The 72089-nt window shown below is 36.6% G+C and overlaps 1 protein-coding gene across 1 annotated transcript; it reads left to right on the forward strand.

Annotated features, from left to right (window-relative positions):
• The first annotated feature begins 962 nt into the window (after window positions 1–962).
• On the forward strand, window positions 963–46868 carry HNMT (histamine N-methyltransferase). The gene is made up of 6 exons (XM_042948630.1): window positions 963–1218; window positions 14318–14370; window positions 35009–35116; window positions 36159–36289; window positions 38733–38826; window positions 46158–46868. Exons 1-6 carry the CDS (start codon window positions 1082–1084, stop codon window positions 46511–46513), a joined length of 879 nt encoding a protein of 292 aa, XP_042804564.1. The 5' UTR covers window positions 963–1081; the 3' UTR covers window positions 46514–46868.
• The last annotated feature ends 25221 nt before the right edge of the window (window positions 46869–72089 follow it).

Here is a 72089-nt window from a genome sequence, read left to right on the forward strand (position 1 = left end):
TTGAAGGGCAGTTTTGGAGCTGAATCAGAGCAGAGGAATGGCTTAGGCAGATACATTTCTAAGAGAGGCACATGAATTCACTCATTAATTCTTACAACTCTTCCATGAGTTGGATACTATTATTAACATCCTGTGCTGGAGAAGGAGTGGTCTTCTTCAACACCACTTCCCAAACAAAGCTCTGGCACATGAACACTCTAACACTGTGGGTCTCTGATAGGTGACACCACTAGGCTGCCAGAGGTTCATCTAACCCTAAGTATCTAAAATCTCATGTTCAGAAGAATTTAGGGAATGACTTTTATGGACTTGGCTTTTACCCCTTCTCCTGCATTTTGTGCCCTAAGACTACTCTCATTCCCCTGATTCTTCCCCATACTCCAGCAGGCTTCTCACACCTTCCAATTAATAATTTCCAGGTCCCTCCAGGATGGTTTCTGCTAAGGAGACTTCCTGAATCACAACAAACCAGCATTTGAAGAAACGCAGTGGAGGAGTGTAAAAAGTTCATGTTCTGAGAAGGGTGAAGGCAAGAAATTCTCCTGTAGAAAGCATGGAGGCGGACATCCATCTTCTGTCAAAGATTTCAGCAGGGGTATATTTCTGAAAGTGGTTTGTAGCCTTGAAACTGGCTGTTTACCCTGTGTTTGTCGCCTTTGGCCCTTAAAGCAGCCACTGTCCCACTTGGAATTCACTCCTGGCAAAGGCTGACAAAACAGGAAGTGATTAGAATGGGATCAGTTTTTATGACTTTCTGAACTTCAGACGTTTAAAAACAAGTTGTAACAGTGGATTTATTGCTTTGCTTTACCACCTCCGTTTCTTATAAAGGAACACTGCAGGGGTTAAAGCATCAGCTCAAAGTCCTGAACAAATAACTGACGTAAGAATGTGATTTGCACACCAGCCTTCGTTGCATGTTAAAACTCAAAGCAGGCTTTTCTGGCATGGGGGGGGGGGAGGAAGTGGTGGGAGAAGTGGGGATAGGAATTGGTGGGGGTGAGTAGAGAGACAAGGAACTGGGAAGAGGAGGGGAAGTTAAAGCTTCTCCTCCTTTTCTGCCTTCCATCAGAAACCAAACATGGCATCTTCCATGAGGAGCCTGTTTTCTGACCACAGCAGATACGTTGAATCTTTCCGGAGGTTTCTCAGCAGTTCCACGGAACACCAGTGCATGCAGGAATTCATGGACCAGAAGCTGCCAGGCATAATAGCAAGGTAACAAAAAAGGACGTTTTTGTCAGAGCCAAGCCTCGGGCTCTTTCTATGCGGTGATAGATGGGTCGAGCCCAGCCCTGCAGGCTGGGCGAGGGGATAAGAAGGAGCTACTGATAGCAGCTGCCGCCTGGCGCTCCTCGCCCCCCTGGCGCCCCTTCTCCTGCGGCGCTTTAGTTAGACGCTCGCTTTCAACGTTCACAGGCTGTGATTTGTGCAGTGTTTCCAGCCGCGCCGAGATAAGCGTTAACCATTTGAAGGCACACATCCATATGTTCATTTGGGAAAAGATACAGATCTTTGAGCTCAGATTTTTCAGCCCTCCTCCAGATTTTACGTGTCTCAAAAAAAAAAAAAAAAATCCCAAACGGAGAGTCTAGTATTCTTTTCATTAGAATCAAATATAAATAATTACCAACTCCTGTTTGCCCCTGAGGATTGAGTGAGTGCTTCTCAGTTCTCCTAATGTCCATTTAAATTCACTTCTGTACTCATTATTATAGTTATCACTCCAAAAAAATTGTCTTTTCCTTTCAACTTAATATTAGCAATGTGGTTCTTAAAAAAAAAAAAAGCATTTTTCCATTATCAGTGAAACTCACTAGTTCCTATCCTTCTTGCAGACTTCTTTTTTTGGTGATTAATGTGTTCAATTTGTGCCAGAGCTGATAAGCATTACAAGAGTAAAAGATTCCACATGCTAAAGATAATCAAATCACCTATCTGGAGGTGGATTGCTGTAACTTACTCTGCTTCAGGAAATAATGATAGAAAACTGGGAAGAAATGACTGACTGTGGATCCAATTTACAACAGCAACAGAAACTGATATTTTATCTTTTGCTGGATTTCTCTATTGTAGGCCTGACATTCTTTCACCAGGACAGTACCTCTGCCTGATCAGAGCAGGTATTGCTGGATGTGTAGGGGATTCCATTCCCCTATTTTTCTTTTTACTGTTAAATTTTTTTTTAATGTTTATTTATTTTTAAGAGAGAGAGACAGCCTGACAGAGTGTGAGTGGGGGAGGGGCAGAGAGAGAAGGGAACACAGAATCCGAAGCAGTGTCCAAGCTCCAAGCTGTCAGCACAGACAGGCATGGGGCTCAAACTCATGAACCTCAAGATCATGACCTAAGCTGAAGTAGGATGCTTAGCCCACTGAGTCACCCAGGCGGCCCTCCCTTTCTGTTTTTTGTGGTTCAGTTTTTACTTTTTTTTACGTTTATTTATTTTGAGAGAGGGAGAGAGTGCATGCTCCAGTAAGCAGGGGAGGGGCAGAGAGTGAGGGAGAGAACCCCATGCAGGCTTTGCACTGTCACTGCAGAGCCCAACACCTGGCTCAAACTCACAAACTGTGAGATCATGACCTGAGCCGAAACCAAGAGTCAGACACTTAACCTACTGAGTCACCCAGGTGCCCCATGGTTCAGTTTTTAAATGTTTTTTTTTAATAGAGTGTTATATAATTTATTACTAATTAATAAGTAATAGATAATGATGCCAAAATCAAAGCATACAGTACATTAAGATAATTTCTTCTCTAGGAACTAATAATTTACTTTTTTGGGTCTTTTTGCTCATTTATAAAATTAAAGGTAATGACTTAATTTCCGAATTCTTTTGTAGTACTAAAGGTCTGTGTTCATGTCTGTAGTTTATCCAGATCCTTGGTTTTCTTCGGTCATCAGTGGCTTGAATAGGTACCATGGATGGTTATAACATAATGAATGATGACCCCTATCTTCACAGAGTATACAATCTAGTTGGAAATCTTGAATATAGAATTTCTGAAAGACTGTAGAACTTTCAAAGGCATAATTAAATTTGCATTGCAGTGCTAAAAATACTGAAAATATTGCAGTGGTAAAAATTCCTAGCCCTACTCACTCCCATCTGACTCCCATTCTCCAGAAGCAACCACCTTCAACACTTTGAAATATTTCAGTTGTTTCTTATGAAATTTTCTTTCCTAATTCTAAATAACATGTTATTCTTGTCTTTCTTAATTTTACTGCATTAAAATAGCTAAATACGCACATTTTCTCCCCTATCATGTCAGTATATTTATTTTTTTAATTTTTAAAAAAAATTTTAATGTTTATTTATTTCTGAGACAGAGAGAGACAGAGCATGAGTGGGGGAGGGACAGAGAGAGAGGGAGACACAGAATCCGAAGCAGGCTCCAGGCTCTGAGCTGTTAGCACAGAGCCTGACGCAAGGCTTGAACTCACAGACCGTGAGATCATGACGAAGTCGGTCGCTCAACTGACTGAGCCACCCAGGCACCCCTCATGTCAGTATATTTATGTCAAAATTTTTGGTTAAATAATTTGAATGTTTATATCATTTTGCCTATGTACATATTATTCATAATTGAATGATGGGTTATACTACAATCACATTTCCTTTCAGGTATTTTTTTTGTTTTTCCTAGAGATAACTATTGTTTTTATTTTAGTTTCTTTTCTTAGTTTTCCATATATCTACTGATGTGAAAATGTTGGGGTTTGGGAAGGAACAGATAAGAAAGAATTCTTGAGACGTCTTTGGTGCAAAAGGTGTTTTTTAAATTTTTAGTTATTTAATTTTTCATATTTACTTATTTTGAGAGAGAGAAAGAGGGGTGGGGAGGGGCAGAGAGAGGCGAGAGAGACTCCAGAGCAGGTTCCATGCTGTCAGTGCAAAGTCCTACACAGGGCTTGATCTCACAAACCATGAGATCATGACCTGAGCCAAAATCAAGAGTCAGACACTTAACCGACAGAACCACTCAGGTGCCCCAAAGAAGGTGGTTTTATTAAAGCACAGGCAGGACAGGACCCATGGGCAGAAAGAGCTGTACAGGGGTTATGAGGAGTGGCTGATTATATACTTTTGAATTGGAAAGGGGTTAGAGATAGCATTAAGTATCTAAAATTTTGGAAGCAATGTTTCCAGGACCTTGAGGAACTAGCTTTTGTTAGGAAAAGGCCATTTACTACTATTTAGTTAAACCTTAGTCAAGAGACCCTTCAGATGTATATCAAAGGGCCATCTGCTTGGAGGATGATTGCTAACATATATCTGGGGAGAGTAGAGAGAAAGGAAGCTTCCAAAGGAATTTTTATATGTTAAAGGAGACTTCTAGAATCCTGAAGTTCAGGCTAATGTTAAGCCAAGGCTGCCTTTTGCCCTTAGCAAAATATTAACATCGAGGTAACTAAGCTCCTTGAGGAAGGTCACTCTGTCTCAAGGACATGTCAATGGGCTGTAAGTTGTAAGGAAATTTAATTTTTTTCTTTTGTTTCGTTCTCCACATCACTATCACTACTTATACCCCAAGCAGAAGTATTAATCCTCTCAATACAGTCCAGCAGATCAAGACATCTGTTAACTTTTCCCCATGGGAACATCTATTCTGGAGCTCTGTTCATTTTTTCAGTCTGTGGCGATTTGCTCTCTGTCTGCTATACGATTATTAATAAGATAATTTATTTCACCTTCTAGATATTCTCTTCCCTTCTCTGAAATATTGTATTCCCTAATTCTAGATCTCATGCCATTCTTTTCTTGATTTCTTTTGGATTGGAAACAATCCCCTATCTGTAGGTGAAGCATGGGGTGGGGAGAATTCCAGTATAGCTGTAAATAATAAAGTTTTTGTTGTTGCTATATGTAATGCATTTAGAGCCTTGACTCTAAAGTCAAGTAGTAAGTAGTAAGTGGTAAGTTTTCAATAATTATTAATCATTACAATATATGAAATGGGATAATAATAGTGTCTAACTCAAAGAAGAGTTGTGAAGTTTCAGAGTAAAATCACTTAGCTGTGCCTGGAATAATAATAATTGCTAATACGTGTTGAGTGCTTGTCACGTACAGACATATTTCTAAGAGATTTACATGAATTAAATAATATAATACAACTCCTCCTTAAGCCAGCTACTATTATTACAGTCCTACACAGTAGATGGTATTATTATCCTATTTCATAGGTAATAAAGATGCAGAGAAATTAGATAATTTGCTCAAGGTAACGTATCAGTAAGCTGGGATTTCAACCTTGGTACTCTGCTTCATAGCTTCCCTGTGCTATCTACAATATAAAGCAGTTTTAAGAATTAACCAAGAGCATAGATAGAGATGGGTGTATCAGGACTATGATTATGAATGGGAAGATAATTAGAACTAAGAAAGGCAACTCATTCATATGTGCTCTTGACTCTATCCTTTCCAGTTTTCTTAAAAACCTTGCTTCAATCTCTGTTTTTGTCATACTACTCTGTGTAGGCTCTTTCACTTCAGGGGGAAAAAAAATCTAAAGTGCCAAGAAACAAGCACTACTCTTTCAGTTCCTGCTTCCTCTTCCCATTCTTACTCTTTCGTCCTATGTCAACAATCTCTAGCTTCTTCCTCTTTATTTGGTTTGCTTTTAATCTCACTGCCATCAGACTTATGCCCTCAACCTTCTTTTAAAACTATTATCAAAGATATTCATATTGCCAAATTCATTGGAGATGATTCCTCCTTTATTTTTTGGTAGTACACTCGGCTACTATTGACACTACCTATGGCTTTCTCAGAGTTTCTCTAATTCTATCCTCTATGAGCTTTACTGTTTTCCTCTTTGTCCCCTTTGTGGGTTCCCCATAATGCAGTGACTTTTAAAAGTTGACATTGCATATCATCCCACTGATCATCTAATTCTTTGTAATATGCTTGGGTGATAAAATCTAGTCTCCTAGTTTTGACCATTAGCTTTATGATGCTAATTCTCCAGAATACATCACCGACCCTGATCTCTCTCCCACTCAGCTTAAATCTTGCATATCCAAATGTCTGTAGATACATATTTATTAAAAACATTCTTGAGGGTTTTTATCAAGAAAGGATGCTGTATTTTGTCAAAGGCTTTTTCTGCATCTATTGAGAGGATCATATGGTTTTTATCCTTTCTTTTATTAATGTGATGTATCACGTTGATTTATTTGTGGATATTGAACCAGCCCTACAGCCCAGGAATAAATCCCACTCGATTGTGGTGAATAATTCTTTTAATGTATTGTTGGATTCAGTTTGCTAGTAGCTCGTTGAGAATTTTTGCGTCCATGTTCACCACGGAAATTGGTGTGTAGTTCTCCTTTTTAGTGGGGTCTTTGTCTGGTTTTGGAATCAAGGTAATGCTGGCCTCATAGAATGAGTTTGGAAATTTTCCTTCCATTTCAATTTTTTGGAACAGTTTCAAAAGAATAGGTGTTAACTCTTCTTTAAACGTTTGGTAGAATTCTCCTGGAAAGCCACTCAGCCCTGGACTCAAGAAAGTAGGGAAAGAAACACCTCATGATAATAAAGGCCATATACAAGACCCACAGCTAATATTATCCTCAATGGGGAAAAACTGAGAGCTTTCCCCCTAAGGTCAGGAACACAACAGGGATGTCCACTCTCACAATTGTTGTTCCATATAGTGATGCAAGTCCTAGACTCAGCAATCAGACAACAAAAAGAAATAAAAGGCATTCAAATCAGCAAGAAAGAAGTTAAATTTTCACTCTTTGTAGACGATATTATATTCTACATGGAAAACCCAAAAGACTCCACCAAAAAACTTCTAGAATTGATAAATGAATCCAACAAAGTCACAGGATATAAAATCAACATACTGAAATCTGTGGGCATTTCTATACACCAATAATGAAGCAGGAGAAAGAGAAATGAAGGAATCAATGTAATTTACAATTGCACCAAATACCACAAAAAACCTAGGAATAAACTTAAGCAAAGAGGTAAAAGATCTATACGTTGAAAACTACAGAAAGCTTATGAAAGAAATTATAGAAGACACAAAGAAATGGAAAAACAATCCATGCTCATGGATTTGAAGAACAAACATTTTTAAAATGTTGATACTGCCCAAAGCAATCTACATATCCAATGCAATCCCTATCAAAATAATACCAGCATTCTTCACAGAGCTAAAACAAACAATTCTAAAATTTGTATGGAACCAGAAAAGACCCCAAATAGACAAAGTAGTGTTAAAAAAGAAAAAGAAAGCTGGAGGCATCACAATTCCAGGCTTCAAGCTGTATTACAAAGCTGTAATCATGAAGACAGTATGGTACTGGCACAAAAACAGATACATAGGTCAATGGAACAGAACAGAAAACCCAGAAATGGACTCACAAACACATGGAAAACTAATCTTTGACAAAGCAGGAGAGTATCCAATGGAAAAAAGACAGTGTCTTCAGCAAGTGGTGTTAGGAAAACTGGACAGCAACATGCAGAATGAACCGGGGTACTTCCTTACACTATAAACAAAAATAAACTCAAAATGGTTGAAAGACCTAAATGTAAGACAGGAAACCATCAAAATCCTAGAAGAGAAAACAAGCAACAATCTCTTTGACCTCGGCCACAGCAACTTCTGAGTATACCTGTCTGCAGAGGGAAGGGAAACAAAAGCAAAAATGAACTATTAAGATCTCATCAAGATAAAAAAGCTTCTGCACAGCAAAGGAAACAATCAACAAAACTAAAAAGCAACTAACTGATTGGGAGAAGGTATTTGCAAATGACATGTTGGGTAAAGGGTTAGTATCAGAAAATCTATAAAGAATTTATCAAAATCAACACCCAAAAAACAAATCATCTAGTGAAGAAATGGGCAAAAGACAGGAACAGATACTTTTTGAAAGAAGACATCCAGATGGCTAACAGACACATGAAAAGATGCTCAACATCACTCATCATCAGGGAAATACAAATCAAAACCACAATGAAATGCCACCTCACACCTATCAGAATGGCTAAAATTAACAACTCAGGAAACAACAGATGTTGACAAAGATTCAGAGAAAGGGGAACACTTTTGCAGTGCTGGTGGGAATGCAGACTGGTGCAGCCACTCTGGAAAACAGTATGGAGGTTCCTCCATAGAGGAACTACCCTATGACCCAGCAATTGCACTACTATTTATTCCAAAGGGTACAGGTGTGCTGCTTCGAAGGGGCACATGCACCCCAATGTTTATGGAAGCACTATTAATAATAGCCAAATTATGGAAAGAGCCCAGATGTCCATCGACCAACAAATGGATAAAGAAGATGTGGTGTATATATATACAATGGCATATTAGCAATATAAAAGAATGAAATCTTGCCATTTGTAACAACATGGATGGAACTAGAGTGTATTATGCGAAGCAAAATAAGCCAAAGGAAGATAAATATCATATTTTCACTCATATGCGGAATTTTTTTTATTTTTTTACTCATATACAGAATTTAAGAAACAAAAGAGATGAACATATGGGAAGGGAAGGAAATATAAGATAAAAACAGAGGGAAGCACACCACAAGAGACTCTTAAATAAAGAGAACAAACTGAGGCTTGCTGGAGGGGTGTGAGGAGGGGATGGGCTAAACGGGTGATGGACATTAAGGTGGGCATTTTTTGGGATGAGCCCTGGGTTTTATACATAAGTGATGAATCACTAAATTCTACTCCTGAAATCATTGTTACACTATATGTTAAGTAGCTTGGATTTAAATAAAATTAAAATGATTTTTTAAAAAACAAAACAAAAACAAAAACAAAACATCTTACAAAATATAAACTTGTCATCAAAATATATTCTCCAGCTTCCTTTTTCTCACCATGATTTTTGCAGTTATCCAAGCTTGAAATTAATCAGTCACTGTACTCTAACTTTTTTCTAATACCCCCCACCTTTTTTTATTAACATCAATCAAAAACAAGTCAATGTTACCTCCCAGTCCATCAATTCCATTCCATTTCTAGTACTAGAACCAAAATACTGGGCTCTATTTTTTTCTTTATTTTTATTGTTTTAAATGTTTATTTATTTTGAGAGAGAGTGCAAATGGAGGAAGGGCCGAAAGAGAGAATCCTAAGCAGGTTCTGTGCTGTCAGTGCAGAGCTTGATGCAGGGCTCAATCTCACAAATGGTGAGATCATGGCCTCAGCCAAAATCAAGAGGCAACAGTTAACCAACTGAGGCACCCAAGTGCTGCAAATATTTTATTCTTTTTAATGCAGTTGTAAATGGGATTGCATTCTTGATTTTTCTTTCTGCTAGTTTGTTTAGTGTACAGAGATGGTATAGATTTCTGCAATTAATTTTGTATCCTAAAATTTTACTGAACTTATACTTTTAATAGTTTTTTAGTGGAATCTTTAGGGTTTTCTATATATAGTGTCGTGTCCTCTGTAAATAGTGGCAGTTTAACTTTTTCCTTACCAACTTAAATGCCTTTATTTCTTTTTCGTGTCTGATTGCTGTGCCTAGGACTTCAGTATTGTGTTGAATAACAGTTGTAAGAGTGGAAATCTTTGTCTTATTGCCGACATTAGAGGGGAAGCCTTCAGCTTTTCACGAGAGCATGATGTTAACTGTGGGTTTTTCCTATTTGGCCTTTATCATGTTATGGTATGTTCCCTTTAAGCCCACTTTGTTGAACATTTTTATCATGAATAAATGTTTAACTTTGTCAAATGTCTTTTTTTTTGCATCTAATGAGATGATAATATGATTTTTACCCTTCATTTTGTTAATGTGGTATATCATGTTGATTGATTAGCAGATATTGAATCATCCTCATATCCCAGAATAAATCCTACTTGATTGTGGTGAATGATCCTTTTAATGTATTTTTGAATTCAGTTTGTTAATATTTTGCTGAGAATTTATGAATCTATTTTGGATCTTGGCCATTTTGTTTTGTCTTCTTTTGTTTTTGTAGTGTCTTTGTCTGCTTTTTATTTTGGTATTAGGGTAATGCTGGTTCCGTAGCATGAAGTTGGAAGCATTCCTTTCTCTTCCCTTTTTTGGAATAATTTGAGAAGTATAGGTATTAGCTCTTTAAATGTTTGGCAGAATTCCCCAGTGAATCCTTCTGGTGCTGGACTTTTGTTTGTTGGAAGTTTTTTGATTACTGATTCAGTTTTGTCGATAGTAATCTGCCTGTTCAGATTTTCTATTTCTTCCTGATTCAGTCTTAGAATCTTCTATTTCTTGGTGTATGATTTGTTGGTATATAATTTTTCATAGTAGTCTCTTATAATCTTTTGTATTTCTATGGTGTCAGTTGTAACTTCTCATTCATTTCTGATTTTATTTGAGTCCTCGCTCCTTTTTTCTTAATGAATCTGGCTACAGTTTTATGAATTCTGTTTATCTTTTCAAAGAATCAGCTCTTGGTTTCACTGATCTTTCCTATTGTTTTTTAAGTATTTAATTTATTTATTTCATCTCTGATCTTTATCATTTCCTTCCTTCTACTAATTTTGAATTTTGTTTATTCTTTTCCAAGTTCTTTTAGGTGAAAGATTAGATTGTTTGAGATTTTTCTTGTTTCTTAAGTAGACAAGTAGCACTATAAACTTCTTAGAATTGCATTTGCTGCATCCCAAACACTTTGCACTGTCGAGTTTCCATTTTTATTGTTTCCAGATATTTTTTTTTATTTCCTCTTTGATTTCTTAGTTGATCCATAGGGTTTTTAGTAGCATACTGCTTAGCCTCCATGTTTTTTTTCCCCATTTTTTTTCTTGTAATTGATTTCTACTTTCATATGGCTATGATAAGAAAAGATGTTCAGTATGATTTCAGTTATCTTAAGTGTATTGATACAAGTTTTGTGGCCTACCATGTGCACTTGAAAAAAAAGGGTATTCTGCTGTTTTTGAATGGAATGTTCTGTATATATCTGTTAAGTCCATATGATCTAATGTGTCATTCCAAGCCATTGTTTGCTGATTAATTTTCTGCCAGGATGTTAACTGATTCATTGATGTAAAGGTGTTGTAAAGTTCCCTATTATTATTGTATTACTGTTAATTCTTTATGTCTGATAATATTTGCTTTATATATTTAGGTGTTTCTATGTTGGGTGAATAAATATATATAGTTGTTAATTGTTTTTGTAGTTCTGTTCTTTTTCTCTTGCTCTATTGCCATGTGATTTGATGACTTTCTTTAGTGTAAAGCTTGGATTCCTTTCTCTTTATTTTTTGTGTATTTATTACAAATTTTTGGTTTATGGTTACTATGAGACTCATATATAACATCTTATGTATATATCAGTCCATATTAAGTTTATGGTTGCTTAAGTTCAAACACATTCTAAAAGAAAAACATTTTTACACCCCCCTCCACATTTTATGTATATGATGTCATATTGTATATCTCTATTCTGTGTAATCCTTAACTAATTTTTGTAGATATAATTTATATATATATTTATAATTTATTTCACTACTTTTGTGTTTTATACTTCATTTTAGCTTTATTTGCTTTTACCAGTGATTTTTTTTTCCTTTCATAATTTTCTTACTTCTAGTTATGGCTTTTTATTTTCCTTGTTAAGAAGCCCCTTTAACATTTCTTGTGTGTCTGGTTTAGTGGTGATAGAATCCTTTAATTTTGGTTTGTCTGGGAAATTCTATATCTCTTATTCAATTTTGAATGTTAACCTTGCAGGTAGAATATTCTTGGTTGTAGGTTTTTTCCTTCTGGCCTGGAAAGTTTCTGGTGAAAAATCAGCTTATAGCCTTATGAGATTTCCCTTTTACACAACTGTTTTCTTTTCTCTTGCTGCTTTTAATATTTTCATCTTATCTTTAATTTTTTTATATTGTAATTATTATGTATCTTGAGGTAGACCTCCTCTGATACATCTTGTTTGGGGCTCTCTGTGACTCCTGGAGCTGTTTCCTCCCACAGGTTGGGGAAATTTTCAGTAATTATTTCTTCACATAAGTTTTCTGCCTCTTCTTTTCCTTCTGGCACTCCTGTAATATGAATGTTAGCACACTTGATGTACAGAGGACCCTTAACTTCTCCTCATTTTTTAAAAAATTATTTTTTTCTTTTTGCTGTTCAGCATTGGGGCTTTTCACTATCCTGATTTCCAGATTGATCTGTTCTTCTGCATCCTCTAATGTGCTGTTGATTCCCTCAAGTATATTTTTCATTTCAGTTACTGTGTTTTCAAACTCTTATCGTCTGAGAGTTTCAAAACTCTTATTGGTTCTTTTTTACATTTTCTGTCTCTTCACTGAGGTTCTCATGGAGTTCATCCACTCTTCTTCCAAATCTAGTGAGCATCATTATAAACATTACTCACATTTCTTCATCAGGTAGTTTGTTTAGTTCTTTTTCTGATGTTTTGTCTTCTTCTTTTATTTGGAATGTATTCCTGTGTCTTTTAATTTTACCTGATTCTCTGTGTTTATTTCCACACATTAGGTAGATCAGCTATATCTCATAGTTTTGAAAGTAGTGGCCTTGTGTAGAAGGCATCCTGAGGGAGCCAGTAGTGCAATGCCCCCATTCACTAAGGGTACTCTAGGGGTATCCCCTCTGTGGGATACATATGTATTCCTGTTGTGACTAGGCTGAAACTACTATGGGCACACTGATGGGTGGAAATAGCCCATAGCCTGGCTGGCTGAGAGACCAAGCTATAGCTTCTGTGGGCTCACTGGTCAGTGGTATGAGCTCCCAACACAGCCCGCCGAGAGGCCCAGCCACAATTACTGCAGTCATACTGGCAGGTGAGGCTGCTCCCAGTATCCTTGGCACAGAAGTCACTTTGGAGGGGAACTGATATCAGCTGGGGTTGTCTTCTGGGTGTGGTGGGCTGCTTTGGGTGTATGAGCCGCTTTGTAGGGGTATCTGGTGGGGCAGGTCTGGTGGGGCATGCCGGGCAGTGCAAGCAGTAGATGGAGAGTGTCATCATTGGCTCCTACCAATATCCAGCAAGCTAGGCTGAAGAAGGGCAAGAAAAATGATGCCTGCCAGCATTTCCACTCCTGGAGAAAGCTTCTAAAGGTCCCTGCTCCTCCAACACAAATCCTAAAATTAGTCAAGAAACTTCCTTCCTATATGGTTCAGGCACTTTTCAAACTTCAGTCTCTGTACTGGGTCTCTGATTGAGTGATATTAGGAGCAGAGTCTTGGAGAGCCTGGGTGGTTCAGTCGGTTAAGCATCCAACTTTTACTCACGTCATGATCTCACAGTTTGTGAGTTTGAGCCCTGCATCAGGCTCTGTGCTGACAGCTCGGATCCTGGCGCCTGCTTTGGATTCTTTGTCTCCCTCTCTCTCTCTGCCCCTCCCCACTCACACTGTCTCTCTCTCTCTTTCTCTCTCTCAAAAATAAATAAACATAAAAAAAAAAAAGAGCAGAGTCTCAGTTTCCTATAGCCCTCCTGGCTCTCCTGGAGTTGAGTCCTACTGATTTGCAAAGCAAGATGCTATGACAGCTTGTCTTTTTGGTATAGGTTCCATGACAGGGGATGCCTCAGGTGGGGCTTGATCTCCTCACTCCTCAGGAAGGATCTCCATGCCTTTGATGTCCTTCCAGCCTGTAGTTGCCATGCTAGGGTGTTGGTTCCCTAACACATCTCTGCCCCTCCTACCCTTCTCCAAAGGGCTTCTTCTTTATGTCTTTAGCTGTAGAAAATATGTTTTGCTAGTTCTCAGGGTGAGTTGTATTATATGTCATTGTGACCTCAGTGTGTCTGTGGGAGGAGATGAGCTTGGGGTCTTCCTACTCTGCCATCTTTCCCTTCTCTTAATATTGGGCTTTATTATCTCACATTTCAACTTTAAAGCAAAGTAGTGTCTTATTCATTTTTATATCCTCAATGCTAAATATAGACACATAATAAATGTTTAATAAACATTTTTTCATTGAAAGGAAGTTAGCAAGGAAGAAGGAAGGCAGATATACAGTATGAATCTCCTTAGCCTTTTTCCCATCTATAACAAATGGCTTATTAGATCACTAGACTCAAAGGCCCACTTTTTCTGTTCTTACTCTCCAAGCAATCTCTAAACAAATGGTGTTTCCTATTTCTGAGATGTTTATAGTAATGTTTCTAAAAGTCTTCCAATCAAGATCATTAATGAGTGGGACATATTTTCTAAAGATTTCTAAAGACACTAGTGTAATCACTGACATGAGTGTGACCTTTCATGTTGGCCTAGTTTTTGTTCACTATAAATTTTTCTCTTCCACTAGAGTTGATAATCAGATTTTACAAGGCACATGGCAATCTTTTTCTTAAACTATATAATTTTTTTTTTCAGGATTGGAGATACAAAATCAGAAATTAAGATTCTAAGCATTGGCGGAGGTGCAGGTATGAATAACACATTTTTAAAATTTGTATTTCACCCCAAACATCATGCTTTTTGATGGCATACTGTTCATTCTTTAAGAAAACTATTTTTCTTTGCTCCTGGAAGAGATTAGCTTACTAAAACTAGTAAGAGCAGGATCACTTCAACTAAGATTAAGGCCCCCATCGTTTTATAACACTTAGGACTTAAGTCTCCATTAGTATCCAGAATATGGATAAGATATGGCTTTTTAATTCTTTTTTATAAGTGGAAAACCACATAGGATGGCTTTGAGGATAACTTTTGTGCAAAATGATCTAACTGTTCACAGTAAAGGGGAATTTCATTAGACATTCCTTAAGCTTGTGCTACTTAAGTGAGGTCCATGGACCGCTTGCAGCTTTGCAAACTTACTGGACCAGGAGGAGGTAAGAATGCACTGGAATGAAAATCAGTGCACAGCTTCCTTCATTGAGAAAGTATCACTATGGGGGAAAATATGTTTAATGACATAGTTAACTTATACTGTTGTGACCCAACTCTGAGTTGCACTGGCTAAAACTATTTCCTTCCTCTGATTCAGTTCCAAAACTGCCCTCCAAACATTCAGCACACTCCCAAACCCACTTTTATAAGCACCTCATGGTCTCTCTACTCTTTGACCTGAGCTTTCATCCTAGGAGAAAATGGGAAATCCGGAAAAGCAGATTGATGTGGGTGTGGTATGAAACGTTGTGCCCTTGGCTGATACATAACTTCTGTATAATCATCAGTAAAATGGAAACAATGAATTATATCTTATAAGGTTGTAGTGAGAATTATATAGATAACATTTATATCATGGTTAGCACATTGTTACTATACCTGTAAGGTACAGGCTGGTCCTTCAAAAATAAAACAAAAAATTTCACGTGCAGACTTTGCCTCATATCAAACTCCTGAGTAGCATTTGTTTTATTTTTAACTTGCTAGTCATCTGGAGATCTGATTTAATATATCAATATATAAAATAGAGTTACATATATTATTCACATATTTATATCTTTCTTTATTTTCTTTTGACTGAGCAATGGCTTAGTATTGGTTACTTCTTGGTAACAAGTCAACAGTACACTACAACTTTTTATATAGTGCCAAGTGTTAACCTCTTTAGTTTCTTAAGTACTCTAGTGACACATGAATGAGTTAAATTGTGAACCATGTTTACACAAAGATAACCAGGAGCCCTCTAATGGAATAGAATTACTAGTTTTATGTAATCATTTGTTTATTTTTTTCATAAAATATACTGTGTGTGATATAATGTAATGAGGGCTAACTCTTAAAATAATTTTTCTTTATTATCATCTTTCACCAAGAAAATAAAAACCAACAAGGACAAATAATGAAAGATATTATCATGAATGATATTATAGAGATTGTTTAAGCTAAAGTACCCTCTCGTTGCCTACTGATATTCTAAGTCCTAAGGATTACAAAAGGGAATTCGTTTCACCAAGACAGTCCTTTCCAGTGAGTTTTGCATATTAGTTTCAGGCATCCAACAGTCACTGAGACTATCGTTTGATAGTGTCACTTGTGCTTGGACAAGAAGTGAAGCCCCACAAGGAAAAGTAATTAAAAACAATCTCTATCATGGCCAAGTTAATTGACCTTTTAATATAAAGTTAATTGAATTTCTAATGTAAATTTATCCAGATGCTTATAAGCTATCTAGAGAAAGGAACATTTGGCCCGCACAGTGATTCCTTACATAAAGGTGCACATAGGAGCTAATATAGAGAACTTACCAAAACAAAGGTAGCAACACTTGGAGTTTTTCTGACTGAGCGCTAACACTGTATTAGTAACAGGCTCTGCCTTGGATAGAATATGGGTGCCTTTTAAGGTTATTCTTCCTAAGAAGCTGATCAGAAATAGAAGAAGAACTCCAAGGGAAATTCAAATTATAGATAACTTAGTTTTCTCTGCTCCAGTAAATAAGCTACATGAAATTAAAATTGATTTATTTAAAATTCCTAGGTCTACATGTTCCTGGCATGAAAGAAGCAGTGTGTTGTAGGGAAAGGACCCGGTTAAGTTAGTTTGAGTGCTCACATAGAACAGGGAGATGCTTATCTGATAACCTGTCATTGCCTAACTGCAAGCACTGTGCAAAAGAACAATGTATCACTTTACAATGAGATACCTCCTGTCTTTGCCTTAGAGAAATGGTCTCCCCACATGTTCCGCAATCTATAGCATGCCTGAGAGTTTTGCATTGTCCTGTGGCTTCAATATCCTTTCAAGTCAGTCACTGAATTCCAATCCATGGCAAACAAGATCATTGGCCCTATCTAGTACTTGTGCTCCACAATGTATCTTTTTTTTTTTTTAGTTTGTTTATTTTGAGAGAGAAAGAGAGAGAGAGAGAGAGAGTGAGTGAGTAGGGGAGGGGCAGGGAGAGAGAGAGAATCCCAGGCAGGCTCCACAGTATCAGCACTGTTAGTGCAGAGCCCTATGTGGGGCTCGAGCTCGTGAATCATGAGATCATGGCCTGAGCTGAAGCCAGATGCTTAACTGACTGAGCCACCTAGGGGCCCCTCCCATAACGTATCTTACAAGGTTCTACTTCGTTTTTAGCTTAGGGACCTCTCTGGTTTCAGTGTTTAAATTTTCTCTTCCTGGTTGTCCAGATACCTGCAGATCATTTTCTGTATATCTTTGGTGGAAATATTTCCTCTGCATTCATAATGGTGCTACCACTTCTTCCCATCACAACAGAAAAACAAATCAAAAACAAACAAACTAAAAACCTCTCTAAATGAAATTGATGCTTTTATATCACTTAAGGCTCATGTTCTTTGACAGCCTATCTTTATTTTCAGAAACATAGGGGCAGGAGCAGGGGGTACATATACACCCTTTCTGTCTTCTGCCTCTCTTCTGTAGAGGTTGGTGATTGTGTAGAGAGAGATTCCATAGTTTAAGAGAATGTAACATTTTTGAAAAACGTGTTTGGTTATTCATTTAGGAAGCTGAGAAATTATTAGGGCTCTGAGCACTTCAAAAGAGAGGAAATTCATGGCAAACTTTTTAATGCCATTTTTAATCTTCCACATCAATTAAATACAATTGACAAATCGCACTGCTAGCCATAGATTATATATTTAATATTAGGAAAATGTATGAAATACGTATGTGAACCCAAAAATAAAGAGAGAAAATCTGGAGAAAAACATCATGAAAGGTAATACAGACCACGTAGCTTTTACAGAGCCCAAATGGGAAGTATAAAGTTGTGTTGTGTACATTGCATGAGTTTGTGCTTTAATGAAACACGGGGTATCTGGAATTGCTTTATTCAAGGTCTTGAAGTACTCACACTATGTTCACTTCAGCAGTTGTTTTTAGATATTGAGAACAACTGCACTGTATTCTAAATCTCGTAGAATATGCTTTTTGGTTCATCCTCAATATTGATAGTTCTTGAAATTAACCACCCAATGGAGCTTCATTATTATTTGTTTTTTAATGAATATTGTGTCTTTATGTTACATAGTACATGGAGAAAAAGAAACCCATATTCTTTTTTGGTAAAGGAGAATGCTAGTTATTTATAGTGCATGCATTTATTCCTGGAAAAATGTTCCAAAAGGCAGTAATGGGCAATGTATTCTCCTTGCCCTGGGCTCTGCTTAAAGGAGAATCTGTGTTCAGTTCCTATGTTCAAACACCAGAAAGTTTTATAAGCATTAGACAAAATGATAACTCAAATAATCTAATTTTACCTAGCTTTCTACTTCTATTTTTATTAACCTTTTGTGTACTAACTCAATTGCCATAACATGTATAATAGTATATATGTTAATAGATAATTTTCAATCAAGGTAAAACTCACATATGAAATACAGGTAGTATGAATCCTCCCATAACATTTTTTTGGTAATAATTTTGATGACATATATTGAGAGCAGTTAGGTAGTTTTATTGTTCTGCCACATACAGACATTGGCATTCCTACAGAGGTTAAAAAAGAGAAAGTTTGGAGACCATCAACATCTAATTTTAAAGATGTTGAAACCTGAGAAGCACCAAGGCAGAACAAAATCCAAGTCTCTTGACTTTAGTCCAGTTCAACAAATTATATTAAACAGATATAAAAGTTAATTATTGACTTGAAAAAGGAGATATTAGGTATTTAGTAATAACCAGCTATTTGAAAGTTTAATCTTTTCAGATTATTGATTTTGCCTCTGTTCATAAATAACATGTTAAGGTGACACAGAAGTTTAATTTTTTAAGCTAGTTGGATAGAAGTGAAACAAATATAATTAGGGCAGGAACTAAACAATCCAGTGCGTCAGGTTAGAAGCCAGGAGGTGGCAAGAAGCAAAGATTAATGTTTTCCGGTGATTCAGAGTAAGCCAACAGTCTGTATTAGCAAATTAGGAATAACTGGGGAAATGCAGAGAATCAGGGATTTTTTTTTCTTGGCCCAGAGAATAATTTTTTTTAATGTGCATATTCCCATCTTCATATATTTCCTGTTGATCAAACTACAGAATATTTGCTGCTAAAGGACCAATGATTGTAAGAGAGAAAGATTTCTTGATTCAATATGAGAATTTAGTAATGATCAAACCTGTCCAGAAATGAAAGCACACATCTTGAGAGATAAGGTATTATCTGTGACTCTAGGCAGCAGCCTAGGCCAGAAAGTTACTTTTCAAACATGCTGTGGAAAGGACTTAAGCACTGATTTCTTGGATGGTGGGGCCATTAAAGGTGCTTTTGGTCCAGAAAATCTATGGTTTCATGAGTAACCTTCTAGAAAAAGGTAGGCATTTCTCCAGAGTGGGATGGCTAACACTGTGTTTGGCTATATTAAGGAGGTGGAATTTAACTGTGACTTGTAGATACCTAGATAATTTTTAATCTGTATTCTTATTGCTTATAACTTGAAATGAGTAAGTACCATTTTACTAATATGCAGCATGCTAGCAGTTAACTCGATAGAAGGATAGAGACTCTACTGATTGACTAGAGAATTTAGGACTGTCTACTTTGTGTAATCATAGTTTGGGGCTTCAGATATAAAGGCATTTTTTAAAGGCATCTATATCATTCAAAAATAAACTTCTCCATATATAATTTAAACAAAATAATTAACCCCATTGTATTGTATTTAAAACTTTCAGTGAACATAGAAGTATTGTTAACAACAGATACATTACCAATTTGAGAGAAGCAAACTAATGCTACAACATTGGAACCATTGGCATTAAAGCCAGAGTAAACAAGAGTGTTTTGACTAATTCAATAAGGCTTGAAACAGGAAAACAGGATAATGAGCAGAGTGAAGACAAAACTACCATTATTTGCAGATTAAATGACTGTATACTCAGAAAAGCAAATAAACTCAGTTGGACAGCCTTAGAATTAAGAATTCAGTAATGGCTTGATACAGGTAAAATAGATAAAAAGAAGTATGACAGATCCACATTCTTTTTTGTTAACACATGAATGTTTTCATTCACAGTTTGGAGTATCTACAATGTACTTGGAAGTCCTTAGCATGTGCTTATCTGTAATTTCCCTGAAGAAAAAATTTGTATCTTGCCAGTCCTTTTATGACACTTTAGGACAATCTCTTAATTAGTGAATAGGCTTCCACTTGACATTTACTATTGAATAAAACTTTGTGATTTAATATACATCCTCATGCAACCCTGGTGCAGGGGGTCTGTTATCATCTTCATTTTATAGATAGTAAGCCTAAAAATATAGAGAGACTGCGGTCAATGCACAGGGTCTTCTGTAGCTTTGTCTCTATTAGCAATAACAGACTGATAGAAATGATGAAAAAATGTTGGATTAGTTAGCTAATAATTATATTTAATACAAAAATAAGCAATCTATTTGGAGAAAAGTTCAAATTTTTTACTGAGAACAGTTTCAGAAGATTTAAAGAGCCAATATGTAATACCAACGAGATGATAGGGATATGGAAGCTTTCATGTACAAAAGGTAAAAACATGAAATGAAATGAAATTTTCCTGAAAGCAATGTGACATTATGTATCAAGAAGAGCTCTGATGTTCATCTAAAACACACAGGCCTGGTCATGCTGGTGGTGAAAATATTGACATACTTAATAAATAGCCACTCCCCTGCTGTCCTAACACACCCTAGCTGCTGCTTCAGCCCCTCCTCATGGACTCCTGGACATCCCTGCATCCATTCTGTACCCCTGCCCCCTTACCCCCCCATCTCCAAGTGCTCCAGCAATTAGATTGGTCTTATCCAATGAGAGGGCCTCTAAGAATGTGCGACAGGTCATCAGTCTGCATCCTTTCTCAGCATCTGGCACCTTTGTCCTTAAGGTTTTTTTTGTTTTGTATTTTTATTTTTAATACCACCAAAGATAAAGGGTCTCATTCTAACCATTAATTCTGGTCCTTGGAATTAAACTGAAAAAATTAAGATTTTTTTCACAAAAGTCACGGTTTATTGTCAGGTTCTTCATAATAGTGAAAAATTTAAAACTAACTATATAGTAACTATATGTAAAAATGTATTTACATATATAAATTTTTTATATATTTCCACAAATAAATGTATACATTTATATAAATTTATATTGTATTTATATTATAATATCAAAGATAATAATTAAATCAATCATTCCACATACCCATTTTAGAGGATATAGTGTTGCTGCCACAAATAATTACTCATTTAAACAAATTTTTGATATATTAGTGGTTTAACCCTCAAATAAGAAAATCAAAATAACTCATATGCATAATAATCTCACCTGGGTAGAGTAAAGAAAATTGTTTGTTTAAAAGTGAAAAAAAAAAAAAAAAAAGGAAGAACTTACAAGGAAATAAACCAAAATGTTAACTTTTGTTTTCTCTGGTAGTGAGACATTTATTTTCTTTTCTATTTTATACCTTTGTTTATTTCTCAAGTTTTCTACAGTAGTTATTTATAGCTAGGTGCAGGAAAAAATAAACCTAGTTAAAACTATAATCTTATAGTTGACGAGACATGATGGTAAAGAGTAGACTGACTTCTGATAGCAACTTTAGCTATGTGGTTCATGTCCAAAGCACTGCTCCCACACATATGTTTTCAGGACAGTTTTCCTTTGGCCATTTTTTACCCACTGGCGATAGCATTATACCTGTATAAATATCTGAAGAACTATCTCATCTGTGTTGTAAGATTTTCTTCAGAGTACACAGATTCTATCATGCCTACTTGAAGTACAGGTTAGCCATGATGATGAGGTAAGGATGGACAAAAAAGAAGGTGGCTGTCCACTGTCTCTTCCTTAAGATTCTTGATAATACTGATTATTTCTTGCTTTTTATTCCATGAGGACAGCAGGTCCTCAGTCTCTACTTATAAAGGGTATAAATCACTGATAATTTTCCTCAACATTTGTGTTCTAACAATCATTAATGTTGCAGGCTCTTTTGAGAGCTTATGAAAGTTATTTGAGAGAGAGAAGAAGAATGAGAAAGCATGCATGCGTGCCAATATCAATGAAATCACACCATCTACCTGATTATCTTGGACTGTCTTTGCCAGTCCAACTACTTTCATCTTATAAATCCTGTCTTTGGGCTTGAGGAAGGTAGGAGAGAGTTGGCACTTCATTAAGGGTAACTCAATATAACTTTTAAACATTATAATATTCTATAGATAGAACTTGCTACTTTCTATGTATGTGCTAAAGTAGCAAATATCTATATGTTTAAAATTTAAAAATTAAAAGGCAAAATTCAGTCTTTTATGTGAGCTGTCTATTAAATATCTCTACACTTCAATGTTCAACACCCTTTGGGAAATTTTCTCTAAGTTTGTATTTCATACAACATTTTGGTAGCATGGCTTTTCTTAGGCTTCCTGCAATTGCAAAGCATCCAGGCAGTCTTGTTCCTGGGCTAACAGCCAGAAGACACATGAAAGCAATGGCAATGCCCTTTTGACTCAGAATTTATGTTTATAATCCCCTTCCTGAGACCCTATGGCTATTTTAATATTCTACTCTCATATTTCCATACTGACAGAATTGTCTCAGTGGTGAATACTCAATACTTACCCAGGAAAGAGAGAAAGAGAGATTGAGAGAGAAGGGGAGAGAGATGAGGTGATCTTGTCAACAATCTTCTATCTTTCCCATTGCTGCTCAAAATCAGATTGTTCTTGCTCTGGTTGCAAACCCATAGCTGAAATTATTTTTCATCACTAAGCACAGAGTTATCTGGGCAATTTTTCTCCCTACAAACAATTTTATTTGTGCTCGATATTCTGGTAGAGAGAAAAGGAAGATAATAATCTTAATGCAACATATAATAGAATAAAATTTTTCCTACTGATAATCTAAGGAATTCACATGTATTTTGATATGAGAAATGAAGCAATAATAGACGGAAATCAAATGGCAAGAGATATCTCCACAGTTATTAATACTCCATTTTCTTGATCTGCAGATTTTCTCATTTGGGGAAGACCCAGGGTTCTCAAGCTGGGATTTGTGTTTCATTTGATGTAGGCTAAGATAGAAGAACAAAGCAGACAATATGAATATGTGATGTGCACTCTTCCAAGTTGTCATTTTATTATGGGGTTGCCCATTTAGAAGACAAATCTTCACTCCCTCATTCCCAGCCTCCTTCAACTTTCTCTTAAGTGTCACTTTTTCCATGAAGCCTACTTGACCATGCAGTTGAAAATCACAAACTCCCCACTATGGCTTCCCCTCCTTCCTATTTGCCTTGGTTTTCGCCATGGGGCTTATCACTATCTGCAACAGTTGAATGTTTTCATCTATATTATTCATTACTATATACCCATTGATTAGAACCTGGCAGTTAGTAGATGCTCAAAAATATTTGTTGAATTAATGTATAATAGTTTCAATTTATTGAACAATTACTATATAATTATGAACTGAAGTAAATCACCTCCATATAGTGCCTTCAACCTTTACAATGACCCAGTAGCATGAACCACATTATCCCTAATTTACAGATATGTACTTTAAAGGGCAGAGATATTAATAAGTTTGTATAAAGTAATTCTGGTAAATACTAAATTTGAGCCCAGTTTTGTCTGTCCATAACTTCTAACTTGTCTTTTCATTTTTTTCCATTTTTAATCAGCTGACCTTGGGTTTAGAGCAAAAATACAACATTCCTCTGCTATCTCAATATATCATGGAAGTTTAGGGTGAGAAAAGATGTCTAGAAGATGAGATTCCCTCCTTTCCTTGTTTTTGAGCTTTTTATAAGTTCCACTGTCATAGGTTTCAAATATATATCCCTCTAAATATAGGCATGATGAATTTAAAATATGACTCATGTGAAATCAAGATATTTGACTGTAAAATTAAGTAAAGCATTTAACATAGCCCAAAAGGAACCATGAGAAGTTATTTTATATTTATGGCTGATTTGAGGGACAGGGTGGTACAAAGGAAAGAGATTTGCAAGGAGGAGGATTTTAAGAAATGACTTTTCATTTAACTTTGTAAATCAAAATCAGCATGTTTTGTTTGACAAAAAATAACACAGGAAGAAGAGAGAGAGAAGAGGGCAGAAAATTTATGTGAAGATATAATAGCTGAAAACTTCTGTAACCTGGGGAAGGATATTCAGATCTAAAAGCACAGAGAACTCCCATCAAAATCAAGAAAGATCCAATACCAAGATATATTGTAATTAAACTGGCAAAATATAGTGATAAGCAAAAAGTTTTTTAAAAGTAGAAAGACAAAAGAAGACAATAACATGCAAGGGAAAACCCATATAGCTAGCAGGAGATTTTGGAGCAGAAAGTTTCTTAGCCAGAAGGGAGTGGCATGATATATTCACAGTGCTGAATGGGAAAAATCTGCAGCCAAGAATACTCTATCCAGCAAGGCTATCATTCTGAATGCAGGAGAGATAAAGAGTCTCCCAAACAAACAAAAACTAAAGGAGTTCATGACCACTAAACCACATTGCAAGAAATATAAAAAGACTCTTTGAATAGAAAGAGGATACCAAAAGTAACCATATAGAGCTAGGAAACACAAAAGCAGTAATAATCAATATTTCTATAAAAAAGTCAGTCAATGAAGTCACAAAATAAAAGGATGTAAAATATGGCAACATATACCTCAAACATGGGGAGGAGAAAAGTAAAGAATGGGTTCAAACTTAAATGGTTATTAACTTAATATACACTGCTATATGCAGAAAAGGTTATATACAAACCTAATGGTAACCATATGTTAAAAACCACTAATAAATATCTAAAGAATAAAGAGAAAGAAATCCAAATATATCACTAAAGAAAATCATCAAATCATGAAGGAGAGAAAGACAAAAGTTCAGAGAAACTATACAGAAACAATCATAAAGCAAATAATAAAATGACAATACATATCTATCAGTAATTATTTTGAATGTAAATGGACTAAATGCTCCAGTAAAAATACTTAGGGTGACAAAATGTATAAAATTCCAAGACCCATTGATATCCTGCCTGTAAGAAACTAGTTTCAGACCTAAAGACACATGCAGACTGAAAGTGAGGGGAGGGAGAAACATGGATGTCAAAAGAAAGCTAGAGTAGCAATACTTATATTGGACAAAACAGCCTTTTTAAAAATGTTTATTTATTTTTGAGAGAGACACAGAGTGCAAGTAGGGGAGGGGCAGAGAGAGAGGGAGACACAGAATCCGAGGCAAGATCTAGGTTCTGAGCTGTCAGCACAGAACCTGACGTGGGGCTCGAACGCATAAACTGCTCATGACCTGAGCCAAAGTCACATGCTTAACCAACTGAGCCACCCAGCCACCCCAAAACAGACTTTAAAACAAAGACTCTAACAAGAGATGAAGGACACTATATAATAATAAAGGGGAAAATCTAAGAAGATATAACAAATTATAAATATTTATGCACCCAACATAGTAGAACCCACAAATATAACTGTTTTATATAACAGTTAATAACAAATATAAAGGGACTAATTGATAATAATACAAGAATAGTAGGGGACTTTAACACCCCACTGACATCAATGCACAGATCATCTAAACAGAAAATCGACAAGGAAACAATGACTTTTAATGACATACTGGAACAAATGGATTTAACGGAGATATTCAGAACATTCCATCGTAGAACAGCAGAATACACATTTTCAAGGGCACATGAAACATTCTCCAGAATAAATCACATAAAAGGCCAAAAAACAAGCCTGAAAAATTCAAGAAGATCGAAATCACATTCTGCATCTTTTCTGATTAACACACTATAAAACTAGAAGTGAACCGAAAGAAAAAATCTGGAAAGACCACAAATACATGGAGGTTAAATAACATGCTACCAAACAATAAATGGATCAACCAGAAAATAAAAGAAGAAATAAAAATGTATAAGGAAACAAATGAAAATGAAAACATAACAGTTCAAAACCTTTGGGATGCAGCAAAAGCAGTTCTAAGAAGGAAGTTTATGGCCATACAAGCTGACCTCAAGAAGCAAGAAAAATCTCAAATAAATAACCTAACCTTACACCTAAAGGTGCAAGAAAAAGAACAACAGACAAAACCTAAGACCAGCAGAAGGAAGGAAATAATAAAGATTAGAGCAGAAATAAATTATATAGAAACTAAAACCACAACAGAATGTACCAATGAAACCAGGAGCTGTTTCTTTGAAAAACCTCAATAAAATTGATAACCCCCTAGCCAGACTTAGGAAGCAAAAAAGAGAATGACACATATATATAAAACCACAAGTAAGAGGAGAGAAATAACAACCAACACCCAGAAATACAAACAATTATAAAAGAATATTATGAGAAACTATATGCCAACAAAATGGACAACCTAGAAGAAATGGATAAATTCCTAGAAACATATAAACTACTAATCCCCCCCCCAAAAAAAGTGTTAGAAAATTTGTAATAACCAGCAAAGAAATTGAATCAGTAATGAAAAAACTACCAATAAACAAAAGTCCAGGCCCAGATGGCTTCACAGACAAATTATAGCAAACATTTAAAGAAGAGCTAATACCTAGTCTTATCAAGCTATTCCAAAACAATAAAAATAAAAAAAGCAAAGAAAACTTTCTAATTCATTCTATGAGACAAGCACTACCCTGACACCAAAACCAGACAAAGACACCACTAAAAAGGAGAACTACAGGCCAAATGTCACTGATGAACATAGATGCAGAAACCTCAACAAAATGCTGGCAAACAGAATCCAACAATACAATAAAAAAAAAATCAACACAATCAAGTGAAATTTATTCCCAGGATGCAAGGGTGGTTCAATATTCACAAATCAATCAGTGTGATGCATCAATCAAGAGAAATAATAAAAACCATAAAAACCATATGATCATTTCAATAGATACAGAAAAAGCATTTGGCAAACTACAACATCCATCCATGATAAAAATCCTCAACAAAGTAGGCTTAGAGGGAACAGACCTCAACATAATAAATGGCATATATGAAAAACCCACAGCTAATATCATGCTCAATGGGGAAAAACTGAGAGCTTTTCCCGCTAAGGTCAGGAATAAGACAAGGATGTCCACTTTCACCACTTTTATTCAACATAGTACTGGAAGTCCTAGCCACAGCCACCAGACAACAAAGAAACCTTAAAGGCATCCAAATCAATAAGGGAGAAGTCAAACTTTCACTATTTGCAGATGACATGATACTTTGTACAGCAAACCCTAAAGATTTCACCAAAAATATAGCTAGAACTGATAAATGAATTCAGTAAATTCATAGATACAAAATCAATGTACAGAAATTGATTGCATTTCTATATGCTAATAATGAAGCAGCAGAAAGAGAAATTAAGAAAACAATACCACTTACGATTGCACCCAAAATAATAAGATATTTAGGAATAAACCTAACCAAAGAGGTGAAAAACCTTTACTCCAAAAAATATAAAACACTGATGAAAGAAATTGAAGACAACACAAAGAAATAGAAAGACATTCCATGCTGATGGATTGGAGGAACAATATTGTTAAAATGTCTATACTACCCAAAGCAATCTACACATTTAATGCAATCCCTATCAAAATACCAAAAGCATTTTTCAAACAATTAGAAAAAAAAATTCTAAAATTTAGATGGAACCACAAAAGACCCCAAATAGCCAAAGCAATCTTGAGAAAGAAAAGCAAAGCTGGAGGCATCACAACTCTGGACCTCAAGTTATATGACAAAGTGTAGTGATCAAAACAGTACAGTACTGGCACACGGTGCCACAAAATAGACACATAAATCGATAGAACAGAATAGAGATCCCAGAAATAAACCTACACTTATACGGTCAATTAGTTGACAACAAAGGAGGCAAGAACATACAAGGGGAAAAGAGTGTCTTAGGTAAATGGTGCTGGGAAACCTGGACTACATGCAAAAGACGAACCCCTTATTACACCTACATAAAATTAAACTCAAATGGATTAAAGGTCTAAATGTGACACCTGAAATCCTAAAACTCCTAGAACAAAACATTGGCAATAATCTCTTTAACATTGGTCTTAGAAATATTTTTCTGGATCTGTATCCTCAGGCAAGGGAAACAAAAGTAAAAATAAACTATTGTGACTACACCAAAAGAAAATCTTTTGCATGGTGATGGAAACGAAAAATCAAAAAGGCAACCTACTGAATGGGAGAAGAGATTTCCAAATCCTATATCCGATGAGGGGCTAATATCCAAAATATATAAAGAACTTTTACAACTCAACACCAAAACAAACAAACAAACAATTCAATTAAAAATGAGCAGAGGATCTGAATAGACATTACTCCAAAGAAGACACATAGATGACTAACAAACACATGCAAATATATTCAACATCACTAATCATCAAGTTAATGAAATTCAAGACCACAATGAGATATCACCTCACAGTAGTCAGAATAGAGAGAATCAAAAAGACCAGAGGTGGCTCAGTTGGTTAAGGTCTGACTTTGGCTCAGGTCATGGTCTCACAATTCGTGGTTTTGAGCACTGTGTCAGGCTCTGTGCTGACAGCTCAGAGCCTGGATCCTGCTTCAGATTCTGTGTCTCCCTCTCTCTTTGTCCCTCCCCTGCTTGCACTCTGTCTGCCTCTCTCTCTAAAATAAATAAACATTAAAAAAAAAAAAAAAAAGACAAGAAATAACAAGTGTGGGCAAGGATGTGGAGAAAATGCACCTGGGTGGGAATGTAAATTGGTGCAGCCACTGTGGGGAACATTATGGAAGTTCCTCAAAAAATTAAAAATAGAAGTATACATACAATCCAATAATTCCACTTCTGAGGATTTACCCAAAGAAAACAAAAGCATTAACTTGGAAAGATATATGCACCCCTATGTTCATTGCAGCATTATTTACAATAGCCAAGATATGGAAGCAACCTAAGTGTCCATCAACTGATGAATGGATACAGAAGATGTGGCGCACACACACACACATATTACTCAGCCATAAAGAAGAATGAAATCTAGCCATTTTGCAACAACATGGATAGACCTAGAGGGTATTATGCCAAGTGAAGCGAGTCAGTCAGCAAAAGACAAATACTACATGATTTCACTTATAAATGAAATCTAAAAAACAAAACAAACAACCATCGGGTGCCTGGGTGGCTCAGTCGGTTAAGCGTCCAACTTCAGCACAGGTCATGATCTTGCAGTTCGTGAGTTCAAGCCCTGCATTGGGCTCTGTGCTGTCAGCTCAGAGCCTGGGGCCTGCTTCGGATTCTGTCTCCCTGTCTCTCTGCCCCTTCCCCGCTAGCGCTTGCTCTCTCCCTCTCTCTCTCTCTCTTTCCCCCATCTAAAAAATAAATAAACATTACCAAAAAAAATTTAAAAATAACAAAACAAACACAAATGAAGTAGAAACAGACTCATATATACAGAGAACAAATTGGTGGTTGCCAGAGGGGAGAGGGTTGGGGGTATGGACAAAATGGGTAAATGTGAGTGGGAGATACAGGCTTCCAATTCTGGAATGAATAAGTCACAAGAATAAAAGGTAAAAAGGGTAATAATGAAAAATAACCTATAATTCCATCACCCTGAAATAACCAATGATTGTAAATTGGTGTGTATGTTTCCAAACACTGTATATTGAAATGAAATACTCTGTAACATTTTGACATTTTTGGATTTTACCAAGTTTGCTAAAATTTCACATATTAACCAACTGAGAAAATCAGTTACATCAGAATAACATGCACAGACTCCAAAGAAGGATGGTATGTTGAAATAGAGTTGTTTAATCATTATAATTTTTCCATTTGTCGCAGGAAACTGCAGATTTTCTTCCAAAACTTTAAGGGGAAACACATAATAAGGCTTTAGTTAACCCAAACAATTGTTGGCATTTATTTATCTAAAGGTTAGGATATTAAAAATAGTCTACTGGGGCACCTAGGTAGCTCAGTTGGTTGAGTGTCTGACTTTGGCTCAGGTCATGATCTCACGGTTTGTGGGTTCAAGTCCTGCATCAGGCTAATGTTGTCAGTGCAGAGCCTATTTCAGATGCTCTGTTCCCTGCTCTCTCTGCCTGTCCCCTACTTGCACTCTCTCACTCGAAAATAAATAAACATTAAAAAAATAAGTAGCCTACTATTGTCAGAACTATAATCAAGCAATGCCTAATGAGAGATCATATGTAAAAGGAAACTGACTTTGAGATAGACATGCATGCCTTCTTCCCCTTAAATGCTGTGTTTTGGAACTCAAAGTTAAGATTCCCAGGAGGCTTTTCAATGCACAATACAAATGGGCTACTGGCTTCCACATTTCTTTTGTTTACCCCTGAATTTGCTGACAATTTCTGAATTATTTGATTGATTCGTTTCTAGTTTACTTTTGGCACATTAGTCTGGCTTGTGTGCTCTCTAAAAGCATTTATAGGGTGCTTAATGCCTGATACTGGAACACATTCATAATGTTACAGCTCCTACTCAGGAGGACTCAGTTAAGAAAGAACAAATGGTCTCCTTCTCTCTCTCTCTCTCTCTCTCTCTCTCTCTCTCTCTCTCTTTTTGTTTGTTTGTTTGTTTGTTTGTTTGTTTGAATCTCTTTACTGCTGGCTCATGATACTATAGGGTCTGATAATCCCTCACATGCTTTTCAGTGATTGATGATCAAACCTGCTCAGTTTTTCAATCTAGCATTTTAGAGTCCTTGATACTTTTTAACAAACTCATTGGAATCAAGCCTTTGCTAGCGAATAAAATAAGTGAAGTAAAGCAATAATTTATATCAGGGCACACAAGGTTTTATCTTTGTTGCCAACTCTAGTCAAATGATGGGTAGTTTCTGTCTGAAGGATTTTGATGCTATCCCAGACTCTGTGGGAAAGACCACCAAGGTAATTGGTCATGTGTAGAAGAGTTCAAGACACATAGGAGTTAGATGATATAAGGAAGTGAAGGGAGAGGATTCCTGGCAGAGAAGCAAACATGGACAAAAGACTAAAGGCATGGAAGAGCATGGTGTATATGGAGGGCAGAGAGAAGGGTAAAAATGCAAGAATTTCAAAGTTCCTAGAGCTAAATTTTCAAAATATGAAGCTGTGAGAGATGAGAATAAGGAATCAGGCAGGGTGGTCCATGCTCAGTTAAGGAGCTTGGACTTTATCCAGTTGATTAGTCCTTAGGTTTTAAGCAGGGAAATGATGGGTTTGCTTAGCATAGAGTTTTGAATAATTGTTGTAGTGGTGGCTTTGGAGGGACATAAAGTTCAGCAAAGATAGGGTGAATTTTTAGGGTATTTTTTGCAGTATTCCAAGACAGATAATTTTGGCCTGAACAAGGATTGCTAATAGAAGTAAAAAAAAAAATAAAGAAACATTTGGCAGGAAAATTTACACATGGCTAGGGAAGGATGAAGCAAAGAGCAAAGCTTGAAGGACTCGATGGATAGTGAACAGCACTGGTGATTTGTTAAAAACATAAAGAATTGCTAAATGTTTAGGCTAGACTATAGGACATAATACTGTAGGTCATCTATTACTCACTTTTTGTTGAAGATGTTCATATAAATCATTTTTTTTAATTTTTTTTTAACGTTTATTTATTTTTGAGACAGAGAGAGACAGAGCATGAACGGAGGAGGGTCAGAGAGAGAGGGAGACACAGAATCTGAAACAGGCTCCAGGCTCTGAGCAGTCAGCACAGAGCCCGACGCGGGGCTCGAACTCACATACCGCGAGATCGTGACCTGAGCCGAAGTCGGAGGCTTAACCGACTGAGCCACCCAGGCGCCCCTATAAATCATTTTTTAAAATGCATGTCTCCTATTTCTGAGAGATACCAGAAAGCAAACTATGTAGGGTATGAGATCAAGGAATATTTTATATTTTGGGTGATCTCTACATCTATCTATATCTATCTATCTATCTTTTGCAATAAGAAAAAAAGAGTCCATTATAAATAATAAACATAGCACAGAAAATAAGTGTCCCCATATCACCATAAGCATGATGGTATTACTTACTGTCAAACTCAGGATGCTTTTATTAATGAGAGTTGTAGTGAGTGAGTAAAGAATTAAAATTATTATAAGTTTTAAAAATATTTATTGATATTTTTATTATAAAACTTCTTTATAAAATAGTTATGTATAAGATACTATAAGTACAATGAAATACTAAGAATACTATAACTATAAAATAGTTATTTAAAAAACTATTTACAAAAATAAAACTCTAACAATATTTGTTTAAAAATAATAATTAAAAAAATATTAGAATAAGAAACAAAACCAGATGGAACACCAGCACAATAAGCATAAAGTGGAACTGTCCCTGGCAAACGAGAAGTCTGGTTACTCAACTTATGAAGTCAGAAATGGACTTTATGTGCTAATTCCTGATGTAATAGTTTCATTATCTCCTTTTGTTGTTCACTCATTTCTGCTAGGGATCCAGCAGTGAATGCACAAATGTTCATGGGCTCACATTCTAGAGGCTGTCATGTAAACCCATGCTTTCCATGTTTCAGTTGTAATTCTAGCATTGTCTCTTCCATCACTGCCCTAAAAAGAGACACTGGCTGGCTCTGACTGTAGTAGAACATTCTGCTGGTTGGGAAAGTAACAATATAGGAATATACTGTGGATATGTGCTGGATACATTCTGCCATTTGGGTAGATCCAAAATGTTGGGGTCCATCTTAGGAGAAGCAGCTCATCAAGGCCCAAGAGGAAATTACTGCAACCTTCTGAGTTTCAAGGGATCCTCAGAATTGATGAATCCTCAGAATTTTTTTGTTTAAAATATATGGCTAGTTTGATAGAGGCAAGAATAGAATTTTGGGCCTCTGATTCTTTGAGGCAAGGTGGAATCTGTTTCTCATTAGTCCACAGCTTTTTGCTCTAGTTATTATTATTTTTTATCATTCAAAAATAGTTACTGGAAAGAAGGGAAAACATTTCTTATGCCCTTGTAGTATTTGGTGCCCTCCTCTTTCTTAGTATGAAGTAGAAGAACTAACACTTCAGAGTCAGAAAAGTGTGCCTTAACTTTAGGCATATTAATATCCCCTGTGTGTCAAATTACTCAAATCACCTTATGTGGTTGGGAATAATATTGTGAGTGATAACATTGTGTGCAGCATTAAGTGAGATGATCCAAGTAAATTGCCTAGCACAGTGTTTGACAAATAGTAGGTGGCCAATAAGTGGGAACTAGGAGAATTATTAAGGAAAGTATAAAAGGCTTCATGTTGGTGAGGCCAGAAAACTGTCACATAGGCTCCTTTATCCTCCATTTCAGCTTCCTTCCCGCTCCTTCCCCTCCCAACCCAGACCAGCTCCTATTACCAGTACTTGGGGCTTTCATGATACGGTTAAACTATCCTCTTTTCCTGGTCTAGCATCTTTTGTTCTTGATTTATCTTCCTCATTTCCCTCCTTCCAGATTTCCTAGTCTTATAACTTATGCTTTTGCTGCTGCCTGCTATATCTAACCTTGTAAAGGTTCTGTTAATGTCATTTATGCCAAAATGTTAAAGACTAACATCATTTTCATATGCTAGTCTTGCCAGCACATAGGTCTACTTTAGTAAAGGTCAATATCATAACCTTAGAGAACAAATGCAGAACATAAGTTGGAGGTATCAGCAATAGGGACAGAGGAGATATTTTCAAAGAGAGGCATGGCACTCAAAGATAACAATAAAACTAACGAACAGCTAACATTTATTGGGTGTCTATTTTGCACTGAGTTTTTATATGCATTGCCTCACTGAACTCTCACAACTAATAAATTCTGTACTATTATTATTGCTATTTTTCTGATGAGGAAAATGCAGCTTGAAAGGGTAAAGCAAATTGCTGAAAGTTATATACACCTAGTAAGTAGAGAAGACAGGTTTGGAATTCAAGTCCATCAAACATCACTATCTCTCACATGCAATCACTTACAAGCTAAATTTTCATGAAGACAGATGGCTCTGTGCTCTTCCTATCATTTGCTAGAGCCTAGTGCAGTGCTTGACACATAATAAACAAGTAATTGTTGGTGCATGAATTAATGAATAGGTATCTATTCTATCATAGCCTCCTCTTCATTTACCTCACTAGAATCATCTTTTGCTTGGAGGCTCTCCCTTGTCCAATATTCCAAAACTCTGAGCTTCCAGTAGTCCATGTACACCATTCCGTTTCCTGATTTCATATCTCTAACTTGCTATCCTATCCACCTGCAATTCTTCCTTTCCCCAGAGGTCTCTCAGTTAACTTCCACCGAGCCTGTAACACGGAGCTCAGGAGTGGTCTACTTCCATAAATCTTTCCATTTCTCTGACCTCTCCTCCTATCCTCTTCCTCACTGTCTCCTTTCCTCTTGCCACCATGGCCCAACTTGACAGGGTTCCTTCCATGTCTGTGTCTTCCACTAGACCATGGTGTATTTGAAGGTAGATGTCTGGCATATTTCTGTATAATTTTTTTGCACCTAACATATTTTTCTTCTGACACTTCTCTAAAGTTTATTTATTTGTTTTGAGATGGGCGAGGGGTAGAGAGAGGGAGAGAGAGAATCTCAAGTAGGCCCTATGGTGTCAGCACAGAGCCAGACACGGAGCTCAAACTCATAAACCATGAGATAATACCTAAGCTAAAACCAAGAGTCAGACACTGAGCCACCCAGGTGCCCCTCTTCTGACATATTTTATATGGTTCTGGCTTAGCCAAGTGTATCAATTCTAAGGTGCTTTTTTTTCATATTTTAACATCTTTGAAATTGGGATACATCTTTTAGTTGATGGAATCTTAAAATTATAATTGACAGTGTTTTTTTCTGACTTAGTAGAAAAAGAAGAGTTGATTGAGTCCTATAATCAATGGCAGCTTCGAGTTAACATAATGCAGTACTAGATAATAAATAAAGGTTATACGAATGAAGGAATGAATAGCAATCATAGCCCTCCTCAAATCATATTATTATTCCTAGTTACAACCTAGCACCACAGACAGTGTGGCAGGGCCACAGTTGAGCATCGTTCTTTACTTATGCTGAACTTTCCTAGTACAAGTAAGACAGGCAATAAACTACCTCAAATTATTCCTAAGCATTTCTTTCTGGAATTACATGATTTGTTCCATATGCTTGTCTTTTAGGTGAAATTGATCTTCAAATTCTTTCCAAAGTGCAGGCTCAATATCCAGGAATTCATATCAACAATGAAGTTGTTGAGCCAAGTGGTGAGCAAATTGCCAAGTACAAAGGTACCTGTAACCCATGGTGTTGTATGTCAAATCCTATCCCAAATGGCTTATCATTCCAAATATGTTGCCTCAATCATTAACAACATAATTGCTGTGATATATTCTTTGTAAGCTTACTGGGAAAAGAACATATTTAATTTTTTTTCTTGACAGACATGACTAACACCTCAGAAACATGAACAGTGAATAATTAGACTTCCTTTTTTACCGACTTTTCATCTATTCCCTGGTTATCAGCTATTATCGTTGATGTTTTTTCTTAGAGACGTAGTCATTAATTCATTAATAAATATTTAAACAGAATCCTTGCTCTTAAAGAACTTGTGTTTAATGGATTATAACAGGAGTCAGCAAACTTCTCTGAAAAAACACACAGTCAACATCTTAGACATAGAAGGCCACATGATCTCTGTCACCACTAATCAACTCTACTAATCAACTCTGCACAAAGGCAGCCATAGATGATACTGATAAACTAAGTGTTCATATGTTCCAATAAAACTTTATTTATAAACATTAAAATTTGAATTTTATATCATTTTCACATATCATGAGGTATTATTCTTCCTTTGATTTTATTCAGCCATTTTAAAGTGTAACGACATGAGATATAAAGGATAGGCATAAAGTCAGGAAGTACAGTAGTATATATATTTTAGCTTGTAGTCCATTTAGAAATAGGTGGTGGACCAGATATCGTCCACGGACCATGGTCTGCTGACTCCTGGGTTACAGAATCATATCACTTGTTTTCCATTGATAAAATTCACCAGTTGATTCCTCATCAACACAGAGATAATGTAACCTATGTCTGATAAGTGTTCTCATTATTTCTTACTGACTCTTTCTTTCATCTCTAATTTCATTTAACACTAGAAAAAAAATCAGTATGAACTCTGGTCTTCCAGAGCTACATAAAAAAGAAAAATGTGCTTTATATCTGTTATGTATATAACATTGATTGCATTAAAATTCGAAATGGAAATGGATTCTGCATTTGCAATTAAAATTGATGGTGTGCCACCTCTTCCCTGTATTTTAGAGCTTGTAGCCAAGACATCAAACCTTGAGAACATAAAGTTTGTTTGGCATAAGGAGACATCATCTGAATATCAAAACAGAATCACAGAGAAAAAAGAAATTCAGAAGTGGGACTTTATTCATATGATTCAGGTAAGAAATATTTATTGTTGTATATTCTCAGAAAGGAGATTTTTCAGAAATATGTATGAAGAGTGCCTAATATTATACCTTTAGGAAGAAAAATGAAAATCTGATTTCTGATTTTACAAGTGAACATTATCTGTCCAAAATGAGGATAAAAATGTTTATAATACTAAGAGATTCACTCTAACACTCAAAAAGCTAGTTTTTTATACGTGAATTACTTTATAGTTTTTTTTTTTTTAATGTTGGTTTAATTAACTTTGTAGGATTGAAAGTTCATAGGTAGGTTTGAGGACAGTAGAGTGTAACATATCCTAGCATAGTTCATCAGTAGTTCTAATGGTCTGGATGGGACTCTGATGTCCCAGAGTTTTTCTGAATCCTCTTGCTTTTGTCTTATGTTGGTGACCTGGCTAATGTGCATGTAACTGAAGGGGCATGTTAGGTGATTTGTCATGTCAATAAAGTTTACTAATACAGTCAGCCATTCAGTAGGAATTTATTTCCATAATCCAGCACTGATAGCGTATTTCTTAGAAATACACTAGAGTATGTCTTGGAAAGGACATGACTATTCATTATATGGTATGGGGACACAATTACGAGAATCACTGATATTTCTGGATAGCATATGGGTGTATAATCTTTGGGTGTTGACTACCATTAGAAAATGTGTGTACTTTAGAAATACCAATATTAACAGCAAGAGACTTCTTTCTTTCTATAGTCCATAAGTTCAGTCATCCCAAGGGAATAAACTTATAAGAAACCCAAGGAAGAAATGACTCTAACATTGGCATATCCAAGCAGTCCTACACCTCTGCTCTCCTAGCTGACAAAATCTTTTACCTATAAGGGAGCACGTAAATTGTCCAGCAAGCGTATAATGTTTCTCTATCAGACTTACTTTCCTATTTCCTCATATATCTATTTCATACCTCCTTCTCTCTCCTTACACTTCCTGTAACCCCTCCCTCATGATTCATTCCTAACTGATGACCTTACTTCATACTGTATAGTGAAAAGTGAAATCATTAGATGGAAAGTCATCTTTTACCCTCCAAATTTACAAACATAGCTGCTCCTGTACCTACCATCTTTTTCTTTCATCTTATTATAAAAGTGTCTTTTTATCAAAAGCCAATCTCTCCACTTGTGCTCTGGATTCAGTTCTTTACCTGTTATAAAATGTTACAGCTTTAGAGATCATTCTCCCATTTCTCAAAATTTGCACATGTCTTCTTTCTTAGAGCAATTCTGCTTGCTCTGCATTACTATACTATTCTATTTCTCTATCTTCTTCTCTGTCTACTCTGCATTTTATGGGTTATATTTTTGTCTCTTCATTGCTCCCTATAGTCTTAACACTCTCATGACATTCTTTCAACTTAATACTCACAGTTAACTTCAGAGATCTCAGTGTCTATTAGATCAAATTTCAAAGAATCTATTATGGGCCACCTCCTCTTTTTTAGCCAGGTCACATCATAGACTGTTAGGCATCTTATGGATTAGATTATGTATCTGGGTATCTCTCCCTCTGTGAACAGCATGGAATGACATGAGACTAAATATGGCCCCGAAGCAGCACTGGCCATGTGCAGGTCCATTTTATCTCATTCATTTATGTGAGAGGGACACAGTTTAAGTTGTATTTGCTTTATGCAGTAAATTCTGTCATGGGCATCTACATAATATATTGAATTCTTGTCCAAGAGAGATGGAGATGAGATATAAGAAGTAAGTGTCTGTGGGAGTAGATTCCCAGGATGCAAGCTCTGGGGAAAATTTTCCACCGTCAGTGTATTCCAAGCTCTACCTGTATTGAATGAAAAGGCCTCTCCCTGTGCTTCACCAGATATAGTCCAGAGTTATTTAAAAGTGGTGGGTTGACCCCTAGCACCTTGTGACCAAGCATGTAACCTCATGCTTTATTCAGTCCATTTTCCTAGAGAATCTGTCAACATCACAGCCTGCCATATTTCCTGTGATTTAAAAAAAGCATTTGTGAGCATATGGTGAAGCTAGTGCAAAGGGCTTAATTTTAAAGCAACGTTCCATGAAATGGGGTCTGTTTTTATGGTGCCAGCACTATCTTCTCCCATAAGAACGATAATTCACAAAATATAGAGTACGCATAGAATCAATGCCCCCATGTGGAGAGGAGACTAAGTATCTCCAGCTATAAATGTCTGTGTTATTGAAGCCAGAAAGAGTAAATTTAAAACAACTTGGCTGTAATTGAGCAAATAGCATAGTTTTCCCTTTTCCCTAATATTTTATCACATTATTACTCTCTCTTTCCATATAACCTCTTTAATATTTAAAGTGTTTTGTTGAGTAAAAATCTACTCAATTTGAACATCAAACTTTCTAGTGAATATCTAGCCCAAGTAACAAAGACATTGATATAGAAAAGTGTCTAATTTCTCTTTTCCTTCATTTCTAGATGCTGTATTATGTAAAAGATATCCCAGCTACCCTGAAATTCTTCCATAGTCTCTTAGCTACCAATGCTAAGATTCTCATTATTCTTGTGTCAGGTAAATTTTTTACATTCATCCTGAATTTTTAAACAGCAAAAGTGCATATGTGCTTGGATATATGTATTTGAAGGCAGCTGCTATATTTTGTCTTTGTTATGAAATTCTTGACTTGGCTTCTGATCATAGTCAATTAATACAGTATTCAGAAAGTCCTTCACGATGGTTCTCAATACAGGGAGTTTAATGGAATTAAATGTCTATTTACTCCTTTCTCTTGGGGAAAATTTGTCTTTATTGTCTCTATATAAATTCTTCTTTATATAACATGGAGCAAATAGCACTAATAGGAATTTTTTTTAATGAGACCGAAAATAGTAAATATTTCTGTTTACCTCCTTTTTGTTTCTTGAATATCTCTTTTCCTTCTATGGTGTTTATTAATACATAAATACAGGCTTAAATATTTGGGATGCTTTCATATTTGATTAATTTGCATTTCTAGAGCTATTGTCAATATTGTTCATGATAGATTTTCTCAAATAACCAAAAATTGTTCACTTATTTTGTGTTATTATTTTCCAAAGAAGGCATTTGATCATGTCATGTTGCTCCCACTATATAATAAGTACCACACAGAAAATGTAAGCAAACATGTTAATAAATGAAACACTGACACTGTCGAGTTCATTAATTCACTACTTATTTCATTCAGCATTCTTTGTGGATTGTGCACACAGTGGGAGTCAGGTTGATTCTACATATACAAGAGTCTTTATCTTCCTAAACTTATATCAGACCCCGTACTCAAAACCATAACTCACAACATTTATCTATTCTTAAATATGAGGAATGACTTTAAAGATGGCAAGCTTGCCTGTTGCTTGTAATCCTAGGCTTGAACTCATGTGGCAGTTTTGCAAATGAGAGCTCCGCCATACAATCTCTTCCCCAAAGGAACATTTTGATAAACTATTTTTATCTCTGGTTGGTTAAAAATACCCATTTATGTGGGAGAGTTCTATCTTCCCATTTAGAAGGGCTTATGTAAACCGGATGCTTCCTACTAACCTCTCTCCAAATTAAGACACTTGGATAAAGCCTTTATAGTACATTTAGGAAATGTAAAAATTAGTTGTCACCATTGAGGGCAGTCTATTCTTGATAATCTGTGTCAATAGTGAAGAGAAAGTGTTACAGACAGAAACAGCAATTTATCCAGAAGTCATGTATGTTTGATTTTAGGATATATTTCATATCAATAGCATATCCACTCTTATTTATATTTTGTTTACTCTTAAATATTTTCAGAAGTGAAGTATTTCAACGTCAGAAAGCAGTTTTCTATGAGTCTATTTCTACCAATAGGAAAAAAACAGACTAAGGTTTAGAAAGTGGCATGAGTAGTCTACAAGCAACTGAGAATTGACTAAGTGCCCTTACAAATACAGTATTCTGCTCACTATCTCATGAATATATTAATACAATCCATGGCTTGTTGGCATCAAGAAATATGCAAACCAAAACAGGCACAGTGAAATGTATGACGACACATGCAGCAAGAATGCTGAGGCACTTCCTAGCTGTGTGAACTTGGTCTGTTAGCCTTTGTTTATTCCAGGGCTATTTCTGGATAATCATACCTATGTTACATTGCATCTATGTATATATGTGGTTCATATGTACTATGTGTATGTACATTAATGGGGAAAAAATCAAAGAAAGGGAATAAAGACTCAACTATCAGTGAGCTTTTTCTTAAAAAAGTATTTTGAATAAAAGTTAGTCTGTGTAGTTTGATTTTACTAAGTTTGTATTTTACTACCTTTTTCTTTATGCAGTAAACAACTCTTCATTACTGTACCAAGCATGGGAGACAGGTATCCCAAAGAAGAAAAAATTGTTCACAGATACTGTTCCTAAACATAAGAATGTAACAAATAACAAATGTCCAACTATTAAAGGGACTTTAAAGACCCCTACCTTTATCACATACACTTTTTTTTTTCTTTTTTCTTTTTTTGTGGCTAGCAGCTAGGTTTGAGAATGCTCAATGGGTCATATGAGGTGACTGAGCAACTTACCCCCTCATCCCTGTATAAAAACCATTGCTCTAAACTGCCCTTCTCAGTCCAAACTATGATTCTTGAAGCCCCACTCTCCATATTTGCGTTATGAAAACATTCATTAAATTTGAATATTGCCCTAAAACTTGGAACACACGCACATCAAAATGGTTCACATTAAGTTCTATTCTTATCTAGCTTCTTGCAGTCACTTTCTAAGTAGACTTTGCTTCATAATTACCTGGAAGTGAAAAAGCCTGTTTGCATATTATCCTTGTTTCAGGGCAGTACTGTCATCCATAGCTACACTTCAATGCAGAAAATTGATTGCTCATTATAGACAGATTCAGACAAGCCTGGAACTAGTCACTAAATTAAATTTCTAAGAATACTCATCTAGATAATATCTAGGCAGATAATGGTATTTCTGGATTATTATCTTGCTCCAAAGGGTTGTCTTAAATATGCTACATAACTAAGGCTTTTTCCTGTCTATTTCAGTCAGACAACTGACCTGTTACTAAGTTGACAATGTATTTCTCTGAATAGACTGAATTACTGTTTTCTGAGTACCATAGACACCCACCTTTGCAATTTATTAGATCATAAGATAATGAAATATGGTGTCAGTTTCTAGATTTAATTATACAGAGACCTAGGATGGCTATATGCACCATGTGTACCAAGGTATTATGTGCGTTCAGCCATATTCAAAACAGTACATAGCCTGTGTTCTCAGTTCCTTGTTGGCTGCACAGTATAGCTGTTGTGTAGATTTGGTTCATGCAGCTTGTAATGAGTTCTTACAGTCAGTCACTGGTAGGCAATGAAGGATGCAGATGACTATTACTTTTTTTCTGCCTTTGAATGGCTCCTAACTAATGGAGGATTGAGACATGGAAATACTTGGAGCAGTATGCTAAGTGTGTTATCAGAGACATATGGGGAGTTTCAGGAGAGCTCCTTGAGAGCAGGAGTTCTGTCTCTTTGGCACCTAGAAGACAGACACTCAATAAATATCTGAATTGAACTGAATAAATTATTTTTTTAATGTTTTTATTTTTATTTTTTGAGACAGAGAGAGACAGAGCATGAGCAGGGGAGGGGCAGAGAGAAAGGGAGACACGGAATCCGAAGCAGGCTCCAGGCTCTGAGCTGTCAGCACAGAGCCTGATGCGGGGCTCGAACTCACAGACTGTGAGATCATGACCTGAGCTGAAGTTGGACGCTTAACTGACTGAGCCACCCAGGTGCCCCCTGAATAAATTATTTAATAACAATTTATTAGAGCTGCCTTATAATATTCTAAACTACTAGTTCTGAATGTCTTTCTACAAAAGAGAGTATGTTTTAGCTAAAACCTACTACATGATGGACATGGAATCAGAGGATATATTAAGTTCTGGAGATCTAAACATATGTTTAATAAACAGGAATAAAAGACTCAACAAAAAAGCTACACATACACACATACTCGCACACATACTACAGTGTATGCTGAAACAGGCAGACAAAAGTGATGAAGGGTAGGCAAGTGAAACTCATTAGGAAAAGAAAGAGAAATTGATATCGTAATTAAATGACAGAGTTTACTGGTCACCCTGTTAGAATACATGTTGCTTGAGGGAAGAGAGGCTTTCCTCTGTGTTCCTTAGTAGCCCAGCTCAATAAATATTCATTTAATTATAACAAGCAGAAGTTCCTGGTTATACAAAGATAAAATATTTGATTTGGATATGAAAAGGAAGAGAAATAAGGACAAAGTGGATTTATAAAGTGAGTATCTCACACTACAATGATATCGGGGGCACCTGGGTGGCTCAGTCAGTTGAGCATCTGACTTTAGCTCAGGTCATGATCTCACAGCTCAAAGGCTCCTGCGTTCGGGGCCCCCATAGGGCTCTGTGCTGATAGCTCAGAGCCTGGAGCCTGCTTCAGATTCTGTGTCCCTTTCTTGCACTGCCCCTCCCCGACTCACACATGCACTCTCTCTCTCTCACTTTCTCAAGAATAAATAAACGTTCAAAAAAAATTTTTAATGATATCAGTAGCACAGTTTTCTTCAAATATAGTAGCCAGGCATTAGTTGAGAGAGTTGCTAATTAAAAGGCAACGTTTCTGGTTAAGGAGTATTAGCCAGAAGGAGACAGTTTTGGGTTTTGTTTGTTTGTTGTCCTTCCCTCTCCATACCTGACTAAGGAAGGAGGCAAATCATGGTATGTTATTTTTAATACAGTGGGGATAAAAGAATCTCATTTATATCATGTTGGAGACAAAAGTAACACCATATGTTGTGCCCACCAAAAGCCATTATGATAACGCATCAGTTAGAAACTGTATAATTGCTCAGCTCAGAAATGGCACCAAGTCACACAACACTGACACCAGCAAATTTTCTGCAATCAGTGTTTGGATTGTTTTGTTTTTTTTTTCCTCTGGCAGGTTAAAAATAAAAAATAATGATAATAGAGCCTCTCCTCAACCACTGAAATATTTACTTTCTTGTGAAGTCTTATTGGTAGGCAGATTCTTATTTGGGCAGATGATCACTCTCTTTGGAATGAAAGAATTTTTAATACATAATTGTGACCCTAATTTTTTTCCCCACTGGACTGAGGTTTCTTTTTTTTTTCCTGCTTAATTCCAGTTGTACCTTCTAGAGAATACCCTGCAATTATTGCTCCCTCTTCTGAAGTATTAGTAGAATGTCAACTATCTAGACTATTTAAATTTTACCATTTCCTGCCTTGGATAGTCTCTTTTGTTGACGTCAGTTAGGAGACTTTAGCCTAGTCCATGGATGAAGGCCAGGGGTCTTTGAGCATCCAATAATTTTATGCAGAATGTATGCATATATATTGTTTGTGTACTTTTATGGAGAGTTAATCATTTCATTAGACCACAAAAGAGGTTTGGGAACCAAAATACCTTAAGCCTTTGAAATCTTCACTGATAATCCTGGAAGCTCACAGAAAATATAGGCTTTCCCTTACATTGCTTCGGCCAGGTCCAACTTAATTTCCTAACACTTCAGCGATGTTTATTTACTATGTGCCTGTCATGGTTCTCAGTATCTTTACTTATTCTTGCCCCAATTCTATAAATAAATTCTATTATTATCCCTATTTTGCAGATAATAAAACTGAGGCAAAGTTTCATAAAGCTAGTCAGAGGAAGAGCCAGCCTTCATATTTAGGCAGTTGGGCTTTAGAGACCTTCTTAATTACTACACTGTATCAACTGTGTATATAACATCCCATTATTACATGCATGTATTAGAGGCTCCATAAATAATAGATGCTCATTTGTGTTAATTTATTAGTATTATAGATTTCCAAAGAGCAAGCTTGCTTTTTTCAAGATTACAACCAGTGAAAATACATTATCAAACTAATTCCATATAGTATTCATTTATTTTGTAAGTACTTATTACTCATCTGCCACGTGCTTAACGTTGTGCAGCAATTCACTTCAATTATCTCATTTAATAACTGTAGTTCCATGTGAGGTAAGTATGGTTATCCCCACTTTACAGATGAGAAAACTAAGGTTCTGAGAGACTAAATAATGAATCTCATCTTATTCATGAAGTGTGAAAAGTACATTCCAACCTGTGTTTCTCTCTCAGAGGCTGCATCTTGTAGCTTCTACACTGGGCTGGGTTTTCAATTAAACATAATAGACATTGCTAAAACATCTTCTAAAGCTGGCAACAAAATTTCTAGGAATCAGCCTCATTTTTGGCAGTCCAAGGCAGCATCTTAGAAGTGGAGACATGAGAGGCTACCTCATCTTCCTTTTGAGAAAATCATGATTGTATTTATTGTGCTCTTTCTTTCTATTTCAGTTATTAACCTTAGATCCTCTCCTCTGAATGCAAGACTCACATAAACAACTGCCTTCCTCCAATCACCAATGGAATATCCAATAGAGATATCAATAGATATCTCAAATTTACATTTCCAAAACCAGACCCTGAGGATACATTTTAGACTGCTCCTACTTCAATCTTCCCATTTCCAACAATGACAGTTCTCTCTTTTCAGGGGCTTGGGCCAAAATCATTGGGGTCATCACTGACTCTTTGTTTTCACTCACACCCAGTATCCAAATTGTTGGCAAATCTCACTGGATCTAGAAGCATAATAATAAAGAAAATAATCGAACCACTTCTCATCACCTCCAACTTACTATCATCTGTCACCCAGATTATTGCATAGCCTCCTTACTGTTCTCCCAGTTTCTGCCCATATTCCCCTATAATCTATTCTCATGTGTGTGACCAAGTGAACTTATTAAAATGTAAATCAGGTTAAGTCACTCTAACGTTGTGTTGTCCAATATGAAAGCCACTTTTGGCTATTGAAATTGGTATTTAAGTGAGCTGCAATGCAATAAAACTTAAAAATCACTTCCTTGATCACACCAGCTGCAGTTCAAATGCTCCTTAGCCACAGATGGTTAGTGGCTACCATACTGGACAACACAGATATAGAACATGTTCATCAATACAGAAAGTTCTATCAGACAGCACTACAATGGCTTCACATCTCGCCCACATGATTTGGCACCTTATCTACTCCCCCGACCACTCATCCAACCTGTCTCCTTCTACTCTCCCCCTTGTTCACTCAATTCCAATCTCACTGGTTCCCTGACTAGTGTTTAACATGCCAAGCATGCTCCTGCCTCAGGTCCTTTGTAGTTGCTCTTCTCTCTATCTAAAGTAGAGAGATTATTCCCTCTGATATCTACATGGTTTGTTGTCATGGGGTGCCTGGGTGGCTCAGTCGGTTAAGCATCCAACTTTGGCTTAGGTCATGATCTCACAGTTCATGAGTTCAAGCCCCGCATCAGGCTCTGTGCTGACAGGTCAGAGCCTGGAACCTGCTTTGATTCTGTGTCTCCCTCTCTCTCTGCCCCTTCTTGCTCATGCTCTGTCTCTTTCTCTCTCAAAAATAAACATTTAAAAAAATAATAATAATACATGGTTAGTTGTCATGTCTCTGCCCAAATGTCACATTATTACAGAGACTTTCTGTGACCACCCTATATAAAACAGCAATCCATCCAACTCTTTGACCTTCCTTATTCCTTGCTCTAATTTGTTTTTTATTAGCACTTAGCAGCATCTGATATGTGATTTATTTACTTGTGTATTTAACTTTCTTTCTCCCTGCTGTGTACTCCTTAAATTAAGCTACCCAAAGGAAAGAATATTTCTTTATTTGACTGATTTATTCTAAACATCTACTATAGTGCCTGCTAAAGTAGGTAAATGAAAATAAGAATAAATGAAAGCATGAACTTTGTTCTGTCACACAGGAACCAGTGGCTGGGACAAGCTGTGGAAAAAGTACCGATCCCGCTTACCCCAATATGACCTCTGCCAATATGTTACATCGTCTGACCTCTCTCAGATACTGGACAAATTGGGGATTAAGTATGAATGTTATGACCTTCTGTCCACCATGGACATATCTGATTGTTTTATTGATGGCAATGAAAATGGTGACCTGCTTTGGGATTTTTTGACAGAAACCTGCAACTTTAATACAACAGCACCACCTGATCTCAAAGCAGAAATTATGAAAGATCTGCAAGAGTCTGAATTCAGTATAAAGAAAGAGGGAAAGGTTCTTTTTAATAACAATCTGAGTTTCATAGTGGTTGAAGCATAAATATCAATTATGAAACTGTATTCAAAAAGTTGTATTTCGAATAATGTTGATCACTTATTTCTATATTAAAATTACAAACACATCTTCTAATATAAATAGACAATTTTGTCTTATATATAAAACTTAGAGAGTTCCAAGAAATTCTCAGATTTCCATGAAGAATCATGTATGATACTGTTGGTCTTACCCCATTCCTTCTCCAGGTCAAGAGGCCACATTCAGGCTAAGCTGGAAAAATGAGCCAACTAAGTTTCACTGGCCTATTGACCAGAAAATTCTTTCCATTTGTTGATTGTACTGGAATTTACCAAAATTTTAATAAAACATGTGCTGTGGATTCTTTAAATACTAAGAAAGTATATATTTATTGATATATAAGAAAAAGTATACGTTTATTGATTTTTCCCCTTTTGTGAAGAATTGTCTGTGCACATACCTCTAGTAGTTTCTATCTTGTTGTTATTGATTACTAAAAGTTAGCACCTTAGGATATTACAAAATTAATTCTTTTTCATGTGTTCTGTTTCCTTCCATTTTGTTTTCTCTTTTATCTTTATTGTTTACCTTTTTATCTTTGATTTTATAGTGTTTTGTTTTTTGAAAAGCTGAAGTTTTTCTATTTTATTCAGTCAACTTTCAGAGTTTTTTCCTTTCTTATTTTCTGGGTTTCTGACACATTTTAAAAGGCCTTCTTAAACCAAGCTTTTGGAATATTAACATATTTAATTACAAAAAATTACAATTTCACTTTTTTTTCTAAAAATAAATCTTTGTGTAGGAAGCTGGGAAGATTGCAGAATAGAAGGACCCTAATCTCCTGTCATCCCATGGATACAACTAGGTAACATTCACATTAGCATAAATAACCCAGAAAATGACCCAAAAACTGGTAGAACAAACTCCACAACTAAAGGTAGAGAAGAACCCATATCAAGGAGAGTGGGAAGGGTGAATGCAGTGGAGAGCTCAAAGGTCCCTGGCTGTCTGAAGTTTGGAGGGAGTCAGGATCACAGAGAAAGGTGAGAAATACACTGTCACACTGGGAAACCTGCATGGGAAAGGTGAATCCTCATAACATTTGGCTTTGAAAGTAAGAGGAGCCAAATTTCATGAGTGCTTATAAGCAGAAGGGCTTAAAGCCTGGAATTTTAAAAATTAACAAGCTCTGCTCTGGGAGAGCCCAGTGAGCTATAGGAAACTGAGTCCTCACCCCTAAAAAGATAGCACAACAAATAGCCCATGGAAATACAGCATTGAAGCAGCAGTTTGAAATGCACCTGGCCTATGGGAGGGAGAGTTATTTACTGATCACAGAGCATGTCCCAGAGAAACAGATTTCCCTGGGAAACTCCTCCAGAAACAAAGAAGCTGGCAGGCACTATTTCCTCCCCCATGCCTCAGCATAAACACTTGGCCACCTTCAGAAACTAGCAGAGTTCACACTCCTTACCTAACTTGCTTACACCAAGCACCTCTCCATATGTCAGCAGATCCGCTCTTCCCAGTCACTTGCATGTACTGCATGCCCTTCCCTAGAAGACTGGCATAAACCTTGCTAACACTGAGTCTCCCAATCTGCATGTTTTATGGGGGCTTGTTCCTGGCAGTGGGTCATCTCTGCACAAACCTTGTCCACATGCGCTTTGCAGAGCAGCACTGGCCAGTCCTGTACTGGCCAGCTGCTGTACGTACCCTACGGAAGATGACCAGCACCAACTTATTAAAAGTGTATGCCCTGCCCATTACTTTAAAGAGTAGGAGATGTATCTGACTTTCCCAACACAAAGAAAAAGACAGAGAGTTAGACAAACTGAAGAGAGAGAGAACATGTCCCAAGTGAAAAGAACAGAACAAAACCACAGTAAGAGACCTAAGCAAAATGGATGTAAGTAATATGCCTGATAGAGAAGTCAAAGTAATGATCATAAAGATAGTCACTGTACTATCCTATGTCCTTATAAGTGGAGGACATCGGTGAGACCTTTAACAAAGAGATAAAAAAGAACTAATCAGAGATGAAGAACACAATAAATGAAATTAAAAATACACCAGATGAAATAAATATCAGGCTAGAGGAAACAGAGGAACAAATTAATGACAATGAAGACAGTAACGGAAAAGAATCAAGCTGAGCAGATGAAAGAAAACAAACATACAAAATGAGAATAGACTTAGAGAAATCAATGACTCCATCAAGCATAATAACATTTGCATTACAGGGATCCTTGAAGAAGAGACAGAAAAGAAGGCAGAAAATTTATTTGAGGAACAAATAGCTGAAAACTTCCTGAATCTGGGGAAGAAATAGAAATCCAGATCCAGGAGATATGGAGACTCTCCAACAAAATCAATCCAAGGAGGTCCACACAAAGACACATAGTAATTAAAATGGGAAAAAGAAGTAATAAGGAAAATATTTTTAAAGCAGCAACAGAGGACATAAGGCTATCAGTGGATTTTTCAGCAGAAACTTTGTAGGCCAGAAAGGAGTGGCATATATGCAAAGTGCTGAATGGGAAAATTTTACAGCCAAGAATATTCTATCGAGCAAGGCTAGCATTCAGAAAAGAAGGAGGAATAAAGAATTTCTCAGACAAAAACTAAAATACTTTATGACCACTAAAGCAGCCCTACAGGAAATGTTAAAAGGGACTCTATGTACAAAGGAAAGACCATAAGAGTATGAAAAGTAGGAAACACAAAGCAGTAAAAAATATATTTGTAAAACTTAGTCAAAGGATTCACAAGATAAAAGGATACAAAATATGATACTGTATAACAAAAGTACTAGGGAGAAAGGAATTAAGAATAGGTTTAAGTTTAAGTGACCATCAATTTAATATAGACTGCTATATACAGATGTTATGTACAAACCTAATGGTAACCACAAATCAAAAACCACTAATACATATGCAAAGAATAAAGAGAAAGAAATCCAAGTGTCTCACTAAAGAAAGCCAGAAAACTGTGAAAGAGAGCAAGAGAAGGATCAGACGATAAAAAAAAAAAACTACAAAAACAAACACAAAACAAGTAACAAATTGGCAATAAATGCATATATATAAATAATTATTTTGAGTGTAAATGTAGTGAATGCTCCAGTCGAAAGATTCAGGGTGAAAAAGTGGATAAAGAAAACAAGATCAATTTATATGTTGCCTACAGGAGACTAATTTCAGACCTAAAGACACCTATGGATTGAAAATGAGGGATGAAGAAACATTTATCATGCAAATGGATGTCAAAAGAAAATCAGGGTAGCAATACTTATATTGGACAAAATAGACTTTAAAAAGAGACTGTAACAAGAGACAAAGAAGGACACTTTATAATAATATTAAAGGGAACAATCTAACAAAAAGATATAACCATTGTAAATATTTATGCCCCCAAGATGAAGGTACCCAAATACATAAAACAGTTAATAACAAACATAAGAGAAGCAATTAATAGTAATACAAATATAGAAAAGGACTTTATCAATCCTTAACAACACTTTAACAATCCTCCTTAATCAATGATGGACAAACCATCTAAACAGAAAAACAACAAGGAAACAGTGGCTTTGAATGATACAGTGAAATGTATTTAACAGATATATTCAGAATGTTCCATATGAGGAGGCCATAAAGCAAGCCTCAACACATTGAAGAAGATCAAAGTCATACTATGCAACCTTTCTGACCATGACCCCACGAAACTGGGATTCGACCACAAGAAAAAATCTGGAAAGACCACAAATACATGGAGGTTAAACAACGTGCTACTAAACAATGAATAGGTAAACCAGGAAATTGAAAAAAGAAAAAGTTCATGGAAACAAATGAAAATGAAAACATAACAGTCCAAAACCTTTGGGATGCAGCAAAAGCAGATCAAAGAGAGGAGTTTACAGCAATACAGGTCCACCATAAGAAACAAGAAAAATCTCAAATAAAAAACCTAACCTTACATCTAAAGGAGCTAGGAAAATAACAACATACAAAACTCAAACTCAGCAGATGGAAGGGAATAATAAATATTACAGCAGAAATAAAGAATATAGTAACGAAAACAAAACAAAATGAAACAAAAACAAAACCACCACCACCACCACCACCACCAACAACAACAAAAAACCCTAATAGAACAGATCAAAGAAGCCAGGATCTGAATCTTTGAAAAGATCAAAAAAATTGATAAATTTCTGGCCAGACTCATCAAAAAAAGAGTTGGGGGGGGGGAACCAAATAAACAAAATCACAAATGAAATGGGAGAAGTAACAACTAATACCACAGAAACACAAACAATTGTAAGAGAATATTATGAAAAATTATGTGCCAACAGATTGGACAACCTAGAAGAAAGGGATGAATTCCTAGAAATATGTAACCTACCAAAACTGAGGCAAAAAGAAATAGAAAATTTGAATAGACAGATTACCAGCAATGAAATGGAATCAGTAATCAAAAAACTCCAACAAACAAAAGTCCACCCAAAATCAGATAGCTTCACAGGCAAATTCTACCAAACATTTGAAGAACATTAATATCAATTGTTCTCATGCTATTCCAAAAAAATAAAAGAAAGAAAACTTTGAAATTCATTTTATGTAGCCAATATCACCCTGATACCAAAATCAGATAAAGACACCACAAAAAAGAGAAGTATAAGTCAATATCTCTGATGAACATAGATGAAAAAACCCTCAACAACATACTAGCAAACAGAATCCAACAATACATTAAAAAAAATTCAACCCAATCAAGTGAGATTTATTCCCAGGATACAAGCGTGGTTCAATACTCACACAATCAATGTGATACATCACATCAATCAGAGAAACGATAAAAACCATATGATCATTTCAATAGATGCAGAATTAACAAACTGCAACATCCATCCATGATAAAAATCCTCAACAAAGTAGGCTTAGAGGGAACAGACCTCAACATAATAAAGGCCATATATGAAAAACCCACAGCTAACATCGTGCTCAATGGGGAAAAACTGAGATCTTTTCCCTTAAGATCAGGAATAAGACAAGAATGCCCACCCATTCTCACCATTTTTATTCAACATAGTACTGGAAGTCCTAGCAACAGCAATCAGACAACAAAAAGAACAGAATTCAACTTGGTAAGGAAGAACTTTCACTATTTTCAGATGACATGATAATTTGTATAGAAAACCATAAAGCCTCAATAAAAAAAACTATTAACTAGAAGTGATAAATGAATTCAGTGAACTCACAGGTTACAAAATCAATGTACAGAAATCTGTTGCACTTCTATACATTAATAATGAAGCAGCAGAAAGAGAAATTAAGAAAAAATCCCATTTACAAACGTACTAAAAACAATAAAATATTTGGGAATAAACCTAACCAAAGATGTGAAAGACCTGTACTCTGAAAACTATAAAACACTAATGAAAGAAACTGAAGATGACACAAAGAAATAGAAAGACATTCCATGCACATGAGCTGGAAGAACAGATACTGTTAAAATCTCTGTACCATTGAAAGAAATCTTCAGATGTAATGCAATCCCTATCCAAATATCAATAGCATTTTTCAAAGAACTAGAACAAACAATTCTAAAATTGTATGGAGCCAGGAAGGACCATAAATACCCAGAGCAATCTCAAAAAAGAAAAAAAATCAGAGGTATCACAATTCCAGACTTCACATTACATTACAAAACTGTAGTAATCAAAACAGTATAGTACTATCACAAAAACAGACACATAGACAAATGGTACAGAACTGACAAACCAGAAATCAAGCCATAATTATATGGTCAATTAATCTTCAACAAAGGTGGCAAGAATATGCAATGGAAGAAAGACAGCCTCTTCAACAAATGGTGTTGGGAAATCTGGACGGCAACATACAAAAGAATGAAACTTGACCACTTTCTTACACCATACATAAAAATAAACTCAAACTGGATTAAGGACCTAAATGTGACACCTGAAACCATAAAAATCCTAAAAGAGAGCACAGGTAGTAATTTATCTGACATCAGCCATAGCGACATTTTTCAAGATATGTCTCCTGAGGCAAGAAAAATAAAACACAAATAAACTATTGGGATTACATCAAAATAAAAAGCTTCTGAACAGCAAAACTGGTTGGAAACAACCAACAAGACTAAAATATACCCTACTGGATGGGAGAAGATATTTGCAAATGACACATCTGGTAAAGGGGTAGTATCCAAAATATATAAAGAATGTATACAATTCCACACCAAGAAAACAAAAACAAAAACAAAACAAACAAAATCCAATTAAAAAATGACCAGAAGACATGAACAGATATTTCTCCAAAGAAGACTTACAGATGGCTAACAGACACATGAAAAGATGCTCAACATCAATCATCATCAGGGAAATGCAACTCAAAACTACAATGAGATATCGCTTCACACACACATTTAGAGAAAAAGGAATCTCGGTTGCACTGTTGGTGGGGATGCAAACTAGTGTAGCTACTGTGTAAGACAGTGTAGAGGTTCCCCCAAAATTTAAAAATAGAACTAACCTGAAATCTAGTAATTGCACTATAGGGTATTTACCCCCAGATACAAAAACACTAATCCAAAGAGATACATGTACCCCTATTTTTATAGCATTATTTGCAATAGCTAAGATATGGAAGTAGCTCAAGTTTCATTAATTGATGAATGGGTAAAGTAGAGGTGATGTGTGTGTGTGTGTGTGTGTGTGTGTCTGTGTGTAACACACAATGGAATATTACTTAGCCATCAAAAATAATGAAATCTTGCCATTTGCAACAACATGGATGGATCCAGAGATTATAATGCTAAGTAAAATAAGTCAGTCAGAGAAAGACAAATACCATATGATTTCACTCATATGTGGAATTTAAGAAACAAAACAAATGAACAAAGAAAAAAAAAGTAAGAGAGAGACAAACCAAGAAACAAACTCTTAACTATAGAAAACACACCCATGGTTGCCAGAGGGGAGGTGGATGGAGTGGGTGAAATAGGTTAAGGGGATTAAGAGTATATTTATCATGATGAGCACTGAGTAATGTATAGAATTGCTGAATCACTATATTGTACACCTGAAACTAATATTACACTGTTAACTAACTTGAATTTAAAGAAAAAAAATAATTAAAAAAGGAATTTACATAATTATAAAGTGAGAGTGAAAATGAGAACAAGCTTTTTACCCTCAAAAAGATAGGTAGCTATAGCAGCATGATTTACTTGGGGAAAAAGAAAAAACTCTGCCGACTTAAAATGCACCTTGTATTATTTATTAAATTTCCAGAAAAACTTGAATCTATTTCAATACTCTAGAGTCTCTTAAATTCCTCTAGTATCTCCTCTGAGACCAAGAGCCATCCTTTGACAGTAAGATTTCAGGGGATTTTTGGAAACCTATTTAATGTTTTAAATTTTATCTTTAATGGTAAACATCCATCATTCTTATATAAAAAGCATGTCTCTTTAAATAAGTAAATAATTCAGTAATTTATAATTAAGAAATCAAGATATATTTAAAGTAAGTGAATAATACTAGTCTATTAGATATAGAACAAAAGTTAGGTTTTACCGAAGGGCTCATTACCCTCATTCTTCCAGCAATGAAGCCTTCAACATAGTGTGGTATTCACTCTTTCATATTACAGAGCCACCACTTAATGCTGCATGATAGTCAGTTAAAAGAGTTAATATCCCTCCCTAATATACTGAAGTGCATAGCCTTTTTTTGCTAACAAAAGACCAACCTTTGTTGTTCATTATAAGTAAAACTGACTTGCCCTGTCCTTTTTTCTTGGACAACTTCATCAATGTTTTCTGAATTATCAGTGACAACAAATGAAACGACAGTTATCCAATCAGGTTTCTCATATGAACCCTGAACCATTAATCATACTGATATGTACTACTGACAAAGGAAGTCTGTGAAGCAGGCATAATTGATGGATATGGGCCATGACGACCTTGAACAATTTCCCCAAAAGGAGAGAAATCAAGACTCTACTGAGCAAATTATGGCCTTCTCTGAAAATCACACATGCAAAACAAAACAAGAATAGAATTAACATCCTACTTATAGACAGAGAAGAACAGCACTCCTGTAGATGGATATTTATTAAAATGCATCTCATCTCTCACCCCTATAAAGAGGCCTTGCTAAAAATAAATAAATAAATAAATAAATAAATAAATAAATAAATAAATAAATAAATAAATTTTCACTTGCTTAAATTTATTAATGTCATGGAAATATCTGAGCCTTAAAAAAATAATACTCATTACTACCTACCATATAGTGGTGCAAATTTATTTAGGTACAAGGGGTGAAATTTTTGGCTTCTGCCTAAGCTGCATGATACTACAAGGATTTAGGGGCAGTCATATATTGACTTCTCAAGTGTGTTCTTGTGGTTCAGAAAAAAGTCTGCAACATGAATTAGGAATATTGTTTTTTACAAAATTATACATTTCCCAGTGGTTAATATGGTGCCATGCATATGGGTACTAAATAACAGGTATTTAGTGAGTTCTTTCTTTCTCAAGCATCCATCTTGTACCTATGTGTTTATATTCTTTTTCTTTGACCTATGTGTTTATATTGTTACTATAAGCATAACTCAAGAACCCATTAAAATTGTTTGTCGCTCTTAGCATAAACCTTAATTTATTTAAACTAGTTCTGACACATTTTTATTTTGTTGTTAGGGAGTATTGCCAAAATCCAGAGAAAACATTAAGTGGAGCACAGTATTACAGGGCCTTGGTAGTTGCTTATTATAGAAATTGGCAACTTTCTTAGTAAAAAAATTCTGCCAGTCTGGGGAAAAAAAAGTAATAATTTCTGGTGTATATCCATAAAAACAGATAAAAACGTCACAAGGAATACTACATCTTCAGTCAGTGAAACTGCACAGACTTAAATGTATATTTAATGTATTTTAAGTGTTTGCTTAATAAGGATAGCTTACACAGAATATTTTGTCATTTTACATGCATATTTACATGTGTTTAGCCCATCAGAATGTTATTTCTAAGAAAACAAGGACCTCTTGCTAAGCCCCACAGGGGAATTAATGCATAAAATAAATAGTCTTGATAGATGGTGAGGCAGAACCAGACTTCTGTGTAAATCCCGGTTCTGTTCGTTAGTCACTAAGTGGTCTCAGGTGACCTACTTTCTCTCGACTCTCATACTTTTTCACCTTCAAAATGAAGATAATCATAGTTTCTACCTCAGAGGATGGTCATGAAGATTCCAGGAGTTAAGCTACATAAATATGCTCATAAAGTGGCAGACTCAGGTAATTTCAAAAATATTAGCAGTGATTATTATTAATTGCTCATAAAAATTCAATATAAAATGCACAGAAGATAAAAAAAATTAGGAAAATTATGACTGAGGCTAGAGAGCTAGTACCTAGAGAAGACAACCTAATTCTTGACCTTGACTAGAGCTGAGCTGGTACTTCATGAAGTCTACGGTGCCATCAGGGCTGGACCACTCTAGCCCCACTTTGGGATGTCTGCCTGTCTGATGCTGTAAGTACCTGTGCTTTGTACTATCTGAAGTGGTCCCATCTCAACCCTGTCTGGGTAGACCAATGGGTGGACAGCTGACACAAAAAGGCAACTCACCAGTTGGCCAGAAATTGATTGGAGTGGTTTCTCTTAAAAAATATGAAATTGATCCTCTAATAATTCTTCTCTTAAAAATTTTTGAAATTATAAGCCTGGGGAGATTTATTATGTCACTTACTCATGAAATATACATTCAACCAATATTTTTTTGTGTAAGGCATTGTTTTAAACAAGAGAGTACTGCAGTGAAGAAAAGAAAGTGCCCAATGCCACTACCTTGATTTCTAGTGGGACGGCAGACAGAAAAATAGATACATGTCAGATAGGGATAGGCACTATTAAGAAAATAAAAGTCAATAAGGAGAAAAGACTGCCAGAAAGTACAATATTAGCTGGAGTGCTCAGGAAAGGTCTCCTTAAGGGGGTGAGATTTGAACAGAAGTTTAAATGAAGTGCAAGGGCCAACCATCCAAAGAGCTGGAAGAAGAGCATTTCAGAAAGAAGGACATGTGAGTGCAAAGGCCCTGATGTGGGAATGAGCTTGACATAGTCAAAGGACTGTCAGGAGGGTAGGTGGCTTTCTGTAGTAGCTGAGATGAAAGGTCTTGAGACAGAGTCAATCCAGAGTAGCCACTGTGGGCCATGTGGGCCTCACAGGCCCTCATAGGATGTTGGTTAGAAAGACAGGAATGGGGCACACACAGGAAATGAGAGATGCCAGGAAGGTAAAATCGCATGGCATTTGAACAGGAAATGAGCTTTGTTTGTCTCAACTAATGTTCCTTGCCATTTCCAATCCCTGTCCATGTCTTTCCTGAAAACAAATACCCTTTCCCTCGTAGTATCTTCGTGGGTGTCTGCTTCTTGCTGCCCAGATGTCCTAGACAGAACAGCATATAACATCTCATGTGATTCTCACTTAATTGGAAATATTGGTGAATATTATCCCATTTTGAAGATGAGAAGGCTGAGATACTAATAAGTTAATTTAGCCCACTTCTCAAAGCAAGTTTGTAGCAGGGGGTAAGCTAGACTCTATACCTTCTAACTTCACACTATGTGTCTCTACCGTGGACAAATTAAGTTAATGATGCTCTTTTATCTTAGATGCAGTTTGTCATAAAAGGTAAGACTTCATGGAACTAAATTGCCTCTGCTCCCAAATGTCCATCTGAAAATTGAAGGGGATCTTACTGCAGAAAGGAAGAAGCATCAGAGATTCAGAGGGTAGTATAAAAAATAATGATCTCCTTGAATGGTAAAACAGCACTCTTTCTAAACACTATGCTTCACTAATAAATTTGTTTTAATCAAGTCCCAAACACCTGGGTTCTCCCAACCATTTGCTTGATTTTTACCTTCATTTCTCTACCTCTATTCCTACCAGGTCCCAGGCATCACCAATTTCATGTTTAAATTATCCGTCACCCATATCCTAGCTCCCCTATGATTCATACACCATACAATACACATCCATAGTACACAATCAACTAATGCAGGGTAGTTAAAGCTACGGGTTGTGTAATCCATTTCTCAATGTGATATACACCGTGAAGAGGCAACTGCAGTAAAGGGGTAAGGGTTGATTTAAGAGGCTCCGTGGGCTACGACAGTCACAATTTCCAAATGCGCCAAAAATTCATTAGGGCTCCATGTCAGATTGCTGTAATCTCTACAGCAATGGATTAATAAATACAGTGATGCGTTGTTCTGGAGGCTGCAATGACACATTGTGGATATTCTGTATAAGCAGTGTCTTACCATGATCATATTCTTCTCTTGAAGAATTATCTGTTTTCTGATTCATCTTAATGATATTTGAAGGACTTTGCAAACAACCTGCCTAGGGTAGAAAATGTTGAAATAAATCATAGGGGCCATCAACTACAGTCCAAGCTTGGCGAGTTCTCCAAAGATATTTGATACAGAAGATGCAGGAAAATGTCAGTACCTCTATTTATGTCCTACGGCGAACTAATTTCATGCTAATTTCATTTCTATACTGTGATTCCTCTTTCTACAAGTGTTGATAGATGGATTTCATGAGTTAATTCTCTAGTTTCTGATGCAGGCAGACTGGACATAAATCCCAGGGTTTTGTAGAAGAGACGGTTGTTCCATGCTACTTATTATCAGCACAAGCACATTGCAGCCTTGGCTTATTTATCAAGATATTGCTACCATTCTGCATGCTGTCCAAGAGGCTTAATCTACTGCACGATAGCTTTTAATGGGAGGTGCTTTACAGTCTTTGTGGTTTGTTTATTATTATTTTTATTAGGTTTTATATTTCTCTAGGTCTGATTGGGAGAAGATTTTGGACTTCTTTCTCATTTTATAAAAAAAAAAAAATCCCCAGAAAGTGAGACAAGGAAATTAGCCAGGGCTTTCTGCTTCAGAAGAAACCTCAGGGGATGGATTTGTTTGGGCAAGGTTGGCAACCCATGGGTTTCCCATCTGTGTGTCCTAGGAATGGTGGAGTAAACATTGGCTCCCAGGCTTAGCTGCTTCCCTGTGTTTTCTTTGGTCTCTCTAATTTATAGATTTCCAACTTGAAAAAGAGTTGATCATGCAGAAAGGATTTGTGCTAAATAAAACAGACCTTAAAGAGTTTTAAGGACTCCATATTAATAATAGTTAATATTTATTGAGGGGTTACTATGTATTAGACACTGTGTTACATTATTTAATCTAATCCTTCTAACAACTTGATGAGTTAGTTACTATTTTTATCACAATTTCACAAAGGAAGCTGAGGTGTAAATTGCTTGTATCACTTCCCCCACATTCTCACAGCTGGTGGGACCAGAATTCCAAGCCACATAGATGAACCCCAGAGAGCATGTTCTTAACCACCACATCCTAGTTGTTCTTAATGTTGATCCTTGTGGGTTCTCTGTTCCTGTCTCTCTTAACCCTCTGAACTTCATGATAGGAATTAACTCCTAGCTTCTAAATGTTCACTATATTTCCTGGTGACTGTTCTCACTTGGTGACTCTGGTATAAAGACAGCACTTGTTTGACTTAGCCAACTTTGATGCTACAATGTATTACCTTCACAAGTCAACTCCTATATAACTGTGGCCTGCCCTCTGGGGCAGGGGAGGACAATCCCAGTGACTTGACCTAGTATTCTGGTCTTGTGTAACATGTTATCAGTTCTTGAGTATCCATCACAAAAGAGACTTAGTAATGGCAAATGATAAGGCCTATGTAACTCCAACTGAGTAGAGAATTGTAAGGTAATGTGGCAGAGACTATTTCCTAATAGCAGTCCTTCCCTTCTTCTCTGGTAACATAATGCCTAATTTTTAATGAGGTACATGGCTCCCCAGATGAAGACTGTATCTCCTACCCTCCCTGTGAGCTACATATAGTCATATGACTAAGTTCTAGCCAATGGGATGTGAGAAGAAGTAACAGTTTGTGGATTATGCTGACAAAGTAAGAGGTATGTTCTCCTCTTCTGCTTCTCCTCCTTCTGGATGACTGGAATGTGGATATGATAATGAGCTATCTAGACTGTTCAGAAAGAGCAGCAATGCCATAGGGAATTCAGAGCAACAGGTAGAAGGGGCTGAATCTTGATGGAGTTACCATAACAGGGTGTACTGTTTATCCTCACACTATTACATGAGATAGGAACAATATTTGACCTTTCGTGTACAATGTTAACTTATTTGGAGTAAGTTAACACCCTAACTACCACAAATAGGTTAATCTAACCCAAGTCTTTCCCATGTTTCTCAGAATCATTTTTCTAATCTGTAAAGCAGACCAAGAAGAAAATAAGACAAAAAAAAAAATTGAAAAATACAACACAGGGTATATTGGATCCAGAAGAGTAGATGGATATTTTTGAGGAAAAAACATTTTCCCCCAAATAGGCCAAAAAATTAAGGTGAGAAGTATACCTATTTTATCAATCACCTGGATTCTAGATGTTTAATCAGCACAATGTCAAATCTCACCTACTAGATGATTTAGTCATTCATCATGGTATTTTAGTTCTGTTTCAACAAGTTACAGAGACGTGAACATCAACAAAATCTGTAAACTATACCTATGCATTGCTTTTAAATTTTCAGTTGGCAGAAGAATCATCTGGAAGGCTTGTTGGATATGCAAATTTATTGGTCCTACCCTAGATCTGATCCACATGTGAGTACCAGAAATCTATTATTTTATGAATCAACCAGGTGATTCTCTGGCTTACTAGAGCCTCAAAACCTACAAGATCTGGAAACTTGTAAGGAATATTAATAATAATGATGATAGTAATAATTATAGAAATATTAAATCATTCACTGACCTATCTAGAACACTATTTCTCTAAATGCTGCAAATAAAAATAATATCTAAAATGAATTGTGCACTCATTATGTGTCACACACTATGAAAATTTTTTGACATTATTTAATTTTCAAAATCAAAAGGCATTCTTTACTAATTATTCTCATTTTTCAGGTGAAAACTCTGATATTTGATAGGTTTAGATAGACTTGCACACAGTCCAAGCTAAGAAGTGGCAAAGCTAGGTCTCTTCTCCAGAAGCCAAGAACTTAACTCCTGAACATGAAGGCCACTCACCATTCTTAGCACAGTCATGGGTCAGAGAGAAAAAACAGTTCAAACTTTATTCAAGTAAGGACAGTAGCGAGTGCAAATGTATTCATTACATGTGTACCTGCCATTTGCAAGATATCATAGAGGACCTATGGAAAAATGATTTCAGGGATTAAAAGAAAAGGAAGAACATTAAAAATATGTTTTCTGAATTTAAGGACCAAGCTTTTTGAAATTCATCTTTTTAAAAACATCTTAGCTTTTACACACACATGCACATCTTATAGATGTAAAACGTTTTCGGTAGGTTCCCAAGACTGTGCTTGCTCTATGTTCATAATTTTATTTTTTTAATTTTTAATGCCTATTATTTATTTTTATTTATTGTTAACAGACAGAAAGAGACAGAAGGCACAAGAGGGAGGAGAGGCAGAGAGAGAGAGGGAGACACAGAATCTGAAGCAGGCTCCAGGCTCCAAGCTTTCAGCACAGAGCCCAATGTGGGGCTGGAACCCACAAACCTGTGAGATCATGACCTGAGCTGAAGTCAGATGCTTAATCGACTGAGCCACCTAGGCACCCCTCTACATTCGTAATTTTAAACTCATTATCATGTAACTCAAAATCTTTTGGTGAATTGTTTCATTTTTTATTGTTTAATTTTATTGAATTATTTTTGGTCTATACTTGACTAAACTGTAGTTCACATTTTTCAATTTTGTCTGTTTCTGTCAAGGTTTATATGTATATAGACTGTATATGTATGTGTCTGTGTGTTTATCCCACACACAAGTGCAAACATAAATCATTTATATATGTAGTTCCACACTTATTATCACAACTGTCAATCTCCCTAGGGAGAGGAATCATGATGTGGATTATAAATTCATGTTAACTTAACATGAATACTTGTGGGTTTTCTTAATTTAAAATAATACTTACATAAGAAAGACACCAGCATATATCAAATCTTAACTGGGTCCTTCATTACAGCAGGAAGTTAAACAAAGAAATTAACATACAAAATGTTACATTTAACTCAAAGACATCAATATATCTCATATTTTTGTTTTATAGCAAGAATTTTTACCCAACAGTACTACTCAGGAGAGAAAATAGTCTCCATTTTTAATAAAAATAAAAATGCTAAAATTAAATAGATTAATATCTAATTTTATACTTTCATTTATATTATATGGCAAAATTATCTTGAATATTTGTTATGGATGAAGTGGCTTTCTACCAAATTGGGCCTTTTCATAGCAGAAAATGTTAACATAAATTGTAGCATAAATCATTGCCTTGTAGAATACCAGAAGGTGCATATAAAAACCCATATCTTTACTGCACATATTTCCCATTAACCATAATCTATTAGTAATTGAAGTTCATTACAAATTCTTGTAGACTTTATTGCTATCATGCTGCATGACATACCGAACCTGGCTTGCATAACAAGAAGTCCTTGCTGGGAAATATCCTATTAACAATGACAGTGCATTTGTCATTGTGATAATAAACCCAAGAGCTGCCTGTAGACTATAAATTATCAAGGCGCCATTTGTGCTGCCCTGGCTTGAAGGTTTGTCAGTGCTTCCATTTTAAACCCCTGATTTTCAGTGAGTTGTAACTCAACTATCAGAATCTGCAGTGAGCTGCAACTTTGCGTCCAAGGACTCAGCTCAAGACTCTGTTTTGGAACAATTTTTAAATATGATTTACATTTTCCAATCAAAAAGAATAGAGATCTGCTGGCTTGTGCACGATAGTATTGAAGGGAACTGTAAGACATAATCATTTCCCACGAAGAACAATATGTTTAAGTCTGGCCCAGACACAGATGAATATTTAAAATCAGAGTTTTTAGCAGTCCCAGTTTTGTGCCCTAAAAAGACGTTATTTAACTTTTAGGAGGGTAACAAGTAAACTGAAATGTCAGGTTTTCAGGATAATAATATATCTCAATTGACTGGTCCTTTCATGCAATATCCCCCACTACTACCCTTTTCAGATCAGTAATTTGATAAATAAAAGAATTTCCATAGAGCAGTGAGAAAACATTGAGAAGGGAGAAGAGCATTGGAGAAGGAAAAGTAATATTGAAATAAATAGCCACAACCATGTAAATGGGTGTGCCTTTGGCTTGGAAACAAGCTTTACGAGTCTATCCCATTTCTCAGCCAAGGAGCTGGAAGACAGCAGGATCAGAAAGGCCTTTCTGCATTACAGGGTGACTGCACAACCTTTCTTGCCTCAAAATGGGGTTTTAGATCATTACAGTTACCTGAAAAATCTTTCCAATTCCCAAATTAAGCATTTCCATGGATATAAGCACAGTACCCCAGGCCCTCAAGGCCTGGGGTTACTGCAGAAAGGGAGTCATTGACAGGGGCTGACTTTGTTCGGACACCTGTGCACAGGACTGGATGCTAGGTACAATGGAAAAGTTGTGGTGAATGAGAAGACAGACTAGCTCTCATAGCAGTTACAGACAGCTAAAAGAGACTGGTAAGAAAATAAACACAACATAGGATAAAGAAAGACATAAGTAAAAAATCAAAGGGTAGAAATCACTTGATGGAACATAAAACAATTAATTCTTACTAGATGTTTAAAGATTTCTTGGACAGGACACATTTGAGCAAGATCTTCAAGAGTGCCATCTTTTTTTTTTTTTCCATTTTCTTTCAAGGCTCCTCCCCACCCCCACCCACACTGTCCAGTGCAATATCCTTTTTTGTAATACATCACAACATGAGGGGGATAATAGACTCCTATTTCAGGAATGACCATTGGCTTGCAGTGGGGTAGACTAATTTATACTTGCCCAACTTCTAATAATGACAAATACAAATCACAGCCAAAACATATCAATTGCTTAGAGACACAGGCAGCAGCAAAAGCATAGCCAGAAGGAATAAATCTGCTTTCTATTTAAGGAAAACTAATACTTAGGTCTTTCTAGCCTTCTTCCCATGGGACTCGAGGCATTAAGTTTTACTCAGTCATTAAGAGGGGAAAACGCAGAGCAAACGGGCTCTCTTATTAAATTTATTCTCAAATATCTTTTAAAGAAACATTGAAAAGTTCAGGTGATATCAGTGCAATCTGTTGCACAGCAAGTTTACTGGGAGGGACGAGATGCAAAATCCTCAATCTACGTTCCAGACACTATGCTAAGTGATGTATGTATTTTACCTCAGTTCTGCAAATTATGAAGTATATTTTAATATTTCCATTTTACAGAAGGAGAAACTGATACTTAGGCAGTGGTACAATGGGAGATCAGATTCAGGTCTGATGGTATAGGCTGTGCCACACTCTACCCTTGATACATGACTATTGTCTTTGAGTTAATCTCAAGTAATAAACTAGAACTTTGAGTGAGCCACTTCCCACTCTCTAAAATTTAGTTCATATTACTCATTAAATATGCTTCAATATTTTTCTTTCTTTATTTTTGGTCCAAATAATTTGATTGATGTTCTTCAGTATATATCATTTAGCTTTACTTTTATTCTCAAGAGCTATTCCAAAATACAGTCATGTCATATTTAACTAAAGTTTTTAAAAATGTCATTTACTTACAAATATTATTGGTTCTATCAAGACTGCACAATATTCTCTTCGACTTATAATTCAAAATACTCCTGGTCTCTACGACAATAGAGCACACAGAGTTTGCACATTTTGCACACACCTAGATAAAAGCTCTACCACCTTAACTTCAAATTCCACAATGTTCTCAGAATCTTTTCTTTCTCTGTTAGCATCTTTGCCATTTGGTGATGGATATCTGTTCCTTCATTTGCTTTCTTTTCAAACTTCATCCCAGTACTCTAATAAATCACAAAATTTTTTTTTCCAGCAAGTTTTATGTCCTTTTATAATGGTGAACATGACTTGCATAGTACACAGAGTACTGAAATATTCTGAACAAATGGAGTAGGGTCATTTTGATTCCAAATATTTGCCCAGGCAATAGTTTACCATTTGGAACCAACCTGAAAACCAATGAAAGCATGACGAGCCATCTGCTCATTCTTTCTTTCTCAGTCTCAAAAATTTAAAACAATTATTTCCATTTCCATAGCACCTTTCTTCCAAAAAGTTTGGCTATTGCTATACATATTATTTCACTTATCAACCCAAGCTTTTCACTAAAGTAAAAAATAGATAATCCAGGAGAACATAAAAACTTACTATGTATCTTATCCAGTGATACCCCTCAAGTCTTCTCTTCATGGGGAACCACACAGTACAAGGGTATCAAGTGTCTTACTACAGGGATAAAGCCTATGACTTCAGTAAGTAATGATTTCCTCTCCCTGCCCTGACCGAGTTCCCATGTCTTCATGAACTAAAGATGGTTTGAATTCAGAATAGTAAATACAATTATTAGAATAACAGGAATGTTAGACATAAAAGAGAATTCTTCTCATTGTTGAGCACTGGGGAAGAAACACACATGCCCAACTCTATAGCAAATATGTGGGGTAACACAAAAAAAATCCACTTAAATTTGGAGATATGAAAATACAGGGCATCTGGGTCTTCTGTCCTAAGTCAAGCCCAGGGAGAGCAAACCTCTTGGAGAAATCTTTATGCAGTCACAGGTAGCTACTGCAAAGTAAAACTATCACTTCTAGTATAGCATGGCATGCCTGTAAGGGCAAAGAGAAAAACAAAGGACACCACACCTCAAGATGTGTTCTCATAGGCCTATGAGTGGAATGAGCAAACATTTTCAAGATCCCTATCCACCTGCCCACTACCACCCAAATGAGTGTGTAAAAGCCAAAAGATGGCCACTAGTCCTCATCAGATCTCATGTTTATGACAAGGAGATGTAATCACAGAGGGCAGCTTTGGGCAAGGGGATCAGAAGCCAGTGAGAGCACAGCAGATGTCAGTGATCACACTGCATTGCTGACAGAGACTGTGCCACCATGTTTGATCACCTTCTGTCATGTTACAGATTAAATGTAAGCACTGACCTTCCCCTGAATGAAGATGAATTTCTCTCTACCCTAGACTTACAGTGTTGACACTGGAGATAAGAATGGGTAGAGAAAAAGTATGAATTTGAGCTTTTACTTGAAAGGACTAAGTGAACCATTATTTATCTGAATTTACCTAAAAGTGAATGGATTATACTCTCCACCATTAGGTGGGAATGAGGTTGAAAGCAACAAAGAGTAAGTCCAATTGATGAAAAAGTACAATAAAAATTTACTTTTGTGGATTTCAAGATATGTATCAATCATTCATGTAAGGTTCAAAATCTATGTCAGTCAGTTTCTTCCTCTTCCCACCCTTGAAATCTATATTACAAATAGCAGGGCATGACATATTGCCTGTAGCATGACAGAGGAAGGAGCATCCCATAATAGTAAGTCAGGGTTGATTTAACATTCTAACAACTCCTTCTTCCCACTTCCATTCAGTTTTTCCTTAATCTGTAGTTATCTCACCATCCTGACCCAACTCTGGTTTTCACCCAATTTCCATACATTATCTCAAGTATAGTGCATCATAGCACATGGAAGATTATCTCTTAAACACAATCCAGTTCATATGTATTCAAGTCTGTGCACCTTGCCCCATGAGAAGAAATTAGTCTCTCCACAATTAAACAAAACTATAGGTCAATAGTTTTAAAAAGCTAGTTTCAACAAAAGAAATCCACGTTAAGAAGTCCCAAATCTCCATCATTATAAATATCATATAGAATCCTTCATTGTTTATACTCTCCATATACTTATCACCATGGAATCCTTTTCTGATCACATCTTCCAACTGTAGCCAGTTCCTAAAACTCTTTGGGTATGACTTATAGAAGTGCTGGTCCCATATAATGAAAGACATCTTATGTTTTAGTCCCTGACTCTTTCTTGAGAATGCCACTTCCCCAATAGCCCTTTAATAATAGCTGTTGGTCCCTCTGTATTCTCAGACACTGGGCTTGCAGGAGGGAGAGGTGTCCTCTTACCTCTTCACTGCTCTTTCCTTCTCCATGAAAACACTCAGTTTTGAATCTCAAATGATCAGGTGCTTCTACATACCAGTCCTCTTCGTTATAGTTATCAACTCATACTTTGAAGATTTTTGATCCTGGTTCATTGCCATTTTCTTTTATACCACTATTGCTTCTTGCTGATTTCAATGTCTTTCTAATCTAATATGATCCTGATATCCTGGCTTCTCAGTCCCTGACCTCCCCGCTTCCTATGATCTTCTCTTTCTGTGATTATATCATAGATTTTGTTATTACCTGAATTACATCCCCCCCATATTCTCTATTTCCAGCATCCTACTCTTTGACCACCACCTGCCATTTTCCCTTCCATGATCTTCTCTCTAACCTCCCTTTAGATCTGTCAGGACCTAAAATTCATCCATGATGTTTTACTTTTCCTGACCCATCTTGGATTCACTCCCCTTCTTATCCAGCCTTAATTCTGTAACCAATAATTGTAATCCCTCCTTTGCATTTATTAATGACTTATCTGTCCTTCTGTAGCTTCATCATAGGCTAAAACACATCCTTAGTTAAGTCCAACTCTGTAAACTCTATGCCTGCAACTGTGTAACTGAACTGGACAAAAGAAAAACCTTAAAACCATGATAAAGGCCCTCAATTTAAATTCATGACCACTAATCTCAAGTGGGGTCTTAACACTAACTGGAAATTGAATTTCCACACCTATTTCTCTTCTACTCTTCTAGTGGACTATTTCATACTTGAAATCTCCAATACCTCTTCCCCCAGACTCCTTTCCTAGTTGATGATTTGATTCCTACTCCTCAGCTTCATACTTGACTGAGAAAATAAAAGCAACCAGAAGAGAACTTTACAAACTCCTACCACAACTACCCACCTACCTCCATCTGTGCCCATACACTCTGCCTTCTCTCCTGGTACTATGGATGCACTGTTCATGTTCTTAACTAACTTGTGCCCTAGGCACCAACTCCTCCAGTCTGATCAAAGACTACATAGCAGCAATTATCCCTTTTTTCCCTGAACCGTGATTTTTTCTTCTCTACTACATCTTTCTTGTCAACACAGTAACTAACTGTTTATTCTCCTACCTAAAAAAATTTCTTCCTAACTACCTCTACTTCCTTCTCTAGCTACCATTTATTTCTGTCTTTCCCTTTACAGAAACTCTCCAGGTATTTTCTACTATATACCTCTCCTCTTATTTTCTAATCTGTCCTTCCCTGCCATGTCATTTCATTCTCCCTTGAGCCTACTCTGTGTTGTATCCACTGATACTACTCCTTTCAGCATCACCAGTGACCTCCAGATGGCTAGATCCAATGGTAAGTCCCTAGTCCTCACTGTATTCTATCCATTAGTAGCATTTGGCACATTCTATCTTCAAACATATCCTTCACTTGCCTTGCACCTCATTTGCCACTACTTCTAAGTCTCTTCTTATGGTTAGTTTTAGTGCCAACTTAATCAGGCTGAAAGATGCACAGATAAATGGTAAAAAATCATTTCTAAGAGTGTCTGTCAGGGTGTTAGCTTCCATAATTGGGGGTGCCAGCCCCTTATAATAAATCCCTTTCAATGTATCTTGTATCTGTATATAAATACTATTGGTTGTTTTTCTCTGGGGAACCCTAATACAGCTTCTTTTTGATCTCCTCCTCATCTCCCTGACCTCGTAATTTTGGAGTGATGAGGACTCGATCTTCAGCCTTTTATTTTCCTATCTATGTTTACTCTCATTTCCTTGGGGCCTTAAATTTAATTTAAGTACTCTTGATATGCTGACGACTCTGAAATTTCTCTCTGAATTCTAGATTTACAGATGCAACTGCCTATGTGGCATCTCTTCTTTAATGTGCAATAGGCTTATCATATTTAATATATCTAAATATTAAGCTCCTAATCTCCCCAAACTCAACCCAACCTCCCCCATCTCATTTTTGCTCAGTTCGATTAATAAAAATGCTGTTCTTCCACAGGCTGTAATCAGAAACCTTGTATTCCTCCTTGAGTCTCTCCTATTACTCCCACCTCATCCAAATATGATGCTGTAAGTTCTTTCCCTCTCTCTGCCCATATACTCTTTACTCACAAGATCCATGACTATTTCTTTTACCTCCTCAGGTCTTTACTTAAATAACATTCTATGTGAGGCCCTCCTTGATCTTCCTATTTAAAATTCTAACCCTCGGCTCATCAGGGAAGATGGCGGTGTAGGAGGACGCTGGGCTCACCGCACATCCTGCTGATCACTTAGATTCCACCTACACCTGCCTAAATAACCCAGAAAACCGCCAGAGGATTAGCAGAAAGGAGTCTCCGGAACCAAGCGCAGATGAGAGGCCCACGGAAGAGGGTAGGAAGGGCGGCCAGGTGGTGCGCACTCCACGGACTGGCGGGAGGGACCGGGGCGGAGGGGCGGCTCCCCGGCCAAGCAGAGCCCCCGAGTCTGGCAGGCAAAAGCGGAGGGGCCTGACGGACTGTGTTCCGACAGCAAGCACGACTTAGCGTCTGGGAGGTCATAAGTTAACAGCTCTGCTCAGAAAGCGGGAAGGCTGGAGGACAAAGGGAGGGAGAGCTGCTGAGCCCCCGGACGACAGAGCTCAGCTTGGCGGGGAACAAAGGCGCTCGCCAGCGCCATCTCCCCTGCCCATCCCCCAGCCAAAATCCCAAAGGGAACCAGTCCCTGCCAGGGAACTTGCTCGCGCAGCGCAAACACCCAACTCTGTGCTTCTGCGGAGCCAAACCTCCGGCAGCGGATCTGACTCCCTCCCGCTGCCACAGGGCCCCTCCTGAAGTGGATCACCTAAGGAGAAGCGAGCTAAGCCTGCCCCTCCTGCCCCCGTGCCCCTTGCCTACCCACCCCAGCTAATAGGCCAGATCCCCAGCACCACAAGCCTGGCAGTGTGCAAGTACCCCAGATGGGCCACGCCACCCCACAGTGAATCCCACCCCTAGGAGAGGGGAAGAGAAGGCACACACCAGTCTGACTGTGGCCCCAGCAGTGGGCTGGGGGCAGACATCAGGTCCGACTGCGGCCCCGCCCACCAACTCCAGTTATACACCACAGCACAGGGGAAGTGCCCTGCAGGTCCTCACCACTCCAGGGAGTATCCAAAATGACCAAACGGAAGAATTCCCCTCAGAAGAATCTCCAGGAAATAACAACAGCTAATGAACTGATCAAAAAGGATTTAAATAATATAACAGAAAGTGAATTTAGAATAATAGTCATAAAATTAATCGCTGGGCTTGAAAACACTATAGAGGACAGCAGAGAATCTCTTGGTACAGAGATCAAGGGACTAAGGAACAGTCACGAGGAGCTGAAAAGCGCTTTAAATGAAATTCAAAACAAAATGGAAACAACGACAGCTCAGATTGAAGAGGCAGAGGAGAGAATAGGTGAACTAGAAGATAAAGTTATGGAAAAAGAGGAAGCTGAGAGAAAGAGAGATAAAAAAATCCAGGAGTATGAGGTGAAAATTAGAGAACTAAGTGATACACTAAAAAGAAATAATATACGCATAATTGGTATCCCAGAGGAGGAAGAGAGAGGGAAAGGTGCTGAAGGGGTACTTGAAGAAATTATAGCTGAGAACTTCCCTGAACTGGGGAAGGAAAAAGGCATTGAAATACAAGAGGCACAGAGAACTGCCTTCAGACGTAACTTGAATCGATCTTCTGCACGACATATCATAGTGAAACTGGCAAAATACAAGGATAAAGAGAAAATTCTGAAAGCAGCAAGGGATAAATGTGCCATCACAAATAAAGGGAGACCTATAAGACTCGTGACTGATCTCTCTTTTGAAACTTGGCAGGCCAAAAGGCTTGGAACGATATCTTCAGTGTGCTAAACAGAAAAAATATGCAGCCGAGAATCCTTTATCCAGCAAGTCTGTCATTTAGAATAGAAGGAGAGATAAAGGTCTTCCCAAACAAACAAAAACTGAAGGAATTTGTCACCACTAAACCAGCCCTACAAGAGATCCTAAGGGGGATCCTGTGAGACAAAGTACCAGAGACATCACTACAAGCATAAAACATACAGACATCACAATGACTCTAAACCCGTATCTTTCTATAATAACACTGAATGTAAATGGATTAAATGCGCCAACTAAAAGACATAGGGTATCAGAATGGATAAAAAAACAAGACCCATCTATTTGCTGTCTACAAGAGACTCATTTTAGATCTGAGGACACCTTTAGATTGAGAGTGAGGGGATGGAGAACTATTTATCATGCTACTGGAAGCCAAAAGAAAGCTGGAGTAGCCATACTTATATCAGACAAAGTAGACTTTAAATTAAAGGCTGTAACAAGAGATGAAGAAGGGCATTATATAATAATTACAGGGTCTATCCATCAGGAAGAGCTAACTATTATAAATGTCTATGCGCCAAATACCCGAGCCCCCAGATATATAAAACAATTACTCATAAACATAAGCAACCTTATTGATAAGAATGTGGTCATTGCAGGGGACTTTAACACCCCACTTACAGAAATGGATAGATCATCTAGACACATGGTCAATAAAGAAACAAGGGCCCTGAATGATACATTGGATCAGATGGACTTGACAGATATATTTAGAACTCTGCATCCCAAAGCAACAGAATATACTTTCTTCTCAAGTGCACATAGAACATTCTCCAAGATAGATCATATACTGGGTCACAAAACAGCCCTTCATAGGTTTACAAGAATTGAAATTATACCATGCATACTTTCAGACCACAATGCTATGAAGCTTGAAATCAACCACAGGAAAAAGTCTGGAAAACCTCCAAAAGCATGGAGGTTAAAGAACACCCTACTAACGAATGAGTGGGTCAACCAGGCAATTAGAGAAGAGATTAAAAAATATATGGAAACAAACGAAAATGAAAATACAACAATCCAAACACTTTGGGATGCAGCGAAGGCAGTCCTGAGAGGAAAATACATTGCAATCCAGGCCTGTCTCAAGAAACAAGAAAAATCCCAAATACAAAATCTAACAACACACCTAAAGGAAATAGAAGCAGAACAGCAAAGGCAGCCTAAACCCAGCAGAAGAAGAGAAATAATAAAGATCAGAGCAGAAATAAACAATATAGAATCTAAAAAAACGGTAGAGCAGATCAACGAAACCAAGAGTTGCTTTTTTGAGAAATAAACAAAATTGACAAACCTCTAGCCAGGCTTCTCAAAAAGAAAAGGGAGATGACCCAAATAGATAAAATCATGAATGAAAATGGAATTATTATAACCAATCCCTCAGAGATACAAACAATTATCAGGGAATACTATGAAAAATTATATGCCAACAAATTGGACAACCTGGAAGAAATGGACAAATTCCTAAACACCCACACTCTTCCAAAACTCAATCAGGACGAAATAGAAAGCTTGAACAGACCCATAACCAGCGAA

Source organism: Panthera leo, chromosome C1 (assembly GCF_018350215.1).
Source record: "Panthera leo isolate Ple1 chromosome C1, P.leo_Ple1_pat1.1, whole genome shotgun sequence".
NCBI classification, from domain to species: domain Eukaryota; kingdom Metazoa; phylum Chordata; class Mammalia; order Carnivora; family Felidae; genus Panthera; species Panthera leo.

Coding starts and splice junctions, on each gene's coding strand:
- HNMT (XM_042948630.1), top strand. CDS start 1,082: ATGGCATCTTCCATGAGGAGCCTGTTTTCTGACCACAGCAGATACGTT. Junction 36,290..38,732: donor ACTTTATTCATATGATTCAG/GTAAGAAATATT, acceptor CTTCATTTCTAG/ATGCTGTATTATGTAAAAGA. Junction 38,827..46,157: donor TCTCATTATTCTTGTGTCAG/GTAAATTTTTTA, acceptor TCTGTCACACAG/GAACCAGTGGCTGGGACAAG.